The sequence below is a fragment of the Arvicola amphibius genome, chromosome 5 (genome assembly GCF_903992535.2).
Source record: "Arvicola amphibius chromosome 5, mArvAmp1.2, whole genome shotgun sequence".
In the NCBI taxonomy this organism is placed as follows: Eukaryota; Metazoa; Chordata; class Mammalia; order Rodentia; family Cricetidae; genus Arvicola; species Arvicola amphibius.
In genome coordinates, this window is record NC_052051.1 from 32,334,121 (window position 1) to 32,406,209 (window position 72,089).

Sequence of the window (72,089 nt, forward strand, 5' to 3'; positions counted from 1 at the left end):
GAGATGGGCAGTGGGCCCCCAAAGAGTAAAAAACTACACTCACGTAGCCGGATGACCCTGAACGCTCATCCTCCTGCCTCCACCTGTGACATGATGGACTACAGGCATGTGCCGCCATACCTGGTTTTGATCCTTGTTTTTTGAGATGGAATCTCTCATATTCTGAATCTGGTACTTGCTGTTTTGACTAGACTGGAGCAAGGGAGCCCACCCAAGCCACCCCTGTGCTGGGGTTACAGTCATGAGGCGCTGTGCCCACCTGTTACGTGGGTGCTGAGGATCTCCACTCAGTGAGCCACCCTCCAACCACTCCACTTTCAATATAAATAGGAGGGAACTATTCTGAATTTCATCCTTTTGGTTCAGTATGTCTTGTAGGTGGTTCCAAATAAGTACATTCAGATTGAGCCTATTGGGGCTGGGGACATAGTCTGTGTAAAAGAGCCAGGCTGGTGCTGTGCCTTTATATCCCAGCACCGAGGAGGCAAGGACAAGCATATCCCTGGGCACAGCAGCCTAACTGGCAAGATCCAGGCCAATAAGGGGCTCTGTCTCTAAAGAACGATGCCCAAAATGTGGCCTCTACATGCATGTATGTACACACACACACACACACACACACACGAAAGGAAAAAGATTGAGTTCCCCTTCCCGCCATTGTTTTTCCTTACACCAAGCTCAGTTATTTCCAGTTCTTTTGGTCTATTCCCAAGAATGACAATATCAAGGCCCTGAGCAAAAAACCCAGTAAACTCAAAGCCGTTAAGACCAGGCTTAGGTTTACATAATAACCGGATCTTACTCTTGTCTCTGGTGTCTTCCAGAGTAATCTCCACCAGCAGCCGTGGTAGAAAGCACTGGATGAGACAGCAGGCTTGCCAGCGCTTGGCCCTGAGGCCAGTACTTAATAATTCACTTCAAACAAGGCTGTCTGTGCCCCAACTGGCAGAGAGAAGCAGCCAGGCACTCTGTGTGGCCTTGGGTTCCCACAGAGCCTGTATCCTTTCCTCTCACCTGTTCCACTCTTAGAGACCACAGCCCATCCCACCTCCCCCAACAAAGAGCCACCAAAGGCTGGGCCAACAGGCATCCCTCAGTGCCATGAAGAAAGCCACGGCCAGCCTTGGGATTCAAGGGATCAGGCAGGCATTTGAACATGAGCCATCCACTGAAGCAATATTTCCCCCCTGGTAAAGCTAAGTTATGTTAAAGATGCAACATATCTTTGCTGGGGAGGCAGTATTTGGAGAACTCAGGGCAGGAACCAGCTGGCTTATTCTGAAGGGGTTTGTAGCAAACATTTTAGACTCTGTGAACCATATGATCTATGTGGTAACAACGCAGCTATGTGGCATGAAAGGCCAGGCAGCACCGATGAGATGCCAATCACAAAAATAAGTGCCATTCAGGCTGCTGTCTGCAGGTAACGCTGTGTCTGCTCTCAGCTAGTGAGGTGTAAAAAATACTTCTCACGTCTTCATTTGACAGACATCTCTGTGGTACTGAGGGAGGAGAAAGCTGTGGAGAGGGATGCTCCAGAGATGAACTAGGAAATGGGACAGCCACAGCCTGCAGCCCCTTAATCTACCCAAGTTCCATTCAGCCATGAGAGCAACCTTAGGAAAGCCCAAGTTATATGAACTTGGGAGAGGTGGGTATTTTAATTATATATTAACCCATAAAAGGTCACTGCAAATCCCCCTTCGCTCTTCTGTCGAGGAACAACACACCTTTTACACTTCTCTGTGTCTCTCCCTCAGTAAACCATCTTTCCTGTAATTCATCGCTGAGGCACGAGAACCTGGAACCTGGCGACTGCCCTCTAGCCTCAGATCCGCACCTAGTCTACTGCAGTCCAGCTGTCCGGAAGAGCCCGTCACAACAGTGCATTAATTACCTCAGTGGCCCTAGAAGCCCGGCACTATTATTTTCTGTAACCTGAGTAAAAAGTAGTTGGGAACCCTGACTAGGGTCACACAGTGGTAAATGCAAGCGGGATCTGAAGGTGGGCAGCTGATGCTCTTTCCCACGCCCTCTGTGAAGAACATCCACTGTGCACTCTGACGGGCTCAGGCTGGAGGCGGCAGAGAGGCACGAGGCACGCAGAGGTAAAGAGGACTCCGTCCCACCCAAGGAGCTCCACGCCCATGGGGAGGTGCTGATGCAAATGAGCAATATACACACCGAGCTGGGGACTCAGTTAAAGCTCATTGCGTTTATAGGGGGGTCAGGAATGAAGTAAAGCCACCTGTGGGGATAAAGGTCAGAAAGTGGCAGCACAAGGAAGCCTGTGTAGCACGGGAGAGGGCCTGACCTTTATCTAAACATCTGATGTACCCAGGTAAGAAGTCAGCGAGAAGACGCAAGACACCAGAAACGTTTCAAGAAACTGGGAGCGCAGGTGCTGGGAGCTGGCAGGTGTGGGGCAGGTGGGGCAGAAGCTGCAGCTCCCTGAAGAAGCTGTCACTGCTCTTATGTCTGGGGCCCATGCCATCTCCTCAGAATTCTGTGTGGAGAGGAATTGGGGTTTGGACGATGGTACAACGGGTCAACCTGTAGGGCAGCCCGGCTTCCAGACCAGAATCCATGCCTCTCCCATAAAGCAATTTGGGCTGGTCTGGGGTGCCGGACACAAATCCTGGTTACAGACGTGGATCTACAACAGAGCCATCTATCCAGAGTACCCACGAAAAGGGGGAGAAAGACCTGTTACCAGACTAGACTCAAGCCTACAGAACCCACTCCCTTCCTTACCTGAAGCCCTGGGAGGGGAAGCCCTGACTGTTAGCTCCCTCACATAAAGGTCCTCTTGGGACCCAGCATCTTGCAGAGGAGGTTTAGCAGGTCAGTGTGTAGAGTGCCTAGGCCTGGAGAAGGGAGAGAGGAGGAAATCCATCAGCCTGTGCTCTGGTGCTGGATGGCACCTTTAAGTTTGGTTCTGCATTCTCCCCGAAGGCAGGAAAACTGTGCTTACTTCCAGCTCAGGGCCCACAGTGTCACACTTCTCACTAGAAAGCCAGGCTCCTTCAGCTGTCAGAATCTCAGTCCAAGAAACGCCTCCTATCGGTCCACATTTATTTCCTGCCTCTAAATGTCAGTCAGAACCAAGTGGAGAAGATGGCAGAGCTATCCTCAGCCCCTCCTATCTACTGGCCAACAACTTATCCGTGTACCCAACACTCATTCTCCCATCCACACATCTCCCTGTGTACCCACTGCCCATCCCAGTTCCTGGCCACATAGCTCTACTTTCGCCCACGGATCTACAGCGCTCTCTTTCCATTCACCCACCTGTCTGTATGGGCACAGACCATCTGCATGCCACCTTCCACTTCGGCCACACATCTCTCCTGCAAGGACCCGGTGCTCTTTGAAGACAGTTCTCTTTCTGAGGCCCACTTACATGCCAGGGTCTTCTGTAAGTCAAGATCATGAGGGTTGCTATGATCAGGAAGCCATCACATGCCCAGATAGAAGGGAAAGGGGCTGAATGTTTAGGCCCTATTGTTTGATTTTCTGGGTTCCAACCTATCTATCATTTTTGGCTCAGTTCTTCCTTCTTTTGACTTGCAAAAGCAAGTCAAGTAAATGACAAAAAGTTTGTCAAGCCTTTTTTGTCTTTACGAGAAGAGCCTAACTATAAATATATATTTAAAAAAATTATTTTTGAGACAGGTCCCTCTATTATATAAACCTGATTGTCCTGGAACTCACTATGTAGACCAGGCTGTCCTTGAACTCATAGAGATCAGCCTGTTTCTGCCTCCCAAGAGCCGGGATTAAAGGCGTGCTGGCCATCTTGAATCCATGCTTTATGCAGCACAACTTTTCAGCTCCTTCCGAGAGGTGAGGTCAAGTCTCCAATACCAATGAATCTGTGACTTTCTCTGCCTATAGGATGTGGCAAAATGATAAGCCAATTCTGAGGTGACCTCTGTAAGTCACCCCACCCCACCTTTGTCATTCTCCCTTCTCCATCGGTCTTCCATTTCTGAATTTATATTTACAAACCCCTCCTTGTAAATAAGCCTGTTGGAGGAGAGACTGCATGGATCACAACCACCATCATCCTAGCCCACAGCCCCCAGCTTCCAGAGGCTGAGATGCCCAGCTAACCACAAAGGGGCTGACACCAGGACTAGCTTGGCCTAAATCATTTACAAACCATAAACAAACAGAAAGTGGCCTTTCTAACCCACTAAGGTTTTTGGAGGGTTTTCTGCGGAATGTCTGTGTAATGGGTGACGACCAGAGGGCGCACAGTCCTGTGCCCCACAGGGCTCTACACAGAGTTAAATGAGATGCTCCACGTAAAAGTGCTTGACTGAATGCCGAACACAAGGCAGCATCCCATGAGTGCCTATTAATTTTTGGTGTGAGGTGTTGTGTACCATGTGGAGATCAAAACTCCAATTTGAGTTCACCTGAGCATCCAGCCAGCTGCCTATGAAACATATGCTGCCCACCCACAGAAAGCTAGGCCCTGCACAGAATTTCTCCCAAACACTTGTTAGTTATATCACCAGTGGGCACCCATAAAGTAGCTCAGAAGAGATGTGTGGGGCTCGGTAGACATATGGTTATGCTGGAGTCACCTACCAGACACGGGAGCCTGCCACAGAGAGCACGATTTCTCTTTAGAAGAGAGAGCTGGTGGGCCTGGCTTCTTGAAGGAAGCTCCAGGTCCCCTCTAGGAAACACTGGACTTCCTTGCAACAGGACCTAGGGCGGGGCAGTTACCTCTGGAGACCACCTTTCTACCCACAGCAAACGAACTTGGAGATTAACTGATCCTTGAAGAGCTAGTTGTGCTTCTTGGCTTTCACTGAAATTCTGATTTTAGTCTCTGCCTGGCAGCCTGTAATATCAGCACTGGGAAGGGTGAGGCAAGAGGAAACTAACTTTAAGGCCAGCCTGAGGTACATAGTGAGTTGAAGACAAGCCTGCTATTCATCAAGACCCTGTCCCAAACCAAACAACCAACCAACAAGTCAATCAAGCAAGCAACCAACCAAACAAAAAACCCTACCTTGATAAATGACTCATGGATTTTTCACCAATATAACAGGTTATACATACAAGAACTTTTATTTTTCTATTTTTTTTTTTTTTTTTTTGGTGGCAAAAACTTAAAAGCTGCCAGAATGCCCAACAATAATGGCATGGTTAGAACTAAGGTGTTCATATACCTACAGAATGCTTTGTAATTCTATTTAAAAGTAAACTGGATTTATTTTTTTGTCTATAGGAATTTCTATTACACATTTTTAAAGAATGTATTGTGTGTATTGGTGTTTGCCTGCATGTATGTCTGTCCACCATGAGTGTGTTGGGATCCACAGAACCAGAGGAGGGAGTTGGAGCCATGGAACTGGAGTTACAGAGGGTTGTGAACCAGCATGTAGATGCTAGAAGTCAAATGTGGATCCTCTGTGAAAACAGCCAGCGCTCTTAACCACTGAGCCATCTCTTTAGCCCCCTTATGATATATTGTTAAGAGAGAAGATCAAGCTGCACTAATAACTAATGATCTTATTTTGACTTAAAAACCCATTTAAGAGTTTAAATGTTAATGTGGTTTATGCATACATGGAGGTCTGGAAGAAAAATAAGCAGAGAACTAGATAAAGCATGGGGGATGTTAGGAGGTATGTTAGGGTTTCCCTCCCTTCTCTTCCTAACCCACAACTCCACTCCCTCCATCTACTCCCAGGTGCAGGTCTTTTCTGACCCACTTGGGAGTAAGTTACACGTGCCATAGTGATTTACCTCTAGATGTTCCAGGGCAAGCTTCTAAGTGCAGAGACAACCTACCACACAACCATAGCCACAGCATCCATCTCAGTAAACGTAACTCACACCAGGGTTGTTTGTAACCACAAAGAGAATTGACCTAGAAATCAGTAACGAAGAGTAGATGGAACTCCCCCAAGACACAGAAATTATATGTATATGGACTGGACCCAAGGAAAGGAAATTAAGTTCAGAAGTTAAGATTACATACTGTTGCTGGGTGGTGGTGGTGCACGCTTGCAATCCCAGCACTCGGGAGGCAGGGATAAATGGATCTCTGTAAGTTCGAGGCCAGCCTGGTCTATAGAGTGAGTTCCTGGAGAGCCAGGGCTGTTACACAGAGAAAACTTGTCTCTTAAAGAAAGAAAGAAAGAAAGAAAGAAAGAAAGAAAGATAAAGAAAGAAAAAGAAAGAAAAGAAAAAGATTACATACTGTTATTGAGGACCAAGTTCAGTGCCCTGCACCAACATGGCAGCTCATAGCTGCCTGCTACTCTAGCTCCAAGAGGATTAGGCATCCCTGGCTTCCTCAGGTACCTGTACTCACAGGTACATTACCACCACCACTCCCATACATACACAACACACACAAAATGAAAAAAATAAAATTGTTTAAAAATATTTGGGAAACACTGACACTAAGGATTTCTGTGTATATACAGTAAGTCATTTTGATACCAACAATCCTTTTTCAGATAAGGAAATTTAGGCTCAGTTACTTACCCAAGTCACACTGTTAATGAGCTACAGAGTCCTGTGGCCTGGGGACACACTGCCTCTGGGTTTACCCAGATGTGGTAACAACTGATGATGGCCTTTCCCCTACCTCCTTGGTTCTGGAGACGGTTTATCTGTGTAGCCATGACTGTCCTGGAACTTGCTACGTAGACTAGGCTGGCCTCGAACTCACAGATCCACTTGCTCCTGCCTTCCCAGTGTTGGTATAAAGGTGCGTGCCAACACACCTGGGCCAGTAATGGCCATTTTTAAAGTCAACTTGTGTTGGGGTTCTGCTATTTCCTGACTAAAGGCTGTAGCCTAACTCAGCTCTGCAGTTTTCTTCTGGCTTCGCCCCTCTCCCCTCCCCTCCCCACCTTCCCCATGGAATCTTTGACCTGCTTTCTTCAAACATCACCTAGCCATGTGACCCTCTATGCCTCTCACAAGGGTTTATTTGGAGCACAGAAGCCAGCCAGTCTGGCTTATTCATTAGACAGGGTCTCATGGAGCCCCAGCTGGCCCGGAACTCACTTTGTAGACCAGGCTGGGCTCAGCTTCAGAGATCTGCCTGCCTCTGCCTCCGAGGGTTGGGATTTAAGGCGTGCATCACCACACCAGGAGTCTGGTTTCCTTAATGACATTCATTTTTGTTGGGGTGTGTGCCTGACTGTACAGCACACGTGTGGAGGTCAGTGGACACTTGTAGGAGCTGGTTCAAATCTGCTTAGATCATAAGGATCCTGGGAATCATGTTCGCAGGCTTGCCATCAAGGCATTTGTCCTCCGACGGACGCATTCCTCCGACGCATCTTGCTGGCCCAAGTCTTTCAGTCAACATAAGGGCAGGAATGAAAAGGATAAAGTCTGAGCAGCTTCTCCCTGGAGAGAAATGAGGGGTGGTCCCTCTGCTCTCTCTGAGCAAGTAAGTGACCACAGCTGAGGGCTCTGGGCTGAGGGAAGGCCACCTTAGAGATGTGGTGACAGATGCAAGAGTCAGGACCAAAGATCCAGGGTAGCTTTTACGATCACACCATGCACCTCTGTGATGCCCGTGGCCTCACAATTAAGAGCACACAAGTTCTGTGGGATGCAAATGGGGTTGGAACTGGGTGGAAAGCAAGAACAGTTTGCTGATGCTGTGGAGAAGCCAAAGAAGGAAGCCAGGGCCAAGTGTACTGTTAGTACCGGGTCTTGGGGGGCCAAGAGGAGCAGCTGAAAACAGACCTCATAGCTGAGCAGGGTGCCTCTGGAGAAACACAAATGGAGGCCAGGTTTCCTCACAGCCCCTCTGCTTAGGCCTCAGAGCAGGGGTTCTCAACCTGTGGGTCACGACCTCTGGGGTCATGCAACCCCTTCACAGAGGTCACATATCAGCTATCTGCACATCTGATAGCTACAATTCATAAGAGTAGCAAAACGACAGTTATGAAGTAGCAAGAAAACGACATGGTTGGGGTCACACAGCATGAGCAACTGCATTAAAGGGTCGCAGCATTAGGAAGGTTGAGAACCGCTGCCTTAGAGTCAAGTCCTGCGCTTGCACCCTGTTGCTTGGGCAAGGAGCTTGCTGGCTGGGTCAGGCTGGCTATTCTGCAAGCCCCTCAGAGTATCCTGTCTGCCTCCCCAGCTGTGGCATTGCGAGTATGCGCCATTATGCCCCGCTTTCTACACGGGTACAGAGGATTGAGCTCAGGGCCTCTTGCTCGTGTGGCAAGTACTCTAGGAACTGAACTACCTGCATCTTTCCAGCCACTAATACTGAGCTTTCAGGTGATAGGTGCCTTAATTTATAAATGAAGATGCTGGCAGTGAGAAGCTAGCGGTAAAAATGAACACATCCTCTGACCTAAGAACTCCACTTCTGGGAATCTATCCACAAGTAAAATGCCCAATCCATGGTAGACAAGAAGTACAAATTCGTTAACTGCAATGTTATTTATGAAGACATGGTTATGATATGGCCAGCATTTGGAAAATAGGACGAGAACTTCAGGTGTACTGTGAAGCTAAAAGCCAACAAAAAAGTAACTTGAGAGTAAAATTAGTTTTCTCTTCTACTTTAAAATTTTTCTATATTGCACACACACACACACACACACACACACACACACGTTTTGTTTTGTTTTTTTTAAAGAAATACAACCGCCCGGCATCAGACTGAAGACAGAGAGCAGGTAGCAATTAGAGGATGGAACAGCAACTTAAAGAGCTGCCCAAGGGGGAATGGCCAGTGTCCCAGAACATTTAGGACAAAACACCAGACTGGGTGACTGACGCTGCAGGCGTGTGGAGGAGCCTTATGTCTGGGGAGGGCTTCCTCTCTGCTCCAAAATCTCAGCCAGCAAGCTGTGTCCTCTCGAGGTAGAAGGGCAAACTGGTTTGTGTTTATCTGAGACAGGGTCTTAGCCCAGGCCAGACTTCGGATTACGGGCACACACCACCATGCTCTGCTGTGCCCCCCGATCTCATCATCTCTGAAAAACTCTTAGTATCATCACATAATCTGATCTTTGCAGGGTGCAGAGATATTAAGACATTGCAGGGATATTTAGCAAGCTGAGTGACAGGACTTGGGCCTGAATGGCCAGGAATAGGGCCAGAGTAAGGGAAGCCCTGGCTGGGGCCCCCAGTGTGGCTAATACATTTGTCACCTGAGCAGAAGAACACAGCATGTGCTGAATGACATGGGTCAGAGGATCCCAGGCTAACTCCAGGATATACCAATTATATTTTCTTTATTATAGAGGCAACCTTATAAGAAGTTCAACCTCAGCTGTGTAGCACAGGAACCAGAGGGGAGGGGGGAGAGGGAGAGCGAGCCCTGGGCAGGCCGGTGGCACAGCAGCCCTCCCCAAGCCCCACACCCCAGGGGAGTCTGAGTAAGCAAGACTGCTGCTTTTGATGTCAGTCTCCTAAGCTTTGAACTGAGAGGTCTCTTATTTCTGGTACTTGGTTTTGCAGTGCTGAGGACGGAACCCCAATGCTTGCACACCCTAGCCAAAAGCTCTTCCATCGAGCAACATGATCCCAAGCTGTTTTACATTTTCTTACATTTTCTTACCTGTACCTGTTGCTACAAATCTCTGAGGTAGGTTTTATCCTCATCTTACTGTGGAATATTTCCTTTTACTGCGTGAATATTTGTCCCTGTGACTGGGTTAATAAAGAACTGACTGGCCTATAGCTAGACAAGCTAAGGTTAGGAGGGAGAACCAGACTAAGGACGTTGAGAAGAAGGGTGGAGTCAAGAGTCATGACAAGCCATGGAGAAAAACAAGATGAACTTGCTGTACTGAAAAAAGGTACCATCACATGGCATAGTGTAAATAAGAAATATGGGTTAACTTAAAATAGTAACATGCCTTAACTATTGGTTGGGCACTTACAATTAATAATAAGTCTCTGTGTTGTTATTTGGGAACTGGCTGGAGGGACAGAAAAGTCCACCTACATTTTACAGGTGAGACAGCTGTGTGATATTCACTCAAATACCAGCTAAAGTCATGAGACTAATTGCAGAAACAAAGACTGTAATTGACAACTTTTTGTCTTATTTTGTTAAGAACGTGCTTGCACATATATACACATATATTAAGCAAATATTTATGTTCTTTCCTTTATTATCATTTCATATAACACTGAGATAACATTAGTGGCTAGGTGCTATAAATCTATATTACAATTAAGACTAAACATTCCTCAAAGGACTTTGCCACCTATTCTAAAATATATGATAGGCTTGTAGTTGTACATGGGACAGTTGTATAATATTAAGCAGAATTATGACCTGGTTGTCTTCATTTGGAAATTAAGCATGATATAAGGAGATGTGAATGAGTCAAGGTAGCAGAACAAAGAATGGACCAGTAAGGCTAATCTTGTAAAGTTGACTATACCTGGAGGTAAATGCCAGGTGCTCCTGTGAGGGATTTTCTTATTTTTTGAAGAAGGCAAACCCACCCTAAATCTGGAGCACACTTATGGTAGCAGCCCTCATCAAAGGACATGGGAGAAGGAAGCTTTGCTTTTTGCCTGTTTGCCCTCACCCTTGTATGCAAGCTCACCTACCCCGTTGCTGTGGCCGGTATTAAGTTCAACTCTTTTAGGACTCCAATAGAGACTGGTAGCATTCCAGGAATCCTCTCAGTCTCCAGCTCCAGATGGGGACTGCAAAGTCATTCAGCCTTCTGAACTAGACAACTACCAGACTTTCAGCCCTTCCGTCCTAAGACAGCCATTGTTGGACTACGCAGATGCCATCCCATAAGCCAGTCTAATACATCCTCCTTAAATATATGTGCATATATGTACATATCATAACTGACAAATGTTTGTATTTTGTTCTATATACACATACATATCACACACACACACACACACACACACACACACACACACACACACACACACTCATCCTAGCAGTTCTGTTCCTTTTGAGAACCCTGACCAATACAGATTGATAGTAAGCATCAGTGTGAGATAAGAAAATATGCATAATTTTCAGAAATACCTAACTAAATAAGTGGTGGTGTACCACACAAGACCTGGGAATTACTCTCAACACTCATATATATATATATATAAAATAAAAAAAATATATATATATAATAAAAAATGTTTAAAAATATGTAAAATAGGGGAAGATAAAGCTGCACTGTATGAAAGGGAAAGGCGAAGCCCTTAAAAACGGATATAAAGTAGATTTAAGCAATCATAACCACAGCCTTCCTCGGCACCAGGAAGCCGGAGACAGCCCCGCCCCCATCCTCAAGCCGCTCTGCCACGCTGGTGTTTGACATTCACCCAGGACAGGTGAAAGCCGGTTCCCGCGTTTGGGAAACGTGACTTCCTCAATTTTACTTCACGGGGCTTACGGTTGTTTGAATGAATGGCCCCCATCGGCTCATATGTTTGAGTGCTTGGTCCCCAGCTGGTGTAACTGTCTGGGAAGAATTAGGAGGTGTGGGCTTGTTGGAGGAGGTGTGCTACTTTGAGTGGGCTTTTTAATGTCCAAAGCCCACACCATCAGTTAGCTTTCTCTCTGCTTCATGCTTGTCTCTAGATGTGTGCTCTCAGCCACTGTTCCAGCGCCATGTCTGCCTGCATGCCTGCTGCTATGTTCCGTTACCATGGTGACCAAGGACCACTGTTCCAGCGCCATGTCTGCCTGCATGCCCGCTGCTATGCTCTGTTACCATGGTGGTGGTCATGGGCTCTAAACCTCTGGAACTGCAAGCCTCAAATAAACTCTCTGATAAGTCGCTTTGGTCATGGTGTCTTATTGGAGCAATAGAAAAGGAACTAAGATAGGGCTTATGACCCATTATCGACAAAAACCTTTAAAAGGTAGAATGTGCTTGGGAAAAAGGAAGAAGAAAACAGGAAAACGCTAGATGGTGCTGCTCTAAATTCTCAAAGAAACAGAGCCTCAACTGTTGCTCCAGGTGACAGAAAAATGCTGCTCTCAACACAGGGGTTCGAGCTGCAGGCAGAGTCCATGGGCAGAAGATCCAAATACTGTTCCATGTGGTAAAGTTTTAAACGGCGTGTCGGCATCCTAGAAAGCATTCAGCTCTCTCTGGATTCTCAACCCAACCCAAAGTCCACAGACAAAGAAAGCAGCCACTGCTCCTAATTAAAGACAAGATGAGTGCAAATGACTGAGCTGAAGCCTGACTGTGAGCTGTTACTCGGTAAGGTTTTATTTGAGAATATCTGATGCTTTTGGAAATGCACTTCCAGGGTCCAAAGACTCCTGCAGCACAGGAAGCAGCTTCACCCTGTTGACGGGGCCTCCAGTGCTACCTGCACCACTCCGCACCTCCACTGCTGTGATGCAACTGTTCTGGGCATGAGAAGGGCCAAACAAGGCATCTACTGTGTCGAGCTTAACCGTTCCTCTCAAGCTATTTTCCCAGGCCATGCTAAGAAAAATTATACCAGGCCACTGTTCCTGCAAGGAAATGCCAACAGGCAGCCCATGTCAAGCAGCATGGAGATAAACATTGAATTTCTTTCTCCTGACTGGGATCAAAGTCAGCAAGAGGTAGGACTCCATGCCCCATAGTTCCTGGGATTCCATGACAGCACACTGCAGGCTGGAGCAGGGCAGGAATCATTCCTTATAATCTCTCATTCCCAGGACAGAAGACGGCCATGTGGGCACTGCGAGCCTTCAGCGCCTTTCACGTTTCTTGAGCTCTAACCCAGGACGAGCAGGCCCTTTCTCAAACGCTTCGTTTCAGCAGCCCTCACGTGCTCACGCACTACTGTGTGGAAAGAGGATGGCAGAGTCACTTGGTTTTGGCTGACAGTGGAGTCCAGGATGCTGCTGGAAGCCACTCCAGGATGGGCTGGAGGGTTTCTGGATGGAAGTTTCCTACCTGTACCACTGCACATGGTTTCACTCGCCCAGCTGGGCCATGTGGAGCTACTACCCACAGGCGACCAGGCCCACTGTGAGGACAACTGCCTGCACACTCCTGAAGGCCCATTTTCTGACAGCCTCTGGGAAGAACTGGGTTCACCTCAGCGGCGGAGCCTCAGGAAGAATGCATGTTTACACTCTGTACTCTCCAGTGGGTAATACTTATCATAAAAGTCCAGAACATACTCCTCCGTCTTGAAGCCAAATTTCTGATACAGCAGCATGGCAGGGTTGCTTGCTGAGACGTGAAGAGTCACATCCTTGCCCATGCACGTCTGCCAAAGAGTGGAAAACACAAGGTGAAGCCACGGGGACAAAGAGAATGAACAAATGAAGAGAGTCTTCAGAAGGAAGCAAGTGGGGTACTGGGAACTGGGGCTGAGGTACAGGAGCACCTAGCAACTGCAGGAAAGCCCAGGGCACTGGAGCATCTAGCAACAGGTGAAACCAGAGCAGTGTAGCACCCAGCAACAGCTGGGAATCCAGGGGGCACTCTGCAATTGAGCTGTGCATCCCCAAGACTAAAGGGATTCATGTGCTAGGGGCAGGGGGATTATTTTTACCCTGAAGCAAAAGGCCACAGAGTATATTTTGTTATAGAATTACATTTATTTATTTATACTATTTTATTTTACTATATGCCTGAAAGCATGTCTATGTATCACATGTGTGCAGGAGCCTTCAGAGGTGAGGTGTTAATCCCCTGGAACTGAAGTTACAGATGGTTGTGAACTATCATGTTGGTGCTGGGAACCAAACCTAGCTCTTCTGCAAAGCAGTAAGTTAAGAGCTCTTAACAGCTGAGTCATCTCTCCAGCCCTGTTTATTATTTCAATTAAATTTTATTTCCTTACTTTTATGTGTGTCAGGGGTGGTATGTGTGTGGGCTCATGCATGTCATACTACACAGACCAGAGGTAAGAGGACTATCAGGAGTCGGTTCTTTACTTCTACCATGTGGTCCCAGGAATGACACTCAGACCACCAGGTTCAGGGGCAAGTGCTTTTACTTGCTGCGTCAGCTCACCAGCCTCCATATTACTGGATTTTATAATTCAATTAAGTTTAAACATCAGACACATCAATACCAACAATATGACAACCTCGAAGAACTAGAGAATGAGAAATTCTATTTTTCATAGAGATGACAGTTATATCATCCCCACAACCTAATAAATCCTTTCCTAGAAATGCTAGAAAATAGCTGCATGGTGGCAGTGCATGCCTTTAGTCCCAGCACTCAAGAGGCAGAGGCAGGCAGATCTCTGTGAGTTCAAGACCAGCCTGCTCTACAAGAGTTAGTTCCAGGACAGGCTCCAAAGCTTCAGAGAAACCCTGTCTGGAGGAGTGGGGGGGGGAAGGCTAGAAAACATACTAACTTATATAAAATTCTTCTAAATACTAAAATTTTAATTATAAAGTCTGAAGTTTTCTCCACCTTTATCCTTAGGTCTCTTTAAATCTGGCATAATTAACTTCCCAAAACTGAGGCTTTTGTGTTTAGGAAAAAGGAACAGAGACGGTTCTATGGACATAAAGGCATAGATTCTTTAATTAGCCCACACAGAATGATGAACTCCAGCCCACACAGGTATGAACTATTTAATGATGAGTTCAAGGCAACCGACAGTTTCCTTCTTTTTCTATTTATTTTTTCACTGTGTCTCCAAACACATCTGAGACAAGAGAACAGAACATGATTATTATCCCAAGGACAACAGCATGGTGTGAGTACACAGAGCAATTCCATGGGGTGATGGCGGTGGTTTTAGACAGTTCACATAGATACCTAACCATGGCCATCACCAGGTACTATAGACTGGGTCCCATTTGAGCCCTGGGCTTACAGTCTGACTGGGATACAAACTGCCCACTCATACAGATGAGCTGAGCAACAAGTCAACAAGGACTCGCCTCCATGCCAAGCCTCACACTAAGCACCAAGGATGCCTTCTGAGTTATCATCCCGCCATCCTCCAGGCCCTGCTAGTAACAAAGAGCCAGAGACCTGCCCAGGCACTCCACGAGAGATGAATGCAGTGAGATGCATCCTGGAGGGGGCACAAGGCACAAGGAGAGAAAGGATGTGGAATCGACATGAGGCAGCATGCGTGGACACTAGGCAAGGGCTTACAGTCTCTGCCTTAAGTGACTTCTAGAAAGACGCTTTAAGATGCCTACCCACATCTAGGAACTATTAAGTGAATTTCACTAACAACTAGAAAGATGCACTTGATTGAGAATTAGAAAAACACCTTATCATTTCCATCCTCTCTTGAGGCAAGAACTCAAGTTCCGGGCCAGCCTATGCTTTAGAGGGAAAACTTATCTCAAAATAAAACAAAGACTTTTGCCCAAATCAATATGGCATAATCTTTGTTGCTGTTTTCAAGACAGGGTTTCTCTGTATAGACCAGGTTAGCCTCCAGAAATCTATCTACTTTTGCCTCCCAAGTACTGGCATTAAAGGTATGTGCCACCACCACCCAGCTTGCATAATCTTCTATACCAAATAGTTTGTAAACAGAATTTACCAGAAGAATTCTTGAGGAAAAAAAAAATTTATTGCTTGGAGGTTTTGTACCTCAGGAACCTTAAAGTTAAAAGAAACACGTAAGTTGCCTATATTTACTAGTTCATACAATAAAAATGTTTATTGTTTTATGAAGAAAAAAATCATTGCTGGGCCAGAAGTGGTAGCACATGCCTTAAGGCCCAGTACTGAGAGGCAAAGAGGTAGATCTCTGGGAGTTCAAGGCTAGCCAATGCTACACAGTGAGATCCTGACTCAGAATAAACAAACAAATCCTTGCTCAGTGTAGTGACTCAGGTCTGTAATTTGAGCCCTCTGAAGACTGTCCAAGACTAGCCTGGGTGACTGTGGTCATTTGAATACGAATGGCTCCCATAGGCTGAGATTTGAATGCATAGTCACCAAGGAAAAGCACTATTTGAAAGGATCAGGAGGTGTGGCCTTGTTGGTGGAAGTGTGTCACTGAGGGGTGGGCTTTGAGGTTTCGAAAGCCCAAGCCAAGCCCAGTGGCTCTTTATTCCTGCGGGATACATCAGATCCAGCTGTCAACTCTCAGCTACCATGTCTGTCTGCATGTCATCGTGCTCCAGCTGTGAGGATAATGGACTTCTCAAACTGTAGGAACGCCCCAATTAAATGCTTTGTTTTTATAAGAGTCGCTATGGTAATGGTGTCTCTTTACAGCAACAGAACACTGACTAAGGCACTGACACAGTAAATCCCATGCCAACCAGGGTTTAATATCAATATCTTCCCTAAAAAGCAAAAAAATAATAATTTTTTTTGCTTGTGGGAAAAAAAAATCACTGCATTCATTCGGAGTGTACTGCTTATTGATTCAATTGTGATGAATGCTTATAAACAGATAACAGACCCTCGAAGTCATGATACTTATTCCAAGAGCAGGAAAGTACCAATACAGGCACTGCGTGTGCTTTTACAGTCTAACATATGGTATTCTGCTGTCTTATTTATGATACATGTTCACCTAGGGGCTTCTCTGAAGCCAAGAATAGAATCTTATTTTAGGAGCTGGCTGGAGGTTTAATCTGTGAGCTTCCATAGTCTCCTGATAGGTGACAATGGCTTCCTTTTGCTTAGGCTATGCTGAACAAGTCAGCTCAGCCTCATGGCTCCTCTAAGTTTTTCTGGGAAGCCCTGAAAGGCAAATCATGAGCAGAGAGAACTTGCCTGAATCAAATGATAGATCATGAACGTGGCAATCCCCGCTCTTCTCCATTCAGGATGGACAAGCAGAAATGAAATGTAAGCTTCGTTGTACTTCACGTCTGGAACCATGAAGCCAAAGGCAACAATGACTTTTTTATAAAGGACTACAACACTGAAGTCTGGATACTGCAGACACTCAGACAGGTCAATGCCTAAAGAAAAGAACCAGCCAGACATTCAGACCATGAGCCTTTTGGAACTAATGAACAACAAGCTGTTCAGCCTGTACTTATTGTTACACCTGCATGCTAAAAAAAATTCCCCAAATTGGAGGCAAAGCCATTACCATAGATACCACACATTCAGATCAGAAAAATGCATTTTAGAAAATATCAAAATTAACATAGTCTTTTCTAAGTACATATGCTAAAAGCAGAGAGACAGGACAGGCTGGGTAGCAGAGAGATTCCAGGTTCAGAACGGCCACACCTGGCTTTGACTCCACCTCATCTACCATGTGTTTGATTTGGCACATTTTAAAGTTGCCTTATTTCTTGCAGTCTGTTAAACTGAGGTACATACTGAGCCCTGACACGGCAAGGGTAAAGGTCCTTGAAAATGCCAACATCGTGTTCTCTCTTTTTCTTCAAATGTTGCTTATTATTGTCGTTCCTGTTGTGTGTATGAGTATGTATGAATCAAGCGCATATGTGCCACAGCATGTGTGTGGAGGTCAGAGGACAACTGTGGCAAATCTGTTCTCTCCTTCCTCTGTAGGATCTGAGGAAGAAGAGTTCAGGATGCAGGTTTAGGTGGCAAGCACTTTCACCTGCTGTGCCATCTCATGAGCCTGCCAACATCATTTTCTTTACCCCACTCACATACCACCGCCAATCTTCCTATTACAGCTTTCACAATAAACTGTAAATGCTAAAGGTGGCGAGAATAATGTGTGGCGAATACCTAACATCAGGGTAGAGGAGCTGACACTCCCAGAATGTGACTTTCAGCCCAGTGCCACCCCAGAAGAGATGGACCACGCTGTCAGACCATCAGCAGGGCAGGGCTCTGCCCTGATGAAATCCGTACATCTGCAGGACAGATGTGTCCTGTAGGTTTCAGGCCCATAGAGAGTACGGCTATAATTAGCAATGAAATTGCTGATTGGCGGCCTAGGTCTTGGCTGATGAAATGACAAATCATCCTGGTTTACCCCAAGTCCTGAAGTCAGAGGGCATTTGGCTTCTTAAGAACACCTTTTGGATGTCCTACCATTCTCTAAGAAATAGCTAAACAACAAAACACAAAGAACTATTAGGTAAAAAACAAAAGTGTTCACATGCCCAGCTATGAGTCTGTGTATCTTGGAGAGACATTACCTGGTATCTAAACATAGGCAGAAGCAAAACAGGATGAATCTTTTATTCTGGAAGCAGAGACAAACAGGGAAGAAAAACAAACAAAAACACTGTTGATTACTTTAATTGCTTGCTTCTTGATTTCAGGAAAGCGAGAGGCATTTATGCTTTAATATTTCTGTTAGTAAAGACAGACTAAATGGAATCAAGAGTACAACACTTAGGGTCACATGGCAGACACTATTTAAAAACAGACCCAGGTGATAGATACAGAACAATCAATCTGCCTAGCGTGGAAGTAGGAACATACCAGGCCAGAAAAACTCCTGACACATGGAGTTGATGGTTGGGATGTGATTTGGTCGGACATAGCAGTAATCGAGAGGTGCATCAGGCTCAGGTGTCCAGTGAGGGTCACTCCTGTGCAGGTGGGAACGAATCTGGGACAGGAGCTGGAGTTTGGGTGGCTTTGTCTCATAATCACGCCTTCAGCACCACAGAAAATAAACAAATTCAAGTCAAGAAAAACACTCATTACTGCTAGCTATCTGACTCACAGCTACTTTGAACTGCTTATAATATCACACAGTTTTATATGCTAGCTAATGTGCAGCCTTAATGTTTTCTAAATTTACTCTGAACTCAGATCAAGCCAGACTCCTTTGGTACCCACTGGGGATTGCATGAGGTGAAGTGAGAAACAGAGCGCCTGACACAGGGATGCTCCTCTAGCATGAGCAGAGGCCAGGGGAGGGAGGGGCTGCACAACCCCACTGGCAGCTGGAGATCTCGAGAGAAAGGTTGCTGTGGGCCTACAAATGGCCTTTCCATAGGTTTGCCCAGGAACCGAGGGGTAGGTAAGGGGTCAGATCAGGGTGACGGTAGAGCTGCAGTGCAAGCATGCTGCTTGCAAGCCAGCTGGCCTAGGCTGAAACAGTCAACTCCAGATTGACAACAGACTGTCTCAAAAAAAAAAAAAAAAAAAAAAAAAAAAGTACAGTCCAGGTGTGGTAGCATGGGTCTTAAATCATAGCATTCAAGGGGCAGAGCAAGGAAGATCTCTGTGAATTCAAGGCTAGCTTGGTCTATACAATGAGTTCCAGGTCAGACAAGGACACACAGTGAAACCCTGTTTCAAAATTAACTAATTAATTAAACTTATTAAAAATGGTTCAGAGTAATAATGAAAGATACCCGAAGTCGACCACAGCTCTCCACAGATGAATGCACCTGCAAGCATACATGCATACACACACGCACACACACAAAGATGGAAAACAGAAACTGTCCCAATGTTCAGTTAAGATACTGGCTCAACTGAGACTGCTTTCCTTTCAGTTCACAGACTATTAAATATAAATAATTTTGATACTGTGAACAAAAACCAGTTGTAGTTGACACATGCTTTTAATCCCAGCATTAGGGAGACAGAGGCAGCAGACCTCTGTGAGTTCACGGCCAGCCAGGTCTACACAGGACAGCTGAGGCTCTGTAGAGAGACCCTGTCTCGAAAAAAAAGCAAAAACAAACCAACAAACACAAAACAAAACAAAAAACCCAACTGGGCAGTAGTGGTGCACGCCTTTAATCCCAGCACTTATGCTTTTAATCCCAGCATTAGGGAGGCAGAGGCAGGAGAATCTCTGTAAGTTTGAGGCCAGCCGGGCCTACAGAGCAAGTTCTAGGACTGACTTCATAGCTACTGAGAAATCCTGTCTCGGAAAAAAAAAAAAAAAAAAGATGATGATGATGATAATAACCAAGAAACCAAAGTTAACTCAGTCTTCTTGCTTTCTGTACTTCTTTCAAAGGACCACCCTGTCTGTCCTTGCCTGAACCTGCTCCATGTCAGGACACATTTACCCCTATAGACTGGGTATAGAAGCCAACAAGATCACCCCTCCTGACAGCCCTGACATCATGGATACCTGATATAAGGCTTCAAGATCCGAGAAGTATAAGGGCTGACAATACTTTGGTCCACAGCCATATCTTCTGATCCCACCAAACGATTTAAAAATCTGGTGGTCTGGTGCCGGAATCCTTTCCTGGTTGGTAAGGCAGTCTGTGGGAAAGAAACAGCTTATATAAAAAGAAAAGCACTCAAAAATGGCAATCTTCCATGTCTAATGAGCTTTCTGCCTGTCAGGAGTAGGTCTTGTTTGCACTACCTATTTGGAAAGCTGAAGTTTTGACATAAACTTAACAGGTCTTTGCCTAAAACTAAATACAAAAATATTAACAAGGGTGGGCTATTTACTATTTATTATACAACCACAGTTTCATCTTAAGAGCCGCCAGCGCCAATGAACTTTTTTTTTTTGACTGTGCCCCCTTTTCACTAAGTAAATATGGCAGAGTTACATTGCTCACCAACCCTAAACCCTGTCACCACAGTAAGGAAGCAGAGACTAGGCAAAGGCCTGGCCTTAGTTTGCTAGGCAGGTATTGGGGCAGAACTGGTTGGTTTCACATGCTTGCTCTGTACTGGCCACACTGATGAGAAGCGGCTCTTCTGTGTGGCTGCTAACCTGGGGCCCTGGGTCATGTGGCAACACAACACTGCAATTAAGGTTGTAATAGAAAGAGCTCCGTGATGACGAAAAGATGAAAAGAACTTCACAACGGGTGCCCAGATGAAGCTAGGAAACCGAGCTGTCTTTTAGAGGCAGTCTGCTCTTAGCCCAGGGAATAACTTGTTGAAAGAGCAAGGGTTCTTCCTTTGTAATTTGCCTTCAGACTTTTCCAGCCTGGACACCAAACTCCTCAAAAGTCAGCTTTGAAATTCTTCCAAGGCTTCAAGTGAATTTCAAAGTAATCTTCAGAGCTGTGGTGTGCAGTTTCCAAAGGACACAAGCAGCTCCTCCCGCCCTTGTAGGTATAATAATGGCTCCTCCTATCAGAAGGCAGAGTCTACCCCGAACCCAGCCAGCTCTAAAGAACTTTGATCTATCAAAGTGGCAGAAGTAACACCAGGAACTTCAAGCCCAAATCTTAAAGACAACTGGCAACTTCTTCCACCTCGATGCATGGCTGCCAGGTGGCTCCAACTAGGACCTGGAGTGGGACCTGGAAGAGCAGTGTCCCTGTCAGGCCAGCCCCAACCAGCTGCCCCGCGAATGCAGCCACAGACACGACTCCAGAGACCCAGTCTGCAGCTCAAGGTAACAGAACCATTCAGCTGGGTCCAGTCAGGCCAGAATCCAAGAAATAATGGCAGTTCCTATGGCAAGCCATTAAGTTTGGGGTGGCTTTCAATGCAGCGTCGGGTAATTTGTTGACCCATCAGTCCACAAACTAATCTTTCCCTCTTAACAGTCTCAGGGTGAGAGAGCCCTGTGGATATTACAGAATCCCCTCCGCAGTCTACTCTCTCCAAACCACTCCCACCAACCCTAGACCACCACTGCCTTCTGTGGGCCACTCTCACCCCACACCATACACCTCCACATACAGGCCAGACGCCTTTGTTGTTGTTTGTTTGTTTGTTTGTTTTGAGACAGGGTTTTTCTGTGTGGCTTTGGTGCCTTTCCTGGAACTAGCTCTTGTAGACCAGGCTAGCCTTGAACTCACACAGATCCGCCTGCCTCTGCCTCCCTGAGTGTTGTTATTAAAGGTGTGAGCCACCACCACTTGACCAGATACTTCTTTTAAAAATAAACTGGGCATGGTAGCACATGCCTTTAATCCTAACACTTGGGAAACAGAGACAGGCAGATCTCTGTGAATCCAAGACCAGCCCAGTCTACTAAGTGAGAACCAGGTCAGTCAGGGCTACACAGTGAAACCCTATTTAAAAAGCAAACATCAACTCTCCGACTCGCCCGTACCCCGTTCACAATTCCTGTGTGGATTCCCACTGTCAAGGTCCTTGCCTGTGCCTTTCAAGGAACCTGCAGGACCCGACCCTGTTACACTGTGGCCTCATCTCCCAGGACCATACTCCCGTGTCGCAATGGTCCCATGACATCTACCAGTCTTTCTCGGGCCTCAGGGCCTGTGTCTGGCCTTCCATTCCAGTTCTCTTCCTGCTAGCATTTCCTTGTTAGTTAGCACTTCTTGCATGGTTACCTCCCCTGAGAGGCTAGTCTTAATTCCCAGGATCATAGTGGTCCTCTGCACACGCGCACACACACACACACACACACACACACACACACACACACACACACACATGCCCTGCTGCCCTAGAATAAGCAGAACAAGCTCCAGAAGCGCACTCAGTGCAGGAACACTGAGATTCCTGGGAAAGACATTTAACTGTTGCAGTTGTCAGGTCACATGCTCTAAAGGGCAAGCATGCAGATGGGAGTTTAAACAGAGCTGGAGATCCCAAGAAAGAACTAAATTAACGCTTAGGGGCCAAAAACAGCAACAGAAATTAAGACTGCCTTTAACAGCAGACTAATCAATAACCTGCACAGAGCTTAGAAGAGACTCTCTAAGCTTGAGCATCTGTCAATAAAACTTTCCTAAACCGAAAAGTAGAGGGGAAAAAAAAAAAGATTAAAATGAATGGCCAGGGATTGTGGGAAACTATACATGGTACGACGAGAACACGGAAGGAAAAGGAAAGAGAAAGCACGTGAAGCAGTTGCATCTCTAATGACAGACACCAAACCACAGACCGAGGAAGCTCCGATAATACCAGACAGCTCTTCCGTGGAATGCCATTCTCCAGGCATGCCATGGTCAGTGGCCTCGAGACGGCAGCAGCTGTGATTACCTGAAGGAGACCTGAACAAGACTGGGCTCATTAACTGTCCTTGGAGACTGGGGAAGGGACAGGAGGCTATGCCCCTCCCTTAAGGATTTACAGATAGTAAATGGTTAATACAAGGTGCTCATGAGGTCACTCCTCTCCCCGAGATCTATAAACAGGTAATGAAGAGCTTTCCCCCTGCAAAGGCGTAGCTGCTTCTCACTGCCCACGCTCCTATAAGAAATCCTTCACACTTCTGCAAGCAGCTACTGTTTAGTGTTAACTGCCAACTAGACTCAATATAGGGTCACAGTGGGTCTCAACTTTCGTAATGTTGTGGTGACCCCCAAACATAAAATTATTTTAGTTGCTACTTCATAACTAATTTTGCTACTGTTATGAATCAGAATGTAAATATCTGTTTTCCAATGGTATTAGGTGAGCCCCATGAAAGGGTCGTTAGTGGGTTGCAAAACACAAGTTGAGACCTGCCGATCTAGGCTGATTGAGAGGCACCTGGGAGACTGGTGTCTAGGAATACCTACTGAGGGTTGAAGTGGGAAGACCTGCCCCCAGGGTGGTGGGGCTGTCACCTGGCTGGGATAACAGAAGAAGGGAGCTGAGCAGCAGGAATGCATTGCTCTCTGTTCTGGATAACAGGCTGCATCTGACCAGCTCTCCCTCCTCTAGCCTCCTTACTATGATGGAATCTGTACTTGGAACCATGAGTCAAAAGAAACCATTTTCTCACAGCAATAGGTAAAGAAACTAAGACAGTGACCTTAATCAAACTGTTTTCACCACCCAGACTTGGGTGGACTGTTGTTTTGGTCTCTTGCTGGTGGCCTACTAGGACAAAGAGATGTTTCTCCCCAGGAGAGTTTACACAACTGCTGACCCAGAGCAGAACTGTCAGGTGAGACAGGGGCAGCAAAGCACTGGAAATGCACTGACGCCAAAACAGGAACCTCAGAGTTTCCAGAAGAGGGGGCATTGCTAAAAGGAGGCCCCAAAGAAAAAATCAGATTGAAAATGGGGTTCTCACAACAAGGCATGGTGGCTCATACCTTCAAGTCCAACACCTGGATGGCAGGGGCAGGCAGATCTCTGAGTTCCAGGTCAGCTAGTGCTACACAATGAGATTCTCTCCAAACAAAAGAAAACAGGGCTTTCCAGAGCAACAATACATACGAGGATAATGAAGTTAAAACTTCAAAATGGCAAAGGAGAAAACAAAACTACACCTGTGTAAGTTACTCTTTATGTCACTCTTGCATTTAAAGATATTCTAGGCATACAGGTTTCCAAGATACATCTCAAAAGACCACACTTAGGGATGGCGGATGGTGTAAACAACTGTTAAGAGTTGAGCAAGAGCCGGGCGGTGGTGGTGCACGCCTTTAATCCCAGCACTCGGGAGGCAGAGGCAGGCGGATCTCTGTGAGTTCGAGGCCAGCCTGGTCTACAAGAGCTAGTTCCAGGCCAGGCTCCAGGCTCTAAAAAAAAAAAAAAAAAAAAAGCTGCAGAGAAACCCTGTCTCGAAAAACCAAAAAAAAAAAAAAAAAAAAAAGAGTTGAGCAAGAAATTAATACGAGAATATAAGAAAAATCAGTCTACTATCGTGTAATAAGTAACACAAGAGGAAAGCGAAGAGACCAAGGAAAGACACTTTGAGGGAGGAGCAATCAATAACATAACATTTAACAAGACAGAAAAGCTTCTTTTTTATTTTTTTCAGACAGTCTTTCTCTGTGTGTAGCTTTGGCCATCCTGGAACTCCCTTTGTAGAGCAGGCTAGCTTTGAGCTCACAGAGTTCTATCTGCCTATGCTCCTGAGTGCTAGGATTAAAGGCATATGGCACCAGAAAAACACATGTTAACTCAGGACCTATAAGAGCACAGGGTGCTATGCACCCTCAGGCCAACCCTAGCCCTTGCCCGTCTCAGTAAATGAACGCCCTGGGGCACAGCTGGAGCCATGTGCTACTGCAGCTCCTTCCTTCACAGGTTCTCAGGTACAGCCCAGACCATTGGGCTGCCGCGCCTACAGTATTTACTATCAGGCCCTTTACACAGAAGGGGGTATGCCAGTTCAAAATAGGGAATTCCTAAAAGACAGAACAGAGGAAACAGGGGACAGGAACAGGGAGAACTCCAGAAGGAGACGGAAATCAGGTGAAAGTGCATCCTACACCAAGCTCCAAGTACACCAGAGGAAGAAAGAAGCCTGGTGCCTAGCATGTCACTGAGAATCAGACATGCAACAGAGATTTCCAAGACAGTCCAGAGAGAACAACAGAAAAATGTTAAAGACTCTCAACAAGCAATTCACAGAGAAACAAATAGGAAACACAAAATGTTCAACCTCACTTATAATCAAAGAGATATAAATATGAGATGAGACTATAGTCACAGCCATTGATTGGTAAAAGTTAAGGCAGATGAGGGTCAAATGCCAGCAAAACTAGATCACTGCTGCTGGTGGGGAGCCCAGCAGTCCTAGAGGAATTAGATGCTGTCAGAGTACTCGGGGAACGCTCCGCGAGTAACACTGACTCCACAGTTCTTCACGTTGAGCCCTAAGTATGAAGACAGTCACACACCCCCAGCTCCAGCTTGTCAAATCTCTCAATCAAAACCATGAAATAGACCACATATAGCTACCCTCAAGAGAGAGATAAGAAATATCCAGACTATTCCTTGGATGCTGGGTGAGAAAGAAACTCAGATATAAGAATGGGCATTAAATGATGAGCTATTTTTGAACAGGAGGCCCACCAGGTTTTGCATTGCTTTCTTCTCCCCAAATTACTCATGATATCAAATACCACACAGCAACAGTATCCACTGCCTGGTGCTGCCTGTCCCACTCCCTCTTCTACCCCACATCACCTGGTATCGGTCAAGGATTCTGAAGTCCTGGCAGGTGGTACGGTATGTAGCTTGTCCAGCTGGAAGCCGGGATGCTCCTCCGTCTTTGGTTCCATAAATCCCATCGACTAACAGAAGCGCAGCATTCACAACCTCGTCCAAGTCAAACAGTGGTAAACCCCGATCCCTCTTTGCCTGCCTGATGATCAGTTTCCGCTTCAGCCTCCGGGCTTCTGGAGTCATAGCCACAGCACTGGGGCATGCCTCCAGCCTCTTGAGCAGCAGCTTCTCCTCGTAGATGCTCACAGGGGTATACCTGGGCCCCTTGGGCTTCACGTCCTTCTCCAGGGGTGGCTTCCTCTTTTCTCGAGCCCTAGTGTGCACAGAAGTGTTTGAATCTGTGTCTTCACTATCTCCATCCATCCTGTCTGGCTTCTCTTCATCGCTGTCCACCTCCTGTTTTATCTGTTCGGGAGCTCTGACCTTCTTTCTGCTCCCAAGCAGCCCAGAAGCTGCTGACCCTGCTGGGGGTGGGATGTACTCCATCCCTGGGTCTATAACTCCGTCTCCTTCCAGCTCATCATCATCTGTGCAAAGCAGAACGTACTCTGGTCAAGACACGGGAAGGCAGAGCACAGGGTCACCCCCAAGGTAGAAAACACAGCAAGTCTTACCATGAAACAAGGCCTGGGGTGGCATCACATCTGGGATGAGATCTGCTTCAGAAAGCAGGCTAGGCGTGGCTGAATGCGAGGCTGGTGTCCCAGGGGCAGAGAAATCCAGAGAGGGGGAAGGAGAAGGGCTTGTGAGGGGGGTGCGGTCTGAGGAGCTCAGAGATGAAAAGTCAATCACTTCCCCTTTCTCCAGAACCATGTCTGGCCTCCGGGCTCGGCTTATGAACTTGACAGGGGTAGAGGAGGTGCTCCTGTCAAGGAGGCCAGCTGCTTCCTTCTGTGCTCTTCTGATGTCTTTTGCTTCCTGTGTTCGAGACCGCTTCTCTTTCAATTCCATGGCAGATTCCACAGGATTCCGGCTTGCCCGTTTTCTGAGTCCCTCGACAGTGATGATGGGATCCAGCGCTGGTTTTGAGGCTGCCAGAAAAGAATACCTAATATCTATGTTAACTGCTCTTTTAAAAATATATTTCAGTTCTATGTACATGTATGTGCTTCTGGGCATTTACATACAGGTGAGAGAAGGCACCAGATTCCTTGGAGCTGGATCCAGGTGGTTGTGAGCCACCCTGACGTAAGTACTGGGAACTGACCTTGGGCCTTCTACAAAAGCTTCAAAGGCTCCTAATGACAAAACCATCTCTCCATCCCCTTAGCTATTCATTTTCTTCTTAATGTTAACTATTTCTTTCATAATTTATTATTGGCACCATGTTCAATATATAGAAATGTTCAATGACTACCCCAACCAAAAAATCATACCTCACTTTCAAAACAAAGTTTTACCTGGGTGTGATGGTGCATACCTATAATCCCAGTAGTAAAGGTAGTGAAGGGACGAGAGTCTTAAGACCAAAGCCAGAAAGCCAGTCAGAGGTAAACAGTGAGTTAATGCCAGCCTATCTAGGAAGAACTTTCTTTTTGTTTGTTTTGTTTTTCGAGACAGGCTTTCTCTGTAGCTTTGGAGCCTGTCCTGGAACTAGCTCTTGTAGACCAGGCTGGCCTTGAGCTCACAGAGATCTGCCTCCCAAGTGCTGGGATTAAAGGCGTGCGCCACCACTGCCCAGCTTGGAAGAACTTTCTTAAACAAAAGCTACAATGCAAATTTAGACAAATTAACACCATCAATTCTATCTTTCACATGCTATGACTGGGAAATTTCATAATGATCACCAAGAATACGGCATGCCTTCCTGACTTTTTTGTAGAATATAAATTGTACATTGTGGAGGGTAATTCGGCATTACCACTGACATCTTTACCTAACTATACCCTTTAACCCATCAACACTGTTTTTAGTAATTTATCATAATATATACATATACAAAAATTTGAAAAAGTATATCACTGTTTAAAATAATGACAATGAAAACGGGCAAAAGTTTAGGGCAGTGGTTCACGCTTATAATTGCAGTACTGAGAAGGCGGGCAGGAGGACCAGAAGTCAAGGCCAGCTTGGGCCACACGAGACTGCCTCAGATGTTGGGGCTATCGTTGAGTACCTAGCAGCAGACTATGCCTCAAAGAGCCCAGACATCTGCTAGAGTGACCACCCAAGCTCCATCCTGGGGAGACTCCCCCAAGTCACCCTCTCACCTCCACAGGAGAATGTGGCACACCCTCCTCCCTATATACACAAATTTATTTTAAAAATAAGAATTGAAAATAAAAGCTCAGGCAGGGTGGCACAAATAATCCCAGAACTGAAGAGGTGGAGGCAGGAAGATCAGGAGTTCAAGACCAGCCTTAGCTACATCAAACCCTGTCTCAAACCAACCAACCACACAATAACAACAAAGGAAGAAACAACCAAAATGTCCACAACAGGTGTCCTGGCTAGTTTTGTCAACTTGACACAGCTAGAGCCAATGGAGAGGAGGGAGGCCCAATAAGATCAGGTTATAGAAGGGCCTACAGGACACTTTCTTAATTAGTAATTGATGTGGGAAGGCCTCGCCCATTGTGGGTAGTGTTACCACTAGGTAGGGGGGTCCTGGATTCTTTAAGACAGCAGGCTGAGCAAGCCATGGAGAGCAAGCCAGAAAGCAGCACTCCTCCCTGGTTTCTGTACCAGCTCCTGCCTTATTTGAGTTCTTGCCCTGACTTTCTTTGATGATGAATAATGTTGTGGTGTCACAAACTGAATTAACCCTTTTCTCCCCAAGTTGTTTTTGGCCACCACACAGCAATAGTAACCCTAACTAAGATAACAGGGGAATGTTTTGTTGTTACCATAAAGTGGTCATATAATGCAGTCAATGAAATGAAAGAAAATATGGTCAATCTACATGCACTACAACTGAAAGATGTCCAAGGCATTTTAAGGGGGAAATGTAAGGGATTAATATTATAATATATTTCTGCTTTGCATTCATTTTATTTCGAATCTTGCTGTAGCTCAGACTGGCCTGGAAATCATAACTATTATGCCTCAAGCCTCTCTAGTGTTGGATTACAAGTGTAATTATACCAAGTTAGATTATTATATTATTATTATACTGAATTACACTTTGTGTGAGATATATATATATATATATATATATATATATATATATAGAGAGAGAGAGAGAGAGAGAGAGAGAGAAAGAGAGAGAGAATATATTCACAAGAGGTAACAGTAGTTATTCTGGGAAGAGATTATCGGAGACTGTACATTCTTCAATGTTATTTGACACACACACACCCCCACCTGATGTGGAATATTAGTTGAAGATGTGTTACATTCGTTTATGCTGTGGAATATTTGTTTAATTTTTTTTGTTTGCTTGATTTGGTTTGGTTTTTCAAGACTAGTTTCTCTGTAGCTTTGGAGCCTATCCTGGAACTCACTTTGTAGACCAGACTGTGCTTTCAGAGTATTGGGATTAATGGCATACATCATTAATATACACCAACTATATTTTTTTTTAATTTTTAAGCTTTAAAAAGGTTTTTAGTGGGCTGTGGTGGCACATCCCTTTAATCTCAGCACTTAGGAGACAGAGGAAGGTGGATCTCTGTGAATGTGAGGTCAGCCTGGTCTAGAAAGTGAGTTCTAGGACAGCCAGTGCTGTTACAGAGAAACCCTGTTTCAAAAAAAAAAAACAAGAAAGCAGGAATTCTTATCTCTAGAGCCACAGAAGGCACATACTGAAATATTTATGAATAAAATGCTGACACTTGAGCCCTGGTTCTAGATAAATCAAGGGTAGGGCGAGTACCAGAGAACTGGATGAGGGTAGCACCGGGTGCCTGCTGCTGAAGTGAGAGAGGCCCAGGTACATCACGGGGCTCTCCACCTCCACGTGTATTTAACCTCCATAGTAAAAAGCTGAAAGGTAATCAGATTGAAAACAATCTTCTGTTCGCGCAGTGGTTCACACCCGTAAGCCCAGCACTTGGAAGGTAGAGGAAGGAGGACTGTCCACAGTTAGAGCCTGTGCTACAGAGTGAGCTTCAGGGTGGCACTGGCTACAGAGACCATGTGAAGACAGGCAGACAGAAAGAATGAGGAGGCAGGGGAGTCACCAAAGGAAATGATAAAACTAGTAACCTGATTAGTTCCTGACTTAGTAACTTGATCAGTTACTGAAATGATAAAATGTTTTGTATATTGTTTACATACAGTAACCCCACCCCACCCCACCCCCGCCCCAGAACTGCAAGTGTCCAGTTTCACAGCTCTAGACATCGCTGGAAGGCTGGGTGAGTCTCCAGCCTGGGCCCTAGGCAGCTCTCACACTTTACCTTTCACTTTCAAAGTGGAGGCAGACAGCTTCTCTCCCTCGGGTCTCATTGTCGGGGGCCTATTATGAACAAGTTTCCACCATCCAGGCTCTCCAAACTCCTGAGCACCTGAGCGGAAATACACAGGACTTCCCACACTGAGGCAACCTGCTACTGTGCTCCACCACGTTGAAGTCTTCTTCCTAAAACACAGACAGTTTAAAATCTACCGACACTTCAATTTGATCACAGCACAGCAAGTGTACTGTACTAAACTCTCACTGGCACTGGGCTGTCAGATGGAGACAGAGCACTGCAACCCAGAAAGGTCGGGGTCCACCTGGCTCCAGTCCATGCTCTCACCTTCCAGCTGCCTTAGTTTCTCCATTGGTGAAAGCAGGGTAACAGAACTATAGGGTGACTAAGGATCAGCACGTATTGGAGCCAGGCATGTTGGCACACACCTTTAATCTCAGCACTCAGGAGACAGAGGCAAGAGATCTCTGTGAGTTCAAGGCCAGCCTGTTCTACAAAGCAAGTTTTAGACAGGACAGTCAAGCTACATAGACCCTGTCTGGAAAAAAACAATGAACAAAACAAACAAAAAAATTGCGACTTATCAATCATCATGGCGGGATTATCAAAAATGCAAGCCAGCTTTCTTGACTATGAGCCTGGGCTTGCTTCACCTGGGGAAGAACGCATCTTTGTCTGATTCAGTGTGCTCTGACATACTGGAGTGACTCCAAGGAATGCTTCACAGACAGCAGATCTAACAAAGCCAATGACCAGGAAAAATATAGGTAGGCGGGAAATGCAAACAGAGATGCAGAGTGAAGGAAGCCGGATGGTGGTGGCGCACGCCTTTAATCCCAGCACTCGGGAGGCAGAGGCAGGCAGATCTCTGAGTTCGAGGCCAGCCTGGTCTACAAGAGCTAGTTCCAGGACAGGCTCTAGAAACTACAGGGAAACCCTGTCTCGAAAAACCAAAAAAAAAAAAAGAAATGGGTTAATTTAACTGAGAGCTAGTCAGTAATATGCCTGAGCCATTGGCCAAACAATTGTAATTGATATTGAGCCTCTGAGTGGTTATTTCATAAGTGGCTGCAGGAACTCGTGAGTGGGAAAGAAACTGGTTCGGGAAAGAAACCAGAGGGACAGAGAAAAACATTCAGCTACCAAACATGCCAAAGGTCAACTGTTCATCCACTGAAAATTACTTTAATGGCCACGATTTCCAATTTGCAAATATAAATCAATTACCAGAAATTCTCAAAAACTCTTTCACAAGAGGTGACAATCTAACAGCTACAAGACAAAAGGAACAAACATGTTCTAGAAAATTAAGGGAAACCTTCAGCCAAGAGCTACAGCTTACATGGGTCCCCCAGGCCATGTGCAAGGGCTTCTTTGGGCCCCAGAGATCCTCCTACATCCTCACTGTTTTAATCTGTCCAGCCCATGCCGCCTTACCAAGGGAACAGAGAAAGAATTCTCCACTTTCTTTTTCTTTCAAGCTCCAAATTCTGCTCGTGTTTACCTGCTCTCCCTCTCTAAATGTCCTGTTTGCTGCAAGGCATTGGTCAGATGGAGAAGCCAGCTTCCTCTTGTTCAGCATACACCCACCAGTTTCCCTTTTCTTTTAATTTACTTAACTCCTGTTTACCTCTGTGTGTATGTTTCTTGTGAGCTCCAGGGAGTCAACTTGGATCCACCCTGAACAACATTTTGCTAGGTCCACGCGGCACCTGACGGCTCCACAGAGCCTGGACAGCGAAGTGAACAGCTAGCAGTCCCAGCTTTCTCAGACCCCCCCCCCCAAAAAAAACGCAACACCCCCAGGTCAGCATGAAGCATGAGAACACAGCATCCTCATCCCCACCTCACCTGTTACTCGTTTCTAACGCCTAGCATTTTTATAATAAATAAAAAGAGAAGAATGTTAGTATTCAGGCATCTGTACTGGCCTGCCCTTGGGGTCCTGACAGGATAGGTGCTCAGCTGCGGTCACTAAGAGCATTCCCTGCCTTCCCTTTGAAAAGGGCCTTGCCCACTTCCCAACGCTCTGCTTCTGTCTGATCCCCCCCCTCCCCCCCCCCGCCCCCCCCCCCCCCACACACACACACACACACGCCCCTCTCTCTGCCTTTTTGCTCTTCTGCTGCTCCTGTCTCCAGAGGCCGGTCTCCCCTTCCCCTTTTACATTCTCTTTCCCCTAATAAAAAAACCCCTCCACGTGAGATCTGTCACATGGCGTCTTTCTCACGGCCCCGGTTTTGAGTTTTCTTTTTTTATTTATTTATGGTTTTTCAAGGCAGGGTTTCTCTGTAGCTTTGGAGCCTGTCCTGGAACTAGCTCTTGTAGACCAGGCTGGCCTTAAACTCACACAGATCCACCTGCCTCTGCCTCCCAAGTACTGGGACCACTGCTCGGTCGTCGCCCTTTTATTAATTGCAACACTAAGATCTTGGGAGAAACTGTCTCTCCTGCTTTCTCATGCCCACCCATCCCTTGGCAATCATTCTATCAAGGAAAGCTTTTGAATGTGGCCATTAGAATCCGGAAAAAAGGTGCACTGTCATATGCTTCCCAAAGAGCTAATGTTCCTCAGAGCTCAACCAACCCAGAAGTCCCTTTAAGGTTTGTTCCCTTGTTTTGATTTGTTTATTTTTCAAGACAGGGTTCCTCAATGTAACAGCTCTGGCTGTCTAGGAAAAACACCCCACTGTTTGAGGGGGAAGATCCTGTTCAGGTGTTGGAATGCATGCCTTTAATCCCAGCACTAAGGAGGCAGAGGCAGGCAGATCTCTAGGAGTGTGAAGGATAGAGTTAGATAGTAAGACCCTATCTCGAAAAACAACAAACCCTCCCCCCAAAAAGAAAGGGGGTGGGGGATCCTGTCACAGGCTACAAGAATAAACCTTTAAGACACCATGCTAAGGAAAATAAACTACTCACAAATAGACAAGTACTGTGATTCCACACAAATGAAATACTAGTGTGGTCAAAAGCACAGGTGTTTGTGCCTGGACGAGAGAAGGGAGAGTTGAACAAAGTGTGTAGCACTTCAGATTTGCTGGGTCAAAGAGTTCCAGAGATTTGTCCACAACAGTGTGAATATTCTGTTTGTTTGTTTGTTTTTGTTTTGTTTTGTTTCACAAGATAGGGTTTCTCTGCGCAGCTCTGGCTGTCCTAGAACTCACCCTGTAGACCAAGTTGGCCTTAACCTCAGAGATCCACCTGCCTCTGCCTCTGCCTCTGCCTTCCGAGTGCTGGGATTAATGGAGTACACCACCACAGCCCGGCTAGCATGAATATTCTTAACACTACTTGTAGTGATATTTCATTTGTATTTTAATAAATAAAGCTTGCCTGAAGTTCAGAGAGGAAAACAACTACTCTGATCAGCCTTACAGACCAAGCAGTGGTGACACACACCAGTAGCCACACTAGTTGCCATAGAAACAGGGCGGTAGTGGTGCACGCCTTTAATCCCAGCACTAGAGAGGAATATAAAACAGGAGGAGACAGCTCTCAGTTTCAGTCTCATTCTGAGATTCCTGGAGGCAGGACCACCATTTCGGACTGAGATGGAGGTAAAAGCCATTGGCTGGCTGTTTTACTCTCTGAACTTCAGGCAAGATTTATTAAAATACAAATGAAGTGTCACTACAACTACTAAACTGTTTAAATTGTAGGTCTGGAGAGATGGCTTAGTAGTTAAGAGCACGTGTTCTCCCAAAGGATCTGAGTTCAGTTCCCAGCATGCCCACGGTGGCTCACAGCCACTTAACTCCAGCTCCAGAGGACCCAACACCCTCTTCTGACCTCAGAGGGCACCATATGTACACATATGGTACACAGACAAACATGTGAGCAAAATAGTCATACACATAAAATAAAACATTAAAAATTGGATATTAAATTCGTAATTGTAGCTAGGTAGTGGTGGCACACACCTTTAATCCCAGCACTTGGGAGGCAGAGGCAGGTGGATCTCTGTGAGTTCAAAGCCAATCTGGTCTATGGAGTGAGTTCCAAGAGAGTCAGGGCTACACAGAGAAACCCTGTCTCGAAAAACCAAAATAAAAACAACAAATTATAACTGTATAATGCTTTTACCATAATAAATAGTAAAAAGATTGAGACGGAAAAGATTTTAAAAGCTGCTGTGTTGGGTCTGGAGAGATAGATCGGTACTTAAGAGCACTTGTTCTTGCAGAGAATCTGGGTTCAGTTCCCAGCACCCACATGGTGGTTCACAACCATCCATAATTCCAGTTTCCAGGGACCCAACACCATCTTCTGACCTCTTTGGGCAACAGGCATGCATGTGATGCAAAGACAAGAACACATGCTGGCGAAATACTCATATACATAAAAATAAAATCTAAAATGAAAACCACCGTCTATTGACAGGAGTATGAGAAGTGAGCACTCACAACTACTATGGGAATCAAGCACGTATGCTTTCCAGAGGTTACTCTCAGAATATGTTTCATGTATGTATCCTTGAAACCCAGGAGTCAAAGACAGAAAAGAAACATACACGAGAATATTGTTTTCAAGGCTGATTCAAACAGAAGAAAACTGGAAGAATCTAAATGTTCATAAAATTGATGACCACTGATATTGGCTAAACTATGCCCCTCCCATGAAAAATATCCCATGCATAATCCCTAGGATTTGACAAGAAACCTACATGAAATTGTCTCCTCAGGGAGTTCAAGTAAAGATGATGCCATTAGGTTCTGTGTGCGTGTGGTGTGTGTAAGTAAACCAGAGGATAACATTAAGGAATAAATCTGTTCTTCTACCACGCGGGTCCTGGGCATCAGGTTCAGGTTGCCAGGCTTAGCAGAAAACACCTCTACCTGCTGAGCCACCTATAGCGCCCATTGGTGTTATCTTTCTTTATACAAGGCTGTGAAATGTTCACCCAGAGACAAATGTATACACAAGAAAGATACACAAAGACAGAGGAGGATATCTACAAATTGGGGAACACATGCAGCAAAGGCAGCTGCAGGAAGAGTCACCCCACCAGCCCCTTGAGTTCATACTTCAGCCTCCAGGACTGGGGGGTTGTAAACTGCTGCTGCTAATGCACCCACAAGTGAACACAGCCTATGAAAACACAGCACAGACATGCAAGACAGTACTACTGGTGCAGAATGGAGTCAGTCTGTTGTGGAGCATGTAACAACACCTTGTGAAAATGTGTTTCACCTCTCTACTCCTCTCAACCTAATTTTTACTGTAGTCAATAGGCAAACTCTGTACATCTTCACCACTTTGAGTGCACAGTCCAGCAGCCTAAGCACATTCGTATCCTACAACCACTACCATCACTCACCTTCATTTTATGATACAAGACAAATTCTACCCTCATTAAACAAACAACTCTCAAAGTCTGCCCTGTTTTGCAACTGATGACAAACACCACTCTACTTTCTGAATCTATGTATTTCATTACTTTAATTACCTAGTATAAGTGGAATCATACAGTGTGTTTATGACTGAGTTCATTTGGCACAGTGTTTTCAAGATTTACGCATGCTGTAGCACATGGCAGAATCTTCTTCCTTTCTAAAACTGAACACTCTTTCCATCATATGGACACACAATGCTATGAACTCGGGTGTGGATAGACTGGTATTGCGTCCTCACATTAGTTACTGTGAGGACCAGAGTAGACTGCTAGCTATGATAATTCTACATTTAGCTTTCCAAGGAGTCACCAGACTGTATGTTCATGCAATTCTACACTCCTGTGCAGGGTAGGTGGGTGTGCTATTACAGGCATCATTCACTGACAGACAGAGAAGGCCTTCACTAGCTGTCTAAACTTCCACACGGCCTCTGTTTAGTTTCACACTCATGAGCATCCTGCCTCATGCCCCTGAATGGGGTTATGGGCATGTGCCACCATGCCCATTTATTTTCAGATGGCTGCCCTGTAAGGTAAGGTGGTCACTCACAGCAGTTTTACTTGCATCTTCTTAGTGATAGTGACTTTGAGCATCTTTTTATGTGCTTCTTCACCACTTCTGTAACTTTATTACCCACACTCGCAGTGAGGGGAGATGCAGTGACACTGGCTGCTGTCTGTCTGCAGCAACCGTGACCACAACACAAATGCACAGTGTTTGTAGTTGCCCTGGGTCCTATAGTTTATTTGCAAGCAGCCACAAATCAGGTGTAGACAGCTCCCTGCCTCAGGCTGGAAGGAGGTGGCATGTAACTTGCTATGGTGCTAAGAACTGAAACTGACCACTGATTCCTTAGAAGATACAAGTCTTATTAAACTCCAGAGCTCAAACATAGTCCCTTAAACTAGTTCTACAAGTAAGTCTGTAATAGGTGCGGACAGTATTGGCCCAGGATCATCTTCAAGTAGTTGAGGTTTTGTTTTGTTAAATTTGTTTATTATTTTATGTGCATGAATGTTTACCTCCATGTGTGTTTGTACAACGTGTCCCAGGTGCTCATGACACTAGAAGAGTTCTTCAGAGTCCCTCGGCCTGGAGTTACAGATGAGTGGGAGCTGCCATGTGGTACTGGGAATCAAACCTGGGTATTTTGTAAGAGCAACAAGTGTTCTTAACCACTGAGTCAACTCTTCAGATGCTGTTGTTTGTTTTTTGTTTGTTTTTAAGAGAAGGTTTCTCTATGTGGCCTTTGCTGGCCTGGAACTTAGAGACGAGATGAGCCTTGAACTTACAGATGTCCTCCTAACTCTGCCTCAAGAGTGCTGGAATTAAAGTCGCATGCCACCACACTCAGCTTTCAGAGTGTTTTTAAAAATGTAACTATTACGACTATGTTCTATCATATTCTATCAACTCTAAAACCCATTGAGTAAGATATACTATTTATGTACAATTAAGGAGAATAAGAAGCTAGTTTTACCAATTAAACTATAACATAAAGAAAATATCAAACAAAATAAGATATTATTTTATTGTGGCTGCAGAGATGGATCAGTAGTTAAGAGCACTTACTGCTCTGGCAGAGGTTCAATTTCTAACACCCTTATCAGGTGACTTGCAACCATCTGCAACTTGAGTTCCAGAGGATCCAACACCCTCCAACCTCTGTGAGTACCTGCAGGCATACACTATACTTAAATTCTTTCTCTCTCTCTCTCTTACAAACACAAACACACACAAACACACACACACACACACACACACACACACACACGCCCTGCAAGAACACTTAATGAATGAGCCACGTGTGTGTTAATGTGGCAAACCTTGCTTAGCACTGTGGGCAAAAAGTATGGGTAGTGTGCCTCTAGAGTTAATAAGAGAAAAAAACTGTAAGACTAGATGAATTAAGAGCAACATAGATGGGTACAGGTATTAACTGACCTTTGTGTTTCTCTTCGGACCTCTATGTCCCCCATTTTAAAAGGACATCACAAGCCTGTTTCCTCAAGTTAGTTACTCAAACTCATTTTTAAAAACCTAAGAAGAAAGCCGTGCAGTGGTGGCACATGCCTTTAATCCCAGCACTCGGGAAGCAGAGTCAGAGTCAGGTGAATCTGCGTTCGAGGTCAGCCTGGTCTATAGAGTCAGTTACATGACAGTCAGACAGTCAGGGCTACACAGAGAAACCCTATCTCAAAAAGAAAAAGAAAAAAAAGAAAAGGAAAGGAAACCAACAACCCAAAATCAAAGCAGCACATTCGGTAAACCTATGCTCTCCCCTGGAAGCAGAATAAGAAAACAGTGGGAACCCACATTTTCCCACATTTTCTGGTATACAGTTCCCCTTTGAGCTACACTGTAAACCCCTATCAGGGTTACATTAGGTTCTCAGCTTTTATATATCTTGTTTACATCTTTCTTCCAGTATAAGACATTTAAAAATCATGTTACCTGTTTCCTAGTAAAAAAGTCCAATGTTTCTCAATAAAAGCGCAGATATCTTCTTTCCACCGGAAATAACCTTGACGTCCACTTCCTTCCAGAGACAAATTGTACATTGCCAGCATTACCACCTGAAACACAAAAGGAAGATGGGCTGGGAGGGTATCCATGGGGAAAGCTGTTCTGTAGGAATGGGGGGACGGAGGACACAGGATGGGCTCGTGCAGTAATCCGGGCGGTCTTTTCTTGCTTGTGTATGCTCTCACGCGCAGTCAGGATGTGTCACACAGGGTTGGTGTGCGGCTGGGCTGGTCAGGAGGCACTAGCACAGGCACCCTGCCATCCACAGCATGCTCAGACTGATGGGGCAAGCCTTTATTCAAGGCTTTAAAATTCATTTCTGAATGCATACTTTTCTAAGCCTTTTACAGGGCAAAGACAAGACTCCAAATTCCAGAGCTGGGCAATGTTACAGGCATCTACTCAGGGACAAGGCCATTTGGAGTCAGCACTAAACAAGGGGCAGGGAACTAAAAGGCCTGGCTGCCCATCCCATTCACAGAGGTCTCCAAGACACCCTGAAGCTCAGTGTACCAACCTCTATCTAGTCCAATCCTGTTACCTTTATAGACAATGATTCCTGGCCTACTGTGGAAAGTATGGTCCAGAAATACAAAAACATATATTAATATAGAAGATTTCAATAGCACAGAAGAGAGCAAGAAAGAAGTAAAAAGCTCCTGAAATCCACCATCAGGAAATAAACGCTGGGGACTGCAGGGCTGGCTCAGCCCATGCTGCTCTCCTGGGGTTCAGTTCTCAGCACCCACAGAGCAGCTTACAACTGCCTTTAACTCCAGTTCCAGGGGATCCAACAGCCCTGACTTCCACAAACACCTGCACATATGTGCAAACACACACACACACACACACACACAAATAATAAAATAAAATAAAATCTTAATTCCTTTCAAGTTTCTATGTAAAAAAGAAGCACGCACTTTTGCTATGGGTAGTTAGGCACCTATTACTGTATTACTCAGGAGGCTGGGGTGGTGTTGTGAACTTTAGGACGGCCTACATACATAGTAAGATCCTGTCTCAAAAAAAAAAAGTAAATAATAACATAGAATAAGAAGCCAGTTTTTAGCATTTCAGTGGCTATGCTTTCAGACAATTCCTCGCATCTATATTTATGCAGATGTTTTCTATATACAATTTTGTAGAAGTGAACAAAATTGTAGAAGTGACTGAAAACTACAATCTTTTCCTACGATGAAAATCACAGGAGCTAGAGAGATTCTGCTTTTCCAGATGACCCAAATTCAGTTCCCAGCAGCCACATCAGGTGGCTCACAACTGCCTGTAAGTTAACTGCAGCTTCCAGGGACCCAACACCCTTTTCTGGCCTCTGTAGGCACTCTCAAACGTGAACAGACACACACATACACACATAAAGTAAATCTTCTAAACATCCTAACTTAACCGAGTCTAAGAAACCAAATAGAGAACAGAGTCTAGAAAAGAATTCTTAAATAATCCTTCTACAAGGAAGTCTGATAAACTGCAATTAAAGCCACCATCAAGTGTGTTCACCACATTAACTACCCATCCCCCCCACCCCAGCGACTCTACAAGAAGAGCTACATCTGCATCTACACCATGCAAAGGGCCCAGAAACTATGCCACCACTTTACCCCCACAAACACACTGTTCAAGTGTCTCTCACTTATTTTTACATTAGGGCAACAACAGTCAACAAATGACTCCCTTTAAACAGTTAAAACTCATGGAGAGTCATGGACATGAAGTTTCAGTTTGGGGAGATAAAGTTTTGGAGATGATTACACATGAACAACAAAAAACAGTACATCTTACATTCTAAATCTCTTACCACACAAAGAAAAAATTATCATTCAACAGACAGCTCAGTTATGGAATAAGCTTTGCCATTCTCAGACTCCTCCTACTCAGAAACATGTACTCACTGCCAGTCTCAAACATAGATGCCCACCTTTATTTCCAGTGTAACATATTTCATGAATTACAAGTTATGTAACTGAAAACGGCTTTTCTGTTACCAGTATTCATCAGACACACTATATAGTAATCTGAAGGGATCTATTGCTCCTCCTCTTCCAGAATGTGATCTTAAATGCCAGATCAGTTTTCTACTCACTACGCCAGACCAAGCTCACTGTAAGGAAGCTGGTCTTCTGCACAAAGTATCTCCAAGGCCCATCAGGGATGTCTGACTGAAGACACAGTGGTCACTTGGGAGCTGCCTGCTGAAGGACCCAGAAAGAGGCACGCAGACAAGGAGTGCCTGCTTGTGTCAGAAGGAGATCCAGGACAAGAATGTGCGAATGTCTCTAGCCCCCAAGGTGTTCGCGGTTTCTCCTCTGTGCAGCAAGTCAGGAGTCACCAGAAGGAAGACACAGAGGGACATGGAGGGAAATAGTCTTCAATCTAGAGGGCAGATCTTTACTGGTAGGATTTTGTAATGCAAAGAAAATGCTGTGTGTTACAAGCATCTTCCCTGCTTCTTCAATAACTCAAAGTTTGAGATTTAAAAAGCTGAAAACACAAACTATAATGCTCTAAGTATCTGAACCCCCACTGAAGTTACTGGGGACTAGCTGGTTCTCGTTCAGGTTTCCGGTAAAAGACAGGTTTTTCCAGTTGCTGCCAGAAACGCTGGTTGGTAGCTTAGGAGAACATATACCTAAGTTATATATCCAAGTATGTAATTTATCACTTCTCCCTTCCAGGGTATTATCCACAACCAAAATATCTTCTAAAAGTGAAAAGTTTTCTCAATCAGTGCTAACCTGGTTAAGCATACACGGGGCCAATAGTACATAATATTACATATTCTGAGTATTTTTCTCATGTAAATGTATGTAATTTTCTCTTAAAAGCATTTTATTTCTAACATGTTAGTTAGAAAGCTAACATTCTTGAAAATGATTACTTATATTTGCTTTCCGCCATTTTACAGCTTTTATGAGATGCTACTTGCAGGCTAAATACAAGTCCACCTGTGTATTTGCAATTCTCTTCCTAGAAACACACCCAGCCTAAGTACAGAATGCCATCAACAGGGGGTAAAAGTGCAGTTGTGACCCCAACAAGACTATATATACACTCAATTCAAACTTCCTTCATTTTCTACCTATTTTGGCAAGTCAAAGCAGCGTCCCAAGTTAATAGACAGGTCTCCTGGGGTGACCTAATAAGCACTGGTGATGAAGACAACGTTCAGGTTGTTATGGCAACCACAGTCTATAAGAAACACCCCAAGTGCCCAATACAGCACATCTAAAATCTTCTCCGTTTATTTTCTTCAAAGGAGAGAGTGCCTGGGTAATTATCACTTTTATCTGTTTGTGGAATGTCGGTGGCCCCTAAGGCCTAGGGTGGAGGCTTCAGTTGGCTCACCCACCACAGCACTCTCCAGGCCTCAAATAGTAAGTACCTGGTTCACTGTAAGCACTCAGTATATGTCAAATAAATAAAAATAAATTAAAAAGTGAGGCACCTAGGGGGTCTGGAACACAGTTCACAGATATAGCACTTAATGGCAGCAAGGCCCTGAGCTTGACCCCATCATCACAAACACCAACACAACCAGGTTACTATAAAGCTCTTTATTTTTAACTTAAAGACTGGCTGTACCTTGTTACCCTACTATATATATGCATATTAAAATTAAAACCAAACAACTTAATATAACTTAATAGAACCTGATGATCAATAAAAGGTACTGAGTGCTGGTATTTGAAATAGTTAAAAGTATCCATCAACAAAGACTTGTCTCCCGTTTCAAAGGCAGGAAGGCTGAACTGGTTGATTACTTTGTCTTGGTTATCAAGTCAAACTGTTTCTGCCAAATCTATTTCCAGTGTAGCCAACTCTGGTTTTATTATGCCAGAAATGACTGCCAGAAAATGTGGGCCTGGTTTTGAGTCTAAGCTTGGTATGACATAAATGAAATTTAGATCCTCAAGAACTCACTAAATTAGCATCAAGCATTTTTTTAAACCACAAAGCTCTTTCCACACACTGTACCCATTTTTATTGTGAAGTGTAAAGTACCCCATCCCCAAACCACTCCGAAGTTCCTCGCTAATCACTCCAATCTCTTGGGCACCCAACTTGCTGCCATCTAGAAAAAGAGCTTGGTACTCACTTGCTGCCACGTCAGCTTCAGCCGCTCAGACTGCTCCTTGCCATCTGCCGAGCAATCGGAACAAGTAAACCTGAAAAAGTTATCGCCCTTAAGGTAACTGAGCTGCTCCCTTAGCTGACCTACGAGAAAAAACACAAGTCACATCATGGGTGTAGCACATGCAGTGGCAACCCAAAGGCTCAGTTAATCAACCAGGTTTCCAAGTTTCCCTTGGTGGGTTTTTGCTTTCTGCAGCCAACCCAGGACAGTAGCAGAGGAGAGAAAAAGCTGTCTCTCCTTCTAAAGTCAGGCACATGCCCCTCCTAGAACCTGTGGCTTCTTAGCTTTTAAGGAAAAAGGTCCTGGAAAAGCAGGTATGATTGCTTTACCTGGATTTCCCAGAAGCCACATCCCTAACTCCTCCAGGCAGGTCTCTTCAGCATTCTTTCTCAGAATACCTGAGTTTGTACTACCAGCCAGGCACCAGGCTAGGAACAGGATATGCAATGTCTAAGGCAGACGTGACCCACACCTGCTCTCGTGGGCTATCAGTCTGGAGGTAGTAGAGATCACAGATAAACACAACTGCACTGCTTCTGGATTCTCGTGGAGCACCCGAGTGGCTGGGTTTTCTTTCCTTAATATGGCCATGTCTGCCCAAAGTGAAATGCTTCAGTCTCTGAGCCCGGTGTGGGCTCTGTCTGCATCAAAGCCTAGGTGGTGTTGATGCTTTGTGCAGCATGTAAACTCCCAAAGTAGAACATAAAGTGCATCACAGGGCAGAGGAAAGCATAGGGAAAAAAATGGATGCCCAATCCCGTTAGGGAGGGATAGGGGTCTGCTGGGCCCGAGGGAGAATAGAAACGGCTAGAAGAGGGAGGGCTCCTGTGGAACAGAAGTGCAGGGAAGCTGCCCCATATTCCAGAGAAAACAAAATGTACAACATCCTAGGAATCACAAAGCATTGTTTAGAAAGAATGAAAAGTTCATCTACCTCCCTAAAAATGTTAGCAGGGCCCCATTAAGAAAGCCACCTTAAAAATCTACCTTGTGAGGACAGCAGGAAAGCCAGAGATCTGGGGTAGAACCCAGCTCTACTAGATAGCTGAGAACCAAAAGCCAGCTAAACCGACAATTCTAGGTTTGTTTTCTATTAACCTATTTTTGAACAACTGAATCCATTTTTAACAGAAAACGACCACCCTCACTAAGTGTGCCATGGCTCCATTGCACTAGCTGTGAACGCTTACACAAGCGTTCCTCCAGCACACATCCTTAGCTGTCTCTGGCCTAACGGCCAATGCTGTGTGGTAAGAACCATGACAGCTGGCAGAGTATGCTATGAAGCAGGGGCTGAGAGCCTCACGGTCTGTGCATTGACTCCTTCCAGCCGATGGACGAGGCCCACGGTGGGAAATAAGCCTGGTGTAAAAGGCAGGAATCACCTTTGCACCTTCAGTTCTGACCACCCATGAGAAGACAAGAGCTGTACTCCACGAATGTCAAATACGACACAGTAAGTTCTGTGAACTTGAACTTTAATTCTATACTGGCAGCAGAATGTGTCCCCCCAACCCACAGCATAATCTTGTTAGAAAAATATAAATTCCTTAAGTAACACAGGATCCCTAATTTTTCTTGGGCTACCCTTCAGAATGCTTTAACGATGAGAGAGTGGTTGACAAATTTTATTATTACAAATGTGTTTTTGTGAGCATGGAGAGATGACTCAGCAGTTAGGAACACTGACTGCCCTTGCAGAAGACACAGGTTCAGTTCCCAGCACCCACACAGTGGCTCACAACCATGTGTAATTGAGTGCCACGTGACCTGACGTCTCTTCTGCCCTCTGCAAGCACTGCGTGTACATGGTGCACACACATTCAGGCACATACACATACATATAAAATAAATGAATGTTTTAAAAAACTAAAAAAAAAAATGTGTTTTTGTATAAATTTACACTTGGCAAACTAGACTAATAATAATAAATATAGTAATTATCTTTTTATTCAAGTCTATTTTATTAGTGTTTTTCAGATTGGAAAACAAAGCCATCACACAGGGATCAACCAATCAAAGGAATTGAGAAGTTCCTTACTGGCTGGGATCCATTTCTGGCACTTGTCACAGAAGTAAGACAGCTGCTCCTCCATCCACGACACATCTCCTTCATCACTGTTAAGGGAATCCCCGCTCTGGTCGTGAGATAAGTCCACAGATGCTTGATCCTCTGACTCGACAATCAGGAGAGTCTCTCCCTCCACCTCTCCTTCCTCTAGCCCTTCCGAGGTGGATGTTCTTGTGGCTTCATCATCATGCCGACTTAGCAGTCCACCCAGGTGGATGTTACTCTCCATCCTTCCCTGCGCACAAGCACTCCTAAGCTGACAGGGACTGCTGCAAGAATCCCCAGACAACTTCAGAAGAGCGTCTGCCCACAAGTACTTTATCCAGACAGAACAGACTCGTAAAAGTGATTCAACAGACAGGATCCACTGTCCTTTATTTAATAAAGTTTATATGGACAGTGATTTTGGGGGGAAACAGATCTCACTAGCTATTCTCTATCAACACACACATGCGTGCAACCCACATATACACATTAACCCAGCGCTGCCCCATCAATTTTCACAAAGTCAAGTGTTTTGAGATCCTCTTTCCAACATCTTCTCTCTTTCTGCTTCAAGTTGCTTAGTCAAAATAATCTGTTCTCCCAAAAGACGAATGTTTTCTTTTTTCTGATTCTGTCTCTCAATGTCTCTGATCACTCCGTCACGAAGCCTCTAAAAACGCAAGAAGCAGATTTTAGTTACCCCTGAACAGGTGGCTCCCATCCTGCGCCTCCAAATCTAAATAACAGCGCCACCAAAATACACTCAAACTGTTCTGATTCCAAATACCCAACTACTATTTTAACTTCCGTACAATGTAAATAAAGAAACCACCAAGTAAATCTGGTAATGTTATGTTAATACTGAAGTGACTTCTTACCACGTTTTAAGAAATTTCTAGCCAGGTGGTAGTGGTACAAACCTTTAATCCCAGCACTCAGGAGGCAGAGGCAAGCAGATCTCTGTGACTTCGAGGCCAGTCTGGTCTACAGAGCTAGTTCCAGAACAGGCTCCAAAGCTACACAGAGAAACCCTGTCTCGAAAAAACAAAAAAAAGGAAAGAAAGAAAGAAAGAAAGAAAGAAAGAAAGAAAGAAATCCCTGAACACAGAAAACTTATTAGTAAAATATAAAAAACTAGCACTATGCTGTATTTTATAAATTTAATTGCTAAGTGATACTTTTACAATGTGATCAGTTAGTCCAGCAAAACTGTGAACTACCTTCCTATAAGAAGTTACCTGAGACAGACAATAAACATCAAGAGATAAACAGACAGTAAGAGGCCAGGCAGTGGTGGTGCAAACCTTTAATCCCAGCACTTGGGAGGTAGAGGCAGGCAGGTCTTTGTGAGTTCGAGGCCAGCGTGGTCTACAGAACAAGTTCCAGGACAGGCTTTAAAGCTACAGAAAAATTCTATCTTGGAAAAAAAAAAAAACAAACAACAACAACAAAAGGCAATAAGAATGTGAGAAAATAAAGGACTTACATCATGAAAAGAAAAAAAATCACAAAATTTCCAATCAGATTAGCGAAAAAAAAAAAGGAAAAAAAGGAACAATTACCAGTGGGAAAAAAAAGTAAGTTCTCAATGGTCATTATCTTGATAAACACTAAAAATAGAATCTCAGAATGTTAATCTGGTGCTAAACATGAAATCTAAAATGCCCACTCAGTTACTACTACAAATATTTTATAGTTCATAGCCCACAAGAATACATTTTTAACAGAAGCTACAAGTTATGTCTACAAGTTATGCCAGTACAGTGCCTGTAGAGACCAGAAGCGGTTGTCCAGTACCCTGGAACTGGAGTTACAAATGGTCATGAGCTACCACATGGATGCTGGGAATCGAACCCAGGTCCCCTGCAAGAGCAGTTAATGCTTATAATCCCTGTGCCATCTCTCCATTCCCTATGTCTTTTTTTTTTAAGTACCTTTCTATGTAATCCTGACGGTCTTGAACTCCCTATGTAGACAAGGCAGACCTCAAACTCAGAGAAATCTGCCTACCTATGCCTTCCACCTATCTCTATTTTTAAAGATTGGCCTAAGAAAGAACTGAAATCAACCTAGCTGTCCACCAACAGATAAATGGATAACACAACAGACTACTATTCAGCTCTAAAGAAAACTAAAGTTAAAAAAAAACTGTAGGAAAATGGGTAGACTTAGAACGTATGATGTTGAGCAAAGCCACACACACTCAGAGAGAAAGAAATGGCATGTTCTGTATGCAGAATCTAGCCAATGGTAGCTATATATACACAAACAAATGCCCGTGTGGGTACAGTACAGCGTGATGGAAAGGGAACAAGAACGGCTACCCACAAGGGGATGAGGACAGACTGAATGGTAATGGACACAGTCATAACAGAGAATATAAGTGAATTGGGTTTTTTTTTAGTTCTAATTCTGTCATAGACGTTTTTGAGGTTGGTGGTAGTGCATAAAATATATTCAATATTGAAAGTATAAATTTTAATGTGAAGCTTCACAGCTTCTGCTCTGAGAGCCTACTCTACACGCACAGAGGGGCTGCAGAGATGGTTCCGGGGTCAAGTGCACTTGCCCTTGCAAATGACCTGAACTCAATTTCCATGGCAGCTCACAAGTGTCTGCAACTCCAATCCAAAGGGATACAATGACCTCCATGGGCAACAGACATGCATGTAGTGCTCATACATACATGCAAACCTTCATAAATACATTATTGAAGAAATTTCTAAAAACTAATTATACAAGTTCATTGAATTGTACAGTCTTTAAGTCTTATTAACTTTGGTGTGTGGCCAGGCGGTACTGGTGGAATATGCTTTTAATCCCAGCACTGGGAGACAGAAGCAGGCAGATATCTGTGAGTTCAAGGCCAGCCTGGTCTACAGAGCAAGTTCCAGGGCAGGCACCAAAGCTACAAAGACAAATCCTGTCTCGAAAAACCAAAAAACAAAAACAAAAACAAAAACCACCTTTGGTTTGGTCAGATTCCCTAAAGAGAGCCCTAAGGAGATTATTGGTGGCTGTACAGCCCAGCTGCAGTGCACACCCCCGTATTTTGGAGATGCCAATATCATGGGATGCCCACCAAGCACAGCAACTGCTGTGGAATACAGCCAGCCTGAGCTTAGAAGGGCAGTTCCATGTGCCGTGGACGGCAGAGCTGGAGAGATGTCACAGCCCACGCCTCTCAGAGCCCAAAAGAATGGCGAATGGGTCCTAGATGTCAAGCACTGAATTCTTTTCACTGATGTTTTTGGTTTTGCTTTCTTCTGAATGTAACTATGCCCTAGTTCTTCCCTACTAGAGTAAGAAAGTATTTAAGTTAGTTTTTATTTTACAGGAGTCCACAATTAAGAGATTGAATATTTTAGAGAGGGCTGAACTCTGAAGGTGACCATTGATATTTTATAAAGAGTCTGAATTGGGCAGGCAGATTTAGTGACTCAGTAGTCAGTCTAGTTTACAATATGAGCTCCCGGACAACTAAGACAATTTAGAGCAATGCTTCTCAAGCTGTGGGTTGCAACCCTTTTGGGTGGAATGATCTTTTCACAGGGGTCACTTAACATCCCCAGAAAACACAAATACTTACATTGTAATTCATAACAGTAGCAAGACTATAGTTACAAAGTAGCAATGAAATAATTTTATGGTTGCAGTCACCACAAGAGGAACTGTATTAAAGGGTCACAACATTAGGAAGGTTGAGAATCACTGATTTAGAGAGACCGTGGGGGGGGGGGGGGGATCTGAACTTTTAAATACAGGGACTTTTAAAGTTAGAAATGTTGTGATATTGATATTAATATATTTTGAGGGTAAACAAAAAGGAAAGATCACAGCTTAATAAGTGATACATTTGTGTCAAGTTGACAAGGGGTCAATTGTGTTGGCTGGTTTTTATCAATATGACACAAACCTAGACATATTTGAAGAGAGAATTTTCTTATTTCTCTCCCCCTCCCTTGTGTGTGGTGTGTGTACACACACCACACACCACACACAGGTTCCTGCAGAGGCCAGAAGACAGCAGTCAATCCACAGCAGTGAATTCCCTGGAGCCGGAATTATAAGCAGTTGTGAGTCACCTGACACGGGGGAACAGCATTCCTCACTTCTGGGCCATCTCTCCAGCCCCTGAAAGAGGGAATCTTAACTGAGAGAATGCATCCTAAGACTGGCCTAGAGGTAAATCTATGGTGTACTGTCTTGATAAATGATTGACAGAAGGTCCACCCCATTGTGGGTGGTGTCACTCCTGGACAGGTGGCCCTACCCACGGACAAGTGGCAAGTGGTCCTGATGTCCAAGGACGCAAACTGAGCAAGCCAGAAACAAGCAAGCCAGTGAGCAGCCTTCTTTCACAGCTTGCTTCTGCTTCAGTTCCTACTTCCAGGTTCCTGCCTCAGCTTCTTTCAATTATGGACTATGATATAAAACTCTAAGCTGAGATAAACCCTTTCCTCCCTAAGTTGTTTTTGGTCATGGTGTTTAATCACAGCAATAGAAACCCTAGCTAAGACAGCTCTTTACTACCCTAATTCTAACATCTGGAGCTGTGATTCCTGTAGAATCACTAACAGTCTTAACTCACACTGAGTCCACCTAACCAATGGAATGTCAGGACTCAGCAATGATACCACAGAACATCAGCATCCTGCAGCTCCCTGGGGACTGTGGCTTGTTCTGCTGTCCAGCCATCTCGAAAGGCTCATGCCATTTATCCCGAGCCTGAGAAAATACCAAAATTCAACATTCAAAGAATGTCTCACTAAATACAAACCACACTGCTTTCCTATCACCATAGTCAAAACCAAGCTGAACCGTTTGTAAGTAGGAACTATCTGGACTTGGATTCTACTTAAGTTGCTTAAAGACACTCACTGTATATAAAGTGGGGAAACACTATGCCTGATGTGGGGTAGACAGAAAACAAGTCGTTATTTCATTTATCGCTGCCTTGAAGTTTTCGGCAAACCCACCATACCAATTGTTCCTTCCTCAACGTTAGACAGCATGCTGCTAACGATGATCTAATGGAGAGGCTTTCCCGTCAGTCTTTATCACTAACTTTCACAGAATACCTAAATCTTTCTGTTCTTCCACACCTCCATTCTCAACCAAGTTTCATTCAAGCACTTGGCATAGCTTTAGAACAAAGCGGAGCCTTCAAGCTCAGAGAGATCTGGTTTCACCACACTGCAAAAACTTCTCCAGGACTTGACTTGAGACAAGGCTCTAATTCCAACCCACTGCCTTCAAAACACACCAGTTATGACACAGACATCCTGTCTTAGCCTCCAAGTTTAATCAGAACCACCATCTTTTCCTTTACCACCTCAGAATGAAGTTTCTTGCTTCGACTCCAAAAGATAGCCCTATGGAACGATACACGATACTTTAATTCCAAATCTCTAAGCTCTTGTGTTCCTTTAAACCACTGTTTATCCCACCCTGCTCCTCAAAATTCTTCTGCCATGTCAAGATTCCTCTCCGATTTCTAGACCGTGAATACCAAAGTCAAAGGGGCTGTTTTTTCCTCTTGATGCTTTCAATTCGTTACTTCTGCCTTTGGCAGAAGGCAAAACACCTGTCAAGGTGTTGCCAGATAGGCCAAATAGCAGATACTGGCTGGCAGAGCGTAGCTCCATTTTAACAACAGACTCTAAAGAGGCCATTATTAACTATGCTTTCTCAAAGTGCCTAGTGCACTAACCGTTGCAAACTTGAATAAGAACGTAAGAACTGACGGTCAGCCGCTGATCAATAAGCCAGATATTCCCCGAAATAAAAGCATCAAAATAAAACATGGAAGGCGCTAACTTTTATCGTTTTCAGAATCTACTTTCCATAGCAAATGTTTATGAACGCAAAAAAAAAAAAAAAATTACAGAAATCTCAAGTTGCCTTGGCAAAAGGTGCCGGGAGTGTGCTGGGTGTGAGCTGCGTAATCTCGGGATTTAATTACTGGGGTATTGCTTTGTGGGCTGTGGTGCCGAGGGCCTCGTGCTCGCCCTACCAGCGCCCTACCTCAGGGGTACACCCCCGCCCCGAGGCTTCCGCCCTAGCCTGAGGCCTCGTGGCTGAGAAGTCAGAAACCCGAAGGCGCCCTTGAAGCCCGGCGGCCCGCCACGCGCGCGGGGACCGCGGCAAGCTCGGCGCTCCGGAAGGCGCGGTCATGTGACACCGACCTGCCGGTCCTGCCGCTGCTTCAGATGCACGCCGGCCACCGTGGCTGCCGTCAGCAGCACCGAGAGGCCCAGCACCGCCTTCGAGCTCCTCGACATTCCCGCTCCCGGTCGCGAACTCGCTCCCGCGTACGCCCCCACTGCTAACGCCGCCGCCGCCACCTCCGCCGCCGCAACGGGCCAGGCTCGACCCCTCGAGCGCAGAGCCATCGCAAGGGCTCTGTCGTCGCCAGGCTCAAGCAATCGAGCACCGAGCATAGTCCCTGCCTAACTTCACTTTGCCGCTTCTAGTGGGGGGCCTGGGAGGGGGTTCCCCGTTTCGGGACCGCTTCCACCAGGAAGTAGTGCTGGGCAGCTTTGGAGACGCAAAGGGTTGGGGGTGGGGGGACTTGTGGGGTAGATGCGAGGACAACTCAACGTTGTGGGGCGACTGATCAGAGCCTTGATTTTCTTAAGACTCTAAAAGCTGGGTGGTTGGTTTCTTGCTATGCCGCTCAGACTGGCCTCAAACTCGCTATCCTTCAGCCTCAGAATCAGCCTCCGCTACACCATGTCGCCTACTCACAACTCCAGTTGGGAAATGCGAAGGGTCAGGCAAGGATCCGGAAGTGTGTATCCCGTTTTTCTTTGATCCCTTGAAGACTGCCAAAAATGCAAGATCCTTATGTCATACTAACCAGAAAAATTAGAGACTAGAGTAGTTCACAAGAAGCTAAGGATGGTGTCATTTGCACTTCCCCCTTAAAAAGAACTTGGTTTCCCAGAACTTTTAAGTATTTAACCGAGCTGCCAATGAAGAACTGATATCACTAAATATCACTCCTGCCCACGAAAATACATATGCAAAGCTTCTTCTTCTTCTTTCTTCTGTGAAAACAGCCATAGACGATGTTGATAGAGCTAATCCAGCTTTCTCCAGGGCTTCTCCAACATTCACCTCGGTTCGAAATGCACACCTTTAATCCCAGCACTTCGGAGGCAGAGGTAGGTAATCTCTGAGTTCGAGGCCAGCCTGGTCTACAGAGTGAGTTCCAGGACAACCAGGGTTGCTGCACAGAGAAACCCAGTCTCAAAAAGCAAATAACCTAAAAGTATTGATCTTCCATTCTCTGTTAAGTGAACCTAAGTGGCATGAAGAAAATACTACTTTATGAACTGTAATAAAGTAAATGAAAGATGCCCTTTTGCAAATGTCAGTCTGACTGACCACAACATTTTAGTACTCTACGGAGATTCTATCTTTGAATATAAAAATAGAGTTTGGACCTAGTAAATTTTGGGATGAGAAGTAATTCAGAATGTTTTTGCATATTTTTCTAAAGAAATAAAAATTATGCCATAATAATTTTCACTTGTTGTGACCCCTGATTTTTTTCATCCAGTAAATTAGTGCATGAAACAGCTGTAAATAAACTCGGAGTGACACCAGAAAGTTAGAAGGCTTTCGTTTTATTGTGATTAATTTTTCAATTTTTCTTCTTGAAATGTATTCTGTCTTTTAAAATCTTTCAAACCAGGCGATGGTGTTGCATACCTTTAATCCCAGCACTCAGTAGGCAACAGCAGGCAGATTTCTTGAGTTCAAGGCCAGCCTGGTTTACAGAGGAAGTTCCAGGAAAGCTAGCACTACACAGGGGAAGCTCCATCTTGAAAAAAACAAAAGAAAAAACGTTTAAAGTGTTGTGCTCAGTGAGACCAGCCTGGTCTACAAGAGCTAGCTCCAGGACAAGCTCCAAAGCTACAAAGAACCCCTGTCTCAAAAAACCAAATAAATAAATAAAGATGTGTCTAAAATGTAGACCAATGTTTATAAACCAAAGCAAGATGTTTTGTATAATTATTATGATTTAGCTTTGTGGCTGAATGACTGCATGCCATCAGACACTGAAAAGCAGAAAAACAGTGTATTTACTTTTGAGGTTTCTACTACATAAGTTTTCTTGTTTTCTCTCTTTTATGTCAAGACCTTTCAGAGAAAGCATCGCTGATGAACACCTATTATTTTATGTGTTCGGCTCACTCCTATGTTTGAGGCACATCTGAAATGCTAGAGAGGCGTGTGACAGGGCCAGACAGTGCGTGGTTCTTCCATCTTATATTCTTGCTAAGTCCATTTTAGCTTTAACTGGAATTTGAACTCCTCAATGGAGAATCTTGTGGAAAGTTACACTATTCTAGAAACCCAAGGTCAAGATGCCCCCACTAACTTTTCTTAGGTCGTGTTAAACCGCGTGCTTATGCAAAACCTCCCCCTGAAGTTGCCATGTGAAATACCAGGATGTTGTTTTGCCTTTAAAAACCCCTTACCCTAAACACTGAGGGCTGCACTAGGGTCCCAAATACCTGAGTGCAATCCCAGCCAGCTGGAGTAAAGACTCTCAGTTGCCTATAAACTGTGTCTCAGTGGTCTTCTCTGGTGGGCTCCCCATAACTGGCTTATCCCAGGGACCACATCCCTCAGAGGAGAGAAAACTATAGGCAGTGAGCTTTCTTCTAACACAACTGTATCAACAAGAAAGAAGGCAGAAGAGATTACCCAAACACCATCAGGGTTCTCTATTTTGGAGTGAGAGGACTCACAAATTTTAAGAACTGACCCCCAAGGACAAAATCATAGTTTAAGGATAAGAAAAAAATAGCCTTTTCAACAAACTGTGTTGAGAAAAAACCTGGGTGTCCACATGTGGGGCAGTATCTCACCTATCAAACATCCTGGTCCAGCAGCACAGCACGCTGTAATGTGTCACTAGCCCCTCATGGTTCTGAGGCTCTCTGGCAGCTGCACTGACTAGCATCATGAGAAAGGTTTGCAAGAAAACATTAAAAGTCAAAATTGGAACTGGGTGTTTAGCTCAATGCTAGGCTCCAAGGCAGCTGCTTCCTTACTGAGCAGATGTCACTCAGATGTCACAGTTATTACGAAGTCCAAAAATGGTAGGTGGAAACATCCTAAGTCAGACGCCTTCTGTACATGATTTGACAAAGTCATTTCAGATTCAAAATCCACTCACAGCATTAGAAAACAACGTTAATTTTACCAGTGTTAATAAAAGGAGAGCTTACATCCTTTAAACATAATTTAAATATACTTAAAAGTTACCTACCATTGCTTACATAAGTGTTGACTTCAGTTGACACACAATACTCTGTGTTGGCAAACACATAGAGCAGCTGGAACTCTCTGTACACCTGGACCCATAATCCAGCAAACGTTACACAATTCACACAGCCAGCAGAGCTGCAGGCATATGTCCTTAAAAGATAAGGTAAAGCAAGGCAGGCTTAGTGAACATGCCTTTAATGCCAGCATGCAAGAGGCAGAGGAAGGAGAATCTGAATGTGAAACAAGCCTGCTCAGCAAGTAAGCTCTAGGACAGCCAGGACTACTGACCCTGCTCCAAAATAAATGAATAAATAAGTGTACACAAATAAAGAATAGGTAAGGGATGGATAGATGGATCAGTGCTTAAGAACAATGCCTGCAGGGCTAGAGAGATGTGGAGTGGTTAAGTTATGGTGCACGTACTTATTTTTCATGCAGAAGACCCACGCTCAATTCCCATCTCACCCATGGTGGCTGACAACATATATAATTCCAGTTCCAGGGGATTTAACGTCTGGCCTCCAGGGTGCTGCATTCATGTGGTATACATCCATACATGCACACAAAAAAACTCACATGCAAAAAATAAAATTAAGTTAAATTTTTAAAAAAAGAATAATGTCTGTTCTTCCAGAGGGCCCACACTCAATTCCCAGCACTGATGTGTGTAACATGAGGGCCTGCTTGTTGGAGTTTCTGTCCTGCCCATTTCCTGCAGCCAGTAAATCCCAAAGAAAATCACACAGAGGTCTCCATAAGTTATAAACTGATTAGCCCATTAGCTCAGGATTCATATTAGCTCTTATAACTTATATTAGCCCATTATTCTAGTATATGTTAGCCACATGGCTTGGTACCATTTTCAGCGGGGCAGGTCACATCTTCCTTCTTCTGTGTCTGGATAAGACTGGGGAGGAATGGTCTTCCTCCTTCCCAGAATTCTCCTGTTCTCCTTGCCCCACCTCTACTTTCTGTCTGGTTGTCCTGCCTATACTTTCTGCCTAGCTACTGGCCAATCAGCATTTATTTAAAACATAATTGACAGAATACAGTTGTCCCGCACCACATGTGTGCTGTGTATGTTGTGAATAACATTGGTTAACAAAGAAGCTGTTTTGGACCTGTGATAGGGTAGAGCAGAGCTAGACAGGGAAAACTAAGCTGAATGCTGAGAGAAAGGAGGAGAAGTCAGGAGAAGCCATGTTGCCCCATGGGAGACAGATGCTGGAACTTTACCCAGTAAGCCACAGTCTCGTGGCAATACATAGATTAATGAAGATTTAAGATATGAGTTAGCCAGAAATATGCTTAAGCTATTGCTCAAATAGTATTGCAAATAATATGGTTTCTGTATAAAGTATATATAAGTTACAATACCAGAGAAGACTACAGAGAACTACAGAGAAACCTTGTCTCAAAAAACAAAAAAAAATGTAAAATAAATATTAAATGTATACCACCCAAACATCCATCAGTAGGAAAAGGGTCAGAGAAGCTGTGGGATTATCATATTGACACTAAGCAGCCTTAAGAAACAATGAGTTCACTGGGCAGTGGTGGCACATGCCTTTAATCCCAGCACTCTGTAAGCAGAGGTAGGTGGATCTCTGTGAGTTCGCGACCAGCCTGGTTTACAGAGTGAGCTCCAGGACAGCCAAGACTATACAGAGAAACTATGCTGCCGGCATGGACTCTGGTTCTTTCAGGAGGCCAAGCATTTAAATGGGATTTGTGTGCAGCGTGCTGCAAGTTACTTGGGCCAACTGGTTATCAGAGTTGAGGTGGTGGAGATGGCTTCCACCCTGCAGTCTCAGAGGCATTGAATGAACTTCCGCCATGTTGGACCGGGCAGAACATGCAGGCAGTGCCGTATTTGCTCTAGCAAAGCTGCAGCTTAGGTTTTTAAGAAGTGCTTAGCATTTTAAGAAGAGCTTCTAGAGAGAAAATAATTACAGATACACAATAAAGACAGATTCAGATTTAAAAAAAAAAAAGACCTCTGAATGGGTCAGAGCATTGGATAAATGTATGTAGGCTTGAGAGAGAGAGAGAAGAAAAAGAATATAGACAGTTATATAAAGAAGTAAATGGGCTGGGCGGTGGTGGCGCACACCTTTAATCCCAGCACTCGGGAGGCAGAGGCAGGTGGATCTCTGAGTTCGAGGCCAGCCAGGTCTACAAGAGCTAGTTCCAGGACAGGCTCTAGAAACTACAGGGAAACCGTGTCTCGAAAAACCAAAAAAAAAAAAAAAAAAGAAGTAAATGGTTTTTTAAAAGGTAAAGACAGTCATAGATTAAAGGGGGTAAAGAAAAATAGGCCACATAAAGATGGAATACACACAGAGAGTCTGGAATATGTATACTATTGTGTTTTTTTTCCTGTTAGCTCTAACTTCTTATCAGCTAACTCTTACATCTTAATTTAACCCATTTCTAGTAGTCTGTGTATCGCCATGTGGCTGTGACTTACTAGGTAAGGTTCCATCCAGCTCCAGCGGGGCTACATGGCTTCTCTCTGGCTCCGTCTTCCTTCTCCCATCAGTCAGTTTAGTTTCCCTCACCCAGCTCTATCCTATGCTATCAGAACAAGCCAATTTCTTTATTAATTAACCATTCATATTCACAGCATACAGAAGGAAATTCCACATCAACACAGCTTTACATAGTTAAACAAATATAACACACCTTTACATAGTTAAAATAATATTCCACAATAGGCCTCAGCAAGATTACAAGGTGGAGAGATTTTTGAATTCTCTTGCCCTGCCACATGTTACACCATGCCCACCACATACACACACCATTCAAATACACATGCATACACCCAGAAAACAATAATAAAAAGAATTTTAAGTAATTGAATAGATTATCTTTTAAAGTGATATTATTTTCCCAGATAATAAGCTTCCCTGCTGATCCAATAAGCCAGATCAAGCCAAATTACAAGTATAGCAACAGACCTATTTTTTTAAATATTTATTTATTTATTTATTATGTATACAATACTCTATCTTGTGTGTATGTCTGCAGGCCAGAGAGGGCACCAGACCCCATTACAGATGGTTGTGAGCCACCACGTGGTTGCTGGGAATTGAACTCAGGACCTCCGGAAGAGCAGGCAATGCTCTTAACCTATGAGCCATCTCTCCAGCCCCCAGCAACAGACCTATTGAGAACAAAGCAACTCCTAAGCAGGTTCACTGGTCTCAGAGAACAGATGCCAGAGAAGTCGAGCCCCCAAGTTAAGGCAAGAATGTAGACCTTAGGCGAGGGTGATGACATGCCATCCAGGAGCTGAGACTGTACCCAAGAATGGCCAAAAGCTAGGTATCTGGACGGGAACTTGGGTGCCATTCCTTTGTTCAGAGTTATTCCCATGCAGGCTGGGTTTGGGGAAGTAGGGCAGACAGGGTTTTCCAGCTTGTGCAAGGGAAAGCTGGAAGCTCCAACTGAACATAAAGTATCCTGATAAGTTAACTAATGTACACTATCTGATCAGAAGCTATGATTAAAAAATTACTTAAACGCAAAAATTGATATAAAAAAGGTTAGACGCCACCATGCATGGTGGTATAGGCACACAATTCTAGCTCTCGGGACACTGGGGAAAGATTATGAGTTGGAGACTGGCTTGGGCTATTTACCAAAATTCTGACTCAAAAACAAGCAAGGAAAAGTTAGACCCCCAAGAAGAAAGCTCTAGGTTTTTATATTTGAAAACGAAACAAAAAAATGGCAGCTAGGAATATAAAACAGGAGGAGAGTATTTACCCAGCATATACAAAGCCCTGAGATCAACCTCAGCACCACAAAAATTAGTAAGTTAATTAAGGATTCATAGATATATTATCATCAAATTTTACATATTCAACCCTATCCTAATAATTCATTTTTCCACTCACAATTATGTAACATTTTTTTCTTTTCATAAAAATATTTGAATAAAATATAAATAGCTATTACCCATAAAACTCCATTTTGTAGGTTGCTGGTCAGCTGCTGCTGAGACCAAGAAGCTTTCAGAAGTAGATCACTGGTTAGCTGTTGCTGGGGGAGGGCTGGGAATGAAGTGTGCATAGTAAATCTTACTGAGAAAGTACAATGTTTGAAAACTCTGGATGTATGGCTATACAACTCAGACAACTTATTACAAACCTTGGAGTTGTATATAAAAATGGTGAAATTTATGGTATTTACATGATGCATCTGAAAAGCTGTTAATGAAAAGAAAATAGGCATCTGGGGGGGAAAAACTCCATTTTGAATTCTGCAAGTTTCTTCACACTGATCTCAGTGAACTATAGAACTATTATCCCTCCTCTTGTTTACCAAGGTGGGACAGTGACTAGGCAATGCAGCTGACACCGCGGAATTTCATTCTCATTTTTTGCAGTGCTGGGGGAGCCTGGGCCATGCACTTAACTCTCGACCATCACAGTGCCCTGACTTCTGAAGGCTAAAATGCAGGGTTGACCTCAGAAACTGCACCATAGCTTCCCCATTCTTGCAGATAAAGTTCCCAGGTCCTTGGGACGACATTCTACCCAGCCCTTCCTTTCAGTCTTCTTTAAGTAACAAGCGTCATCAATCAAGAAGTACAGGGCCTGGTAAAGAGTCAAGAAACAAGAGTCTTTGGAGAAAACACAGGTACTGTCCCTCGAAGGAGCAATGCACTCAAACAACCTTCCAATTGCTTTTGCTCCCTCAAGGGCAGAGACCTAAATTGACTCCTTAACGCAATGTATAACTTGGCTGTGTCCTTCATGCTTGAGTCAGGGCCAGGTGCCCTCAGCAATTACGGAAGAGCTAAGTTTGAAGTCATAGAGAGTACTGATCATTAGTGGGAGGCAGAGAGTTAAGGCAGAATCTGTGGCGGGCAGTAATGTCACAGGTGGAGACACAAGGACTTATTTGAAGATTGTGTGGGAGTGGGGTTGAGATTGTGGTGGGGGCAGGATGGGGAGCTGTTTGGGAAGAAGGTGGAACTGTCAGGAGACCTGGCATAAGTAACCAACATGAATGCATATTTCACACTTCAACCTCAGCACCAAGTGAGGGCAGACATCCCATCCTGAGCAGTCCCAACCCACTACTGTAAATGTACGAAGCAAACAGGAATGGTCTGTGAATGGCTCTGATTTTGAGTTGGGGCCACAAAGTGAGCAATTTCATTCTGCTTTACCCCTTTTCGTGATAAGCTGTTTCATTGCACAGGGCCAGTGGAGCAGAGGCTGAAATCCCTAAAACCAAGAGCCAAAACTTATTATCCTTTATAAATTTTTAATTATTATTTTTCTGTGTATAGATGATATTTGTTTATTTTTATTTGTTCCTATATGTGTACACATATGCATGGGTTAGAAGACAATTTTTAAGGGTTGGTTCTCGGGCTAAAAAGATGGCGCAGAGGTTAGGAGCACTAGCTGCTCTTACAGAGGTCCTAAGTTCAATTCCCAGCAGCCACATGGTGGTGGCTCACAACCATCTATAATGAGATCTGGTGCCTTCTTATGGTCTTGTAAGCATACATACAGACAGACTGATGTATACATAATACATAAATAAATCTTAAAAAAAAGAATTGGTGTTTTAACAAAGAAACAAAGCATTGCAGTTGATAGACCTTAACCAAATGATGCAGAACTTCTTCCTTCTAGAGTTAGATGAGATTTCTTCTTCTTTCACTTGGAGTCTTGTTGAGACAATTTGATAGAGGAGCTTTTGCTCATGTCTGTGAGTTTCTGTTTTGATATTATAAGCGTTCCCAACAATCCAGAAGAGGGCACCAAATTTCATTACAGATGGTTATGAGCAACCATGTGGTTGCTGGAGATTGAACTCAGGACCTCTGGAAGAACAATCAGTGCTCTTAACCTCTGAGCCATTTCTCCAGCCCCCCAACAATCCAAATGAATGAATTCATCTCAGATCTCAGGAGAAATTTGCCTTCATTCGTCATGAAAACTCTATAACAAAAATTATAAAAAAAAATTCACAAAGCTGCTGCTGTGTGGATTACTCTGCTGGCTATAAGGAATGATCTGTCCTGAATACTCAGTAGAATAATCTTGAGTTAGATCTTCTGTTAATGAGAACTTTCTTTAAAAAGTTGAGCCGGGCGGTGGTGGCGCACGCCTTTAATCCCAGCACTCGGGAGGCAGAGGCAGGCGGATCTCTGAGTTCGAGGCCAGCCTGGTCTACAAGAGCTAGTTCCAGGACAGGCTCTAGAAACTACAGGGAAACCCTGTCTCAAAAAAAAAAAGTTGAAAGACCTAAAAAAGTATAGCATTTTGATTGTTCACCATCACTGACAAAGCAATTGATTCAATCCTTGCTTTCTAGTGTGCTGTAGCTCCATACTGTTATGTTCTACCAAACTGTGGGTTACTGACATGAAAATGTCAATCCAGTTTAAGGTTAATATTTCGGGAAAGTCACCTTTCCCTTCTCTTCCAGCACTTTGTTATTCTTGTCTGACAATTTTGTAGATTGCAATTAATGTGTTAAAAATTTAAAAACTGAGCCGGGCGGTGGTGGCGCACGCCTTTAATCCCAGCACTCGGGAGGCAGAGGCAGGCGGATCTCTGAGTTCGAGGCCAGCCTGGTCTACAAGAGCTAGTTCCAGGACAGGCTCTAAAAAAGCTGCAGAGAAACCCTGTCTCGAAAAACCAAAAAAAAAAAAAAAATTTAAAAACTGGTTTTAACTGCAAAAAAAAACAAGAGTTGGTTCTTCCTCCATCATGTGAGTTCTGGAGATAAAACTCAGGTCATCAGGGACTGGAGAGGAGGTCAAAGAAGCACTTGTTCTTGTGGAGGATTTGGGGTTGACTTCTAATACCAACATGGTTGCTCACAACCATCTGTAATGTCAGTTCTAAGGGATCTGCTGCCTTCTTTTGTCCTCTGAGGGTACTAGAGATGCATGCATACACACATACATACACACATACATACATAGAGGCAAAACACTAATGTACATAAATTTTAAAAATGCTAAGATCATCAGGCTTGGCCATCTTGCTGGATCCTTTTCCCTTCTTACATTTATCCACCTTGGGGAGCTGTTCTAATACAGAAAACTAACTAGCACAGAAGGTCATCATTAAAGACCACTGAGAGTCTCTTACTGAGTTTTGAGCAGCCAGTTTTTCCTCCAGACTGTGAGTTAGTCACTATGAGTTACACAAAATGTCTACAACACTAATTTGGAACACAACACAGATTCAATCACTTATGTATACTAACACAGACCCATGGATCCTTTATCCTTGGGGTTTTGAGAAGTATTGTTTGATTTTGTTGTTGCCCAGATGGCTCCCGAATTGGCCATTTGGCCCTCATACTCTTTTGACTGAACCCATTAGCGTGAGATTTCAATGCTTTTAAAAATGTAATAGACTAGCAGCTTTTGGGGTTAACTAATTCATTTGATGTATAAAAATGCTTCGCCTGCATGCATATCTGTGTGTCATGTGTGTGCCTGTTACATGCTTTTGAACTGGAGTTATGCATGGCTATAGACAACGGAGATGCTGGAAATCAAACCTGGGTCCTTTGCAAGTGATCCATCTCTCCAACCCCCCCATTTTATTTATTTTTATTAGTTTTTAAAATCAGCATGCAAAGAGATACATTTCATTATTGCTTTTCACACATCCTGTTTGAGACAGGGTCTTAACAGAGTAACTCTGATTGACCTGGAACTCACTCTGTAGACAAGACTAGCCTTGAACTCAGAGATCTGCCTGTCTCTACCTCCCAATGTATGCTGAGATTACGGACATACGACATCTTGTCCAGCTCCATTCTTTGTTTTTGTTGATCTTCTTTCCTGACTCTGTGGCTTCATCCCCTTATCCTCTTTCCTACAGGTCCCTGAAAGACCCAGGTGCCCACAGATTTAATGAGTCTGTAGCCCTAGCACAACTCCCAAAGAGCCTGGCTCCGGGTTCAGAGCCAGGGAGAAAAAATGCACCCTGAAAATGGAACCTGAGTCAAGGGAAGAGACACGTTGTCTCCAAACCTAGAGCTGGAGAAAAGTCCCTGGACCCTGAAACCAGACCAGAAGAACACACTAAGTCCCTAGATTCAGAACATAACAAAGATATTCACTGTGGTCCCAAAATTAGAGTCAAAAAGGTAAAAAGAACCAAAGAAAGAAACATAATTTGGTCCCAGAATCAGAGCCATAATCTCTGCCCCTGACACAAAACCAGCCAATGCCTGAGCAGGGAAAATGGACCAATCACTGAGCCCCTTTTAGGTTTAGAATTCCCGTAGGGCAGTTACAGGCAGCGGGGAATGCCCCTCAGGCCTGGAAATCCCCTTCCATCATAGGGGACAGCCAATCCCAAGCCTGGAAGTCTGGAATTCCTCTCACTCCACTCAGGGACAGCCAATCACAAACCCTGAAGCTTGGAATTTCCCAAGCCTCTTCCCTTATATAAACTCTCTATTTTCACAGCTCAGGGACTCTCCTGTATTGTTCCTGTTGCTATTGTTGCTTCTGCTGCTGCTGCTGCTTTAGACAGACTCAGGCACCAGAGTTAACTGCAGTAAAGATTCTTTGCTTTTGCATTGGATATGGTCTTGTGATGTTTTGGGGATCTGGACTTCGGGCATAAAAGTCCTTTTTCTACCCTTCTAATCCCCATACACTTACATTCTCACAACACATATGTTCTTTTCCAGTCTGTTCTGCGACACTACTCTTAGGGAGATATGAACAGACATCTACTGACTTACAGAAACAGACATGACTCAAAGACGGCTGAACAGCAAAAGCCCACCCCAGCATGGGTGACAGCTGATAAAAGCTGGAAGCCTGGAGCCGGCTGCCCAACTTGCAGACAGCTCAATAGGTTAGAAAGTGTCACTCTCTCTCAGCTCCTGTCAACTGAGCCTCCTCTAAGCGGCCACATGGTCTCTGCCTACTTCAGATGGCTTGGCTGGGCTGAGAGTCTTCCAGATAGCTCAGCGTGGCTGAAAGTATCTCTCTCCCAGCAGACCTTACTGCGTACATATGCTTGGGAGGGAGGGAGCCTTCTAGTGAATCTGGTCAGCATCAGGGACATCCTGGGGCTACTGACTGAATTGTTTACTTCCTGAGTTTAAGGAGCTTTCTTGCAGGATGAAATGTTACACCTTCTCAACATTCCTGTTGTTTTACTTCCCCATAATATCATCTTTCTTAACACACTTCCCTCAAAAACTGAAAATTTTAATTTCAGAGGAAATTTTTACTCCCATCCCTCATGCCTCCCTTAATATCTCTTCTTTCTCTCACAGTACCGTTCTAATTTCATGACCTGCACATTCACACATATAAATACACAGCTATAAAAACTAAAATCTGGGAACTGCTTATGAGAAAAAAGATATGTAATAATGTCCTCCTGCATCTGACTTATTCCACTTAATGTAATTAAAAAGAAAGACTGGCCCAGGCAGTGGTGGTGCATGCCTTTAGTCCCAGTAATTGGGAGGCAGAGGCAGGTGGATCTCTGTGAGTTTGAGGTCAGCCTGGTCTACAGAGCGAGTGCGAGGACAGGCTCCAAAGTTACACAGAGAAACCCTGTCTTGAAAAACCAAAAATAAATAAACAAATAAATAAATGATAAAGAGGGCTGCCTCATAAACATGCATGTCATCCCTGCATGAGAATCTTGTCTGTACTATTCCAACTTTCATATATGTGCTGCTGAAGTGAGCACTTTGTTGCTTCTTAATACTTCCCTACTTCTGGCACAAAAAGAGCACCAGACCTATCGGCTTCCTACCCTAGTCCTAGAGTCAGCCATTTCTCCAAGGATCCAAGAAGGGCATTGGAAACCAAGATCTAAGCCCAGGAATGCTTGTTGCTTCTGGAGGACTGTCTTCGTGAACAGGCCCAGCAAGAAACCACCAACCAAAGTCACTATAGGGAGAGAAGAGCAAGGGCAAAACTGCCAGTCTGCCTCAGAGAGTGAAGGGCAGTGACAGCTGCAAAAGCTTGTTGGGTTTTGTGTGGGTAGATGACAGGGGGAGGCATCATGAAAGCAGGAACAGTCCAAGGGCAGGGCATGGGACTCTGCCAGACAGAGGAGGTGCTGAGGGATGCAGCTGGAAATGCTCAGCCAGCCATGCGGGCTTTCCAAGAAACATTTTAGGTTTCTGATTCCTACTCAAACCCAGCCCAGATGGGACCTGTGCTGTCACCCTAAAACATTGCCACCAGCACTGTCACTTTAGGGCCCATTTTGTGATCCAACAGTCTTATTTAGGCCATTTCATTTAACAAAGGAAATTAATATACACACTAACCTGTGAATGTACAAGTGTTTCTCCTATGATCTCTCCATGCAACTATTTGAATTTATAGTCAGTAAAACATAAGTTGTTCTCATGGCCCCAGCCCTAAACTCTGGCTCCAGCAGTGAATTTCTTTGTTTGTTTGTTTGTTTATCTCTGTTTTTCAGGACATGATTTCTCTGTTTAATAGTCCTAGCTATCCTGGAACTCTCTTTGTAGACCAGAATGGCCTTGGACTCACAGATCCTCCTACCTCTGCCTCAAGTGCTGGGATTAAAGGCATGTACCACCATTGCCTGACTGAGTTTATTTATTATAGGGGGCTTTCTTACAGCTTCAGAGAGTTAGAGTTCATGTTCATCGTGGTAGGAAGCATGGCAGTAAGCAGCAGGCATGGTGCTGAGAGTTTACATCTTGAGGTAACAACCATGAAGTAGGAAGAGAGAGCCAACTGGGAATAGCCTGGCCTTTTGAAACATCAAATCCCAAGCCCAGTGACATACTTCCACCAACAATGCCACGCCTCCTAATCCTTCCCAAACAGTTCCACCAACTAGAGGCCAAGCACACTCAAATACAAGAGCCTAGGGGGGCCATTCTCCTTCAAACATCACATCAAACAATTTGGCTCTGTCTACTACAGAACTGTTAAATCAGTCTTTGTGGATAGGGGTCTCGGGATTTTAACCTTCCACCCATGGTAAGAATTTTACCAACTAACTACCATGCTGGTGTGAGGTTCCCATTGCTATTATTTTGTGATCCCATTCATTCTAAAGTTTTGTGACCCACATTCATTCTATAGTTACTGAATCAGTATGGTTTCCCTACATCCTGCATTGAGCTTTCTTCTTCTGTTTGTGAAACAGATCTTGTCATAGCTTGAACTCCTTCCTTTCAGCATGCATTATTAAACCTCTCTTACTCAGTACACTTTTTTTTCCTTTTGGAGACAGAATTTCTCTGTGTATCTCTGGCTGTCCTGGGACTTTCTCTGTAGATCAGGCTAGCCTCAAACTCAGAGCTCCACCTGATTCTGCCTCCTGAGTGCTAGGATTAAAGGTATGCTGGAATTAAAGGATTAAATATATTTTATATCTTAAATATATTTGCACCTCTTTGCTTGATTTGTAAGCTTGAAATGATTTTGTTGTGGTCTCTGGGTCTGTCTTAGTTAGAGTTCCTATTGCTGTGGTGAAACACCACGACCAGAACAACCTGAGGAGGGAAGGGTTTGTTCAGCTCACACTTCTACAGCACTGTCCATCACTGAAGGAAGTCAGGACAGGACCTCAAACAGGGCAGGAACCTGGAGTCAGGAGGTGATACATAAGCCACAGAGGGGCTGTTTATTGGCTTGCTCGGCTAGCTTTCTTTTCTTTTCTTTTCTTTTTTTTTTTGTTTTTTGTTTTTTGTTTTGTTTGTTTGTTTGTTTTTGTTTTTTAAGACAGGCTTTCTCTGTGTAACAGCCCTGGCTGTCCTGGAACTTACTTTGTAGACCAGGCTGTCCTCAAACTCACAGAGATCCACCTGCCTCTGTTTCCCGAGTGCTGGGATTAAAGGCATGTGCCACCATCACCTGGCTTTCGCCTGCTTTCTTATGGAGCCCAGGACCACCAGCCTAGAGGTGGCCCCAGTCATAATAGGCTGGGCCCTCCCGCATCAATCACTAATTAAGAAAATGCCCAACAGACTTGCCTGCAGCCTGACCTTATGGAGAAATTTTCTTCATTAAGGCTCCCTCCCCACAATGACTCTAGCTTATATCAAGTTGACATAAAACTACCAGTACAAAGGCCAAAGGTGATAAAACCGCCTTCCTGCCTGTGTTTCTTTCTTACTCAACTCTTATTAGCTGTATCATATTTCTGCTCAGTTTTGGTTTTTTTGTCAACAAAACATAAGCTAGATTTGCCTGGAAAGAGGAAACCTCAGCTGAGAAAGTGGTGCTGTCAAGAATGGGTTGTAGGTAAGTCTGACTTACCCACATTTTCTTGACTAATGATTGATGTGAGAAAGCCCAACCGGATGTGGGTGGTGCCACTCCTGGGCAGGTAGTCCTGGGTTGTATTAAAGAAAAAAAAAGCTGAGCAAGTAGATAAGAAGCAAGTTCCTCCAGGGCCTCTGTTTCAGTTCCCATGTCCAGGTTCCTGCTTCTGCTCCCCGCAGACTCCCCTCTATGATGGACTCTGATTGGGATTTGTAAACCAAATGAACCCTTTCCTCCTGAAGTTGGTTTCAGTCGGAATGTTTTACCCCAGCATAGAAAGCTGACTGGTAGCCAACTGCCCTCACCATCAGTTTATATTTATGCTTTGCTCCGTAACCATAATTCTATATTTACTTTTGTCTTACTCCTTTATTTAAGTGGATCTGACAACCATTCCCAGTGATCCAAAAATGTTTTGTCTTTTTGTTTTTGTTTGTATATGTGTGTGTGTTGAATTCGTTTTGTGGAGTGATACATTTTTATTCTCATCACATTTGCTTTTGTGCAAATTCCGTAAGCGCTGCTGCTGTTGCTATGAGAATCACATAGGTTACCTAGGTTATATGATTTGGATTAATACAATCAATTTTGGTTACTAAGATCCTACTCTTAGAAAACTTTCCATTTTGTTATTGTTATTGTTATTGCACACCTTTAATCCCAGCACCTGGAGGCAGAGACAGATGGATCTCTGTGAGTTTGAGGCTAGCATGGTCTACTGAGCATGTTCTAGGACAGCCAGAGCTATATATAGTGAGACCCTGTCTCAAACAAAAACAAGCAAACAAAAATTTATGACTTTATACAATTTGTTCTCATTAACATAAACTTATAGTTATGTGGTTTTTTTTAGATTTATTTATTTTATGTATAGGAGTATTTTGCTTACATGTATGTTCATCATGTGTGTGCCTGGTGTCTATAGACGTCATAAGAGGGCTTCAGAGCCCTTGAAACCAGAGTTAAGGATAATCGTAAGTCACTGGGTGGGTACTGGGAATTGAACCCAAGTCCTCTGCAAGAGCAGAAAGTGCCCTTTAACCACTTAGGCATCTTTCTAGCCCGTGTATTTATTTTTAAATCCTGTAGAAAATTAAAAGGGGATATATAAACTTGAATTATACTGATGTTTTGTTTTTAGATGAGGTCTCATATAGTCCAAGCTAACCCTAAACTCATTATGTAGTTGAGAATGACATTCAACCTCTGATCTTCCTGCCTCTATGTCCTGAGTGTTGAGATCCCAGGCGCCACACTCAGCCTTTTTATTATTATTATTATTATTATTATTATTATTATTATTATTATTATTATTATTATTTTGAGAGTATAATAATCTTCTCTTTATAGAAGAGCAAAAGCTGACAAGATGACTCAGTGGGTAAGAACATCTGCCACTAAGCCTGTGTATGACCCCCAGCGGAAGGATCTTCAGACAGTTGTGAGCTGCCATGTGGGTGCTGGGAATTGAACCCAGGTCCTCTGGAAGAGCAGTCAGTGCTCTTAACCACTGAGCCATCTCTCCAGCGTTTGGCAAGAGCTTATTTTATCTTATCACTCACCATCACATTCCATTCGGAGTGAAGTTAGGGCAGGAACTCAAGGCAGGAACCTGGAGGGAGGAGTTGATGCAGAGGTCCTGGAGGAATGCTACTTAGCGGCTTGCCTGCTTCTCATGGATTGCTGGGCTGCCTTCTTATACCAGGGTCACCAGCCCAGGGTGGCACCACGCACAGTAGGCTGGACTCTCGCACATTAATCATTAATCAGGAAAATGTACTACAGGCTTGCCCTCAGGTAAATCTGGGTGGGGGGCGCATTTTTCTCAGATGACTCTAGCTTGTGTCAAGATGACAGAAAAAAAAAAAAAAAACACCAACACACATACACACACTATATGAAATACAGGTTTCTGGGGTTTTTTTTTTTAGCCTAATGAAATAAAAAGTAATTGAAAGAAAAAAATAAGATTTTTTTTTTCTTATTTGTACTTGATTTAGGAGAAAACAGCTTATTCAAAATCATGGCAACAATGCATTGGATTATATAATCTTTTTTCTTTCAGTTTTGGTTTTTCGAGACAGGGTTTCTCTGTGTAGCCCTAGCTGTCCTGGAACTCACTCTGTAGACCAGGCTAGCCTCCAATTCAGAGATCCTCCTGCCTCTGCCTCTGCTTTCCTGTCTACTCTGCCTCCCTTCTTTCTGGTTTTATTTATTTTTTATGTGTTATTTATTTATTATATAGTGTTCGGCCTGCATGTATGGCTGCACGCCAGAAGAGGGCACCAGATATAATTATAGATAGTTGCAAGCCACCATTTGGTTGCTGGGAATTGAACTCAGGACCTCTGGAAGAACAGCCAATGCTCTCAACTTCTGAAACATCTCTTCAGCCCTTGTTTCTGGTTTTAAAGTAGAGACGAGGGCCAACAATAAACCTCAAAATAGCTACCAAGCCTGACAACCCGTTTTCTCTCTAAGGACCCATATGTAAAATGGGAGAAACTATTTCTATAGGTTTTCCTCTGACCTCACATGCACCATGCCACATGTGTACAGACATACACACGCACACATAAACAAATAAATAAATAAACGAGTGAATAAACAAACAAACAAACAAATAGGTAAATAAATAAATGTAATTTTGAACCTTTAGGGCTGGAGATATGGTTCAGCAGTTAAGAGCACTCACTGCTCTTACAGAGAACTCAGGTTCCATTCCCAGCACCCACATGATGGCTCACAACCATCTGTAACTCCATTTCTAGGGTATCTACCTACTTGTGACCTCTGCAGGCATGAGTTAAATATACACACAAGCAGGTAAAACTTTCATACACATAAAATAAAGTAAATATTATTTAAAATGTAGAATTTGAAATTAAAAATGCAGTGCCAACCTGGGTGAGGCAGTACACACTTGTAATTCCAACATATAGGAGACTGAGTTGTAATAATTGCAAATTCAAGGCCAGCCTGGGCTACATGGCCTCATTATAACAACATCTGTAAAATGAAGACTGTGCTTTCATTTCCTGGCCACCCAGACCCAAATAATCACACACACAAAAAAAAAACTATATTAATTATAACACTGTTTGATTAATGTCTCAGGCATATTCCTAGCTAGCTCTAACATATTAAATTAACCCATTTCTATTATTTTATATTTTACCATGAGGCTCATGGTTTGTTACCACACATCTTGCTTCTTGGGTGGCTACAAGGCATCTGTGTGACTCTGCCTTCTTTCTCCCTGTATTCGGTTTAGTATTCCCACCTAGCTGTATTCTGCCTTGCCATAGGCCAAAGCATATTCTTTTTTTTTGTCTTCCCGCTTCCTTTTTTTTTTTAAAGATTTATTTATTTGTTTGTTTGTTTGTTTGTTTATACATACAGTATCCTGCCTGTAGGCCAGAAGAGGGCACCAGATCTCATTATAGGTGGTTGTGAGCCACCATGTGGTTGCTGGGAATTGAACTCAGAACCTTTGGAAGAACAGTCAGTGCTCTTAACCGCTGAGCCAACTCTCCAGTTCCCCAAAGCAAATTCTTTATTAACCAACTGTACAGAGAGGAATCCCACATCAAACACCCTATCTAAAACAAACAAAAATGGGAAAAAGAAAGCATCTTCAACAAATGGTGCTGGTATAACTGGAAGTTGAAATGTAGAAGAATGCAAATAGATCCATACCTATTGCTGTGCACAAAACTCAAGTCCAAATGGATCAAAGACCTCAACACAAAGCCAGCCACACTGAATCTCATAGCAGAGAAAGTGGGAAGTACCCTCAATCATATTGGCACATGAGACCACTTCCTAAATGTAACAACAGTAGCACAGACACTGATGACAACAATTAATAGATGGGACCTCCTGAAGCCGAGAAGTTTCTGCAAAGCAAAGGACACAGTTAACAAGACAAAATGGCTGCCTACAGAATGGGAGAAGATCTTCACCAACCCCGCATCTGTCAGGCAAACAAACCAAAAACTATCCTGAGTGAAGTAACCCACACCCAGAAAGACTAATATAGTATGTACTCACTCATAAATGGATACCAGACATAAAGCAAAGGATAACCAGCCTACAGTCCACAACCCCAGAGAAGCTAGAATCCTCTTCCAGAAACAGAGGGAAGTAGATGCAGAGATAACCACTGGGCCAAGCTCTAGGCAAAGAGAGGGTCTAGTGATTATATGAACAAAGGGGTCAAGACCATGTTGGGGAAACCCACAGAATCAGCTGACCTAAACCTGTGGGAGTTCACTGACTCCGGACTGACAACTAAGGAACCTGCATAGGACCGAACTAGGCCCCCCGAATACAGGTGACAATGGTGGGCTTGGGCAGTATATGGAGTCACTGGCAGTGGGACCAGGGTCTAACTCTAATTCATGAACTGACTTTGTGGAGCCCATTCTCTATGGAGAGATACTTTGCTCAACCTAGGCCCTGGGGTGGGGGTGGGGGCGGGGGTGGGGGCTTGGTCCTGCCTCAATGAGACGATAGGACAGATTTAGTTGACTTCCCAGAGGAGGCTTTAACCTCTCTGAGGAGCTGATAGAAGGTGAGGTAGGCAGAAGGGGAGAAGCAAGAAAGGAGGGAGGGGGACTGGGATGGTATGTGAAAAATTAATTAATTAATTAATTAATTAAAAAAGTAAAAAATCCCAGCCAGTCAGCTTTCACATATTGACAAACTTATCCTAATGTTTATATGCAGAGGCAAAGAACCCTAAAGGTCTGTGGGTGAAGCTCAGTAATAGAGCACTTGCCAAGCATGCGTGAGTCAATAGCTTCCATCCCAGGACTGTAAGCGAGCAAGCAAACAAAAGAGTCTATTTCTTCACACTGTTACACTTAAACATACATGCACATACAATAACAAATTATTTAAAAAAACACACACACGTGTACACACATAAAAACAAGAAAAAAGACCGCGGGCAGTGGTGGCACACACCTTTAATACCAGCACTCCGGGAGGCCTGTGGATCTCTGAGTTCAAGGCCAGTCTGGAGCAAGTTTCAGGACAGGCTCCAAAGGTGTACAGAGAAACCCTATCTTGAAAAAAAAACAAAAACAAACAAACAAAAGAAAAAAAAAAGAAGGAAACTATTTAAATGAAACAGTTCAGACTTAAAAAAAGAAAAACAGAACAAAAAAAATCTTTGGGCTAGTGATAACAGAGCTCAGTAGTAAACTACATTACGAGCATGTGTGAGGCCTTAAATTCAATCTGCAGAACAACAACAACAAAAAAAAAAAACAAACAAACAGTAATCAAACAGTGTGCTTTGGCCAAAGAATGGGTAAATAGACCAATGGGATGGAAGCGTGAGCACAGAAATAGATTCATGTAATATAGTCAAGAGATGTGGCAAAGAAGTAGAGAGAATGCCACGGGACAGAAGGGAACATGGTCCAGGGCATGGAGGCAGAACTACTGAGGAACCACAAGGGAAAATGAATCCAAACATTCACCTTTCACCAGAATTGACTCAAAATGGGTTGTGGGCCTAAGCCAGAAATGCAAAACTGAAGTCGCTAGGAGATAATGTACGGCTCTGGGTGTGGAGATGCAGTTTTAGACACAGTACCAGTTCCATGGAAAAGTGAGATGATTAGCCGGATTCCATTAAAGTGAAGAATTTTTGCTCTGTGAAAGATACCATCAAGAGAATGAGGTGGAAAATAGGTTAGTAGGAGATTGAAAAAGACAAATCCGCTAAAGGACCAATTTCCAAAAACATGTATAAAACTGTTAAAACTGAACAATCCTTTAAAAACACACACACAGCTGAAATGGTCAAAAGATCTTAACAGACACCTCATCAAAGAAAATATATGAACACCAAACAGAGACATGAAATGATCTCTATAATTTGTTACCAGGGAAATAAATTAAGATAATGATAATTTACCACTATACTTATATTACCATGGCCTAAACTAGAATGTTGACCTCATCAAATGCTGGCAGGGGTGTAGAGCAATGGACACTCTAATTCATTGCTGGAGGAGATGCAAAATGATACAGTTTGGAAGACAGCTTGGCAATGTCTTACTAAGTATACTCCTACTGGGTGAGCCTTTAATCACGCTCCTTGGTTGCATTTTTATTTTGTTTACTTACTTACTCAAAGAAGTTGAAGATGTATGTCCACATAAAAACCTACACAGAGGTTTTTGCAGAAGCTTATGAATAATTTTCAAAACTTGGGGTCAAACCAAACACCTTTTAATAGATTAAATGGATAGACCATGGTATATCTAGACAGTGGAATAATATTCAGGGCTAAAAAAGGAACGAGTTATCAAGGTGTGAAAAGATATGGACAAAATATAAGTGCATATTGCCAGGTAAAATAAATCAATCTGAAGACTGTTTCCAAC

The 72,089-nt window shown here is 44.0% G+C and overlaps 2 protein-coding genes across 2 annotated transcripts; both read right to left on the reverse strand.

Annotated features, from left to right (window-relative positions):
* Positions 1–12,190: 12,190 nt before the first annotated feature.
* Kat14 (lysine acetyltransferase 14) lies at positions 12,191–44,369 on the reverse strand. Its single transcript, XM_038331262.2, has 10 exons — positions 44,103–44,369; positions 42,023–42,141; positions 37,840–37,961; positions 29,975–30,156; positions 26,249–26,665; positions 25,596–26,161; positions 19,930–20,066; positions 18,312–18,487; positions 16,665–16,855; positions 12,191–13,215 (listed from the first exon to the last, which is right to left on the reverse strand). The coding sequence occupies exons 1-10, from the start codon at positions 44,359–44,361 to the stop codon at positions 13,042–13,044; spliced, it is 2,343 nt and encodes a 780-aa protein (XP_038187190.1). The 5' UTR covers positions 44,362–44,369; the 3' UTR covers positions 12,191–13,041.
* A 121-nt stretch (positions 44,370–44,490) lies between these two features.
* Positions 44,491–50,481, reverse strand: LOC119815083 (protein PET117 homolog, mitochondrial). Its single transcript, XM_038331264.1, has 2 exons — positions 50,306–50,481; positions 44,491–44,787 (listed from the first exon to the last, which is right to left on the reverse strand). The coding sequence occupies exons 1-2, from the start codon at positions 50,399–50,401 to the stop codon at positions 44,641–44,643; spliced, it is 243 nt and encodes an 80-aa protein (XP_038187192.1). The 5' UTR covers positions 50,402–50,481; the 3' UTR covers positions 44,491–44,640.
* Between the last annotated feature and the right edge of the window lie 21,608 nt (positions 50,482–72,089).

What these genes read in the sequence shown, in the direction of transcription:
- Kat14 (XM_038331262.2), bottom strand. Translation starts at nt 44,361, where the DNA reads ATGGAGAGTAACATCCACCTGGGTGGACTGCTAAGTCGGCATGATGAT. An exon ending in CTCCACTTTGAAAGTGAAAG is followed by an intron (nt 26,666 to 29,974) that starts GTAAAGTGTGAG and finishes CTTTTCTGGCAG; the next exon opens with CCTCAAAACCAGCGCTGGAT. An exon ending in ATCTTGAAGCCTTATATCAG is followed by an intron (nt 18,488 to 19,929) that starts GTATCCATGATG and finishes GTGGTGCTGAAG; the next exon opens with GCGTGATTATGAGACAAAGC.
- LOC119815083 (XM_038331264.1), bottom strand. Translation starts at nt 50,401, where the DNA reads ATGTCGAGGAGCTCGAAGGCGGTGCTGGGCCTCTCGGTGCTGCTGACG. An exon ending in AGCAGCGGCAGGACCGGCAG is followed by an intron (nt 44,788 to 50,305) that starts GTCGGTGTCACA and finishes TTGCGTTTTTAG; the next exon opens with AGGCTTCGTGACGGAGTGAT.